General features: G+C 42.4%; 1 protein-coding gene across 1 annotated transcript; it reads left to right on the forward strand.

Moving 5' to 3' along the window:
- Positions 1–686: 686 nt before the first annotated feature.
- On the forward strand, positions 687–44,510 carry LOC143973905 (cryptic protein-like). The gene is made up of 6 exons (XM_077474788.1): positions 687–929; positions 8,295–8,341; positions 12,532–12,702; positions 17,431–17,545; positions 42,243–42,355; positions 43,838–44,510. The coding sequence occupies exons 1-6, from the start codon at positions 907–909 to the stop codon at positions 43,984–43,986; spliced, it is 618 nt and encodes a 205-aa protein (XP_077330914.1). The 5' UTR covers positions 687–906; the 3' UTR covers positions 43,987–44,510.
- The last annotated feature ends 27,579 nt before the right edge of the window (positions 44,511–72,089 follow it).

Genomic DNA, 72,089 nt, shown 5'->3' on the forward strand with positions numbered 1-72,089 from the left:
AACATCGAATTCTAAATCTGAGTAATGCTCGCGGTTAATGCAAGGGAGGTTAAATAGCAGTTTGATAGACCAATGAACATTTGTGAAAATCTAATTTTTATTTTAGACATGCCACCACTTAGCTGGCACGCATTCAAATGCTGGAGCATATCCTCAATAACAAACCACGCTTGTTAGTAAATTCCATACACACATTATGACCAATACAGTGGCATAAATGCATACGTTTTCCTAAATTAGGCCCTTATTCATCTATCCTTGCATACAACTAATCTGTTACATTTATATGGAATATTTAAACAACTGTCTAGATTGCCTGTACAAGTAAATATAGTACAAAAAAAATACAAAAAAAAAACACTTTGAAATATTTAGAAAAAGCATGTATGAAAGAAAAAAAAAAGCCAATGATCATGTAGTATTAATAATTAGAAAAAAACTAATTTAAAACCAGGAATTTAAAATATCAATTTGAAAAGCTCAGCATGAGATAAATGTTTAAAGATTTTAGAATTCCCCCTGCATATACTGTATCTGCTGTATATCACTTGTTGAATGCTGTATGGGGCCAGTCTGTTTACATAGTATAAACAGATCAGGAACCCTGTGTGGCCTTCTCCACCTCTTGTTAATGATATTTGGGAGGAGCATTCAATGAAGGAAACACACTGCTTGTCTTTTTGACAATCCCAAAGAGTACCTGGAAGCTTTTGTAAACTGCTTGTATCTGTATGCTATGGAGGAAAGGAAGAGGCTGTTCTCATTTTCTGTTGTGCAGGATACGTTCTTTCTAAGGTCCTGTGTGAACATGGATTAGCTTTACAGAAGGACATTTCTCGTACTTGGCTTTATTCATTACTAATCAGCTCAAGGAGACTTCTACAAAAAATTGGCTTTTTCCAGAAAATGCACTGGAGAGACCACGTTAGGTAAGTGTTTGCGCTAAACAAATGCCCACAGTATGTGTATTTTTTTTATTTATTGAGCATGTGTGTTTTATTTGTGTTGTATTAGTTTACACTGATTTATACCATTATTAAATATTTAATTGTTTTTGAATGTTTTAAGTAGCTAAAGTTCATACATGTGTATATGCAAGAATAAAAAGCCTCACAAACCACCAGCTAGCTGACAGCCTACCATATCTACTTGGTCTTCAAAATGTGGGAAATTGTGATGGCATCCATGTAGAGACTTAAGGGATATGATGGAAAATACAGTCCATTATAGGCTGATGGTGATGATTATATAACAAACATTTTCAAGATATGTAATTAAATAAATATTCAACGTATACGCATTCATATTTTTCATTATAATGATTATGCAAACAATTTTTAAAAAGTATTCTTTAACAAATTTATTGTGAAAAAAGTTAAGCTACAAACATATTTTGTGATTGTTTTATGTGACTTGCACAATTTTGGGTTGATTATTCTTTTCAATTGTTTGAGCTTTGGACAGAAACAGATGTTTTTTTTCAACTGGAACTGCACTTTTTGATAAATGCTAGATATGATGTGCTAAACTTCCATGAAATCTTTATAAAAATTCAGGGAGGGTGGATTATAATAGAAAGATTAGGGTGGCTCAAACATCATGGATTGGAATATAAGCCAGAAAAACTGGATTTTTTTTTCCATTTTTAGCCTTATAGCTCTGGCAATACTGTACATCTAGACTAATGCCCCATACACACAGTCGGCTTTTCCGACGGAAAATGCGCAATCAGATCATGTTGTCGGAAAATCCGACCGCGTGTGGGCTCCATCTGACTTTTTTTTCCCATCAGATTTTCCGACGCACAAAGTTTGAGAGCAGGATCTAAAATTTTCCGACAACAAAATCCGATCACATTAATTCCGATTGTGTGTAGACAATTCCAATGGACAATGTGCCATGCATACTCAGAATAAACGAAGAGACGAAAGCTATTGGTTAGTGGTTCGTTTATAGTCCCGACGTATTTGTTTGACGTCACCTCATTCAGAATGATCGGATTTGTGCAACTGCATGTATGCAAAACAAGTTTCAGCCAAAATCCGTCAGAAAAAATCGGCGGATTTTGTGGTCGGAAGGTCCGACCGTGTGTATGGGGCATAAGACAAATAGCCAAGTTATGAGAATAAATCTTGATGCACATACACCGTACTGAAAAATAAATCTAAATAAAAGTAAACTATGCATGACTTTGCAACTGTCATAAGAGAATATGTGAAATGCCATTGCTATCTTCTTTATACAATTTCTAATTTCCTGGTTGTGCGTGGATTCAATACTTCTGAATCATAGACCTGGAGCAAGCATGCAATCAATGAACATTTAGAATTCCTTATCGCTATAGAACATTTAGAATTCCTTATCGCTATAGGCCAGGGATATGCAATTAGCGGACTTCCAGCTGTTGCAAAACTACAAGTCCCATCATACCTCTGTTGGAGGTCCACTAATTGCATATCCCTGCTATAGGCTATACTTTTTTCTGGGTCAATGATAAAGAAAGTATGAAACACAAAGGGCCATCATGACAGCCAGGGAACAAGCATTTCAAGAAGAGGAGTGGGAAATGGCATTTTATTTATTTCTCTCATTGCAAATTTATTTATTTTTCCTTATTTAGTGGGTATGTAGTACAATAAGATGAAAAAAAAAACATTCATAATTCATATATATACATGAATGCACAAATGTAATATTGTGACATTCACTGCATTTTTAACATAAGACATAACAAAAAAAGACCAAATCTCAAATTAATCATCTCCTACAATATTGCTTTTTGACTTTGCTTGCCAATGTCACAAGTTATTACAAATGTTCACGGCGCTACTGTCTAAACACATAAATAGTCCTAACTGTCTGCTTTGCTGCTTCCAAATCTGTTTGCTGAATACCAGATTATAGGGCCTCAGCAGGCACAATCTTAATTTTGCAAAGTATATTTTTTTATCTATTAAAACACAGTAAGGCAATGTAACATTTTGAGTGCCTCAGAATGTTTTTTTTTTTTTTTTTTTTTAAATACTGTGGGAATTTACAGATTTGGATGTCAATTGCTACACTGAAAATGTCAATTTCCAATTAGGAGAGCTCTCAGTGCAATGCACAGATAGAGGCTTGAGCATAGTGTAGAAAGCGGCCAGGAAGAAGCAGAGAATGATTTGGTATTGATGTTTGCTGAGTCAAAATTACTCTGTTAAGCGTGTGGATAAAAACAATTAACTTTTCTGCCAAATCAACTGTGGTGTGCTCTCATGCTAATACTAATTGTTTTAGAGTTTTCTTAGTACAGTGTGTTAAGAGGCACGCTTTTTGATGGAGTTTTGCAATGACCTGTAAATATAGCCTGGGGCTTTTAAGATTTTCATTTTCACACATGGCTGCACCAGCTAGAAACTGCTGTAGCGTTTTTGTTACTTTTCATTACAAACTCCCCCAGTTCAGGTATCTTTGCTGCATTTCTCCTTCCTATTTCTTTGTCACACTGATTAAATGTTCCATTGCCAATGCTCCAGCAGTTTAGCATTAAAGGCATGATATTTGGGATATCTAATTATCAGTGATCCCTGCAGCACTGGAGTGGCTCCTATGCTCTATTATTGATGTATTCACCCCAAGGGAAAAGGGAAAGGAAATAATATTGGATTTTCTTATCTCTTATATGATGAAATAAAATTTACAGTCCATCACATAAATGATTCTGGGTCAATTGTATTTGATTGTGTTTGTAATACTTTGTTCTTTTATAGAAGATTAAAAAAACAAAAGTAGAATGTTATGAAATGATTTTTTTATATAGTTTCTGAAAGTTTTGAAATTTGGATTGTGATGCAAGGGATACAAAATTCTACCTGCCTGCTAGTTGGCTTCCTGTGGGACTTTAAATTGGATGTAAACTCCCCTATCGTTTTCAGCCAAGGAAGCTGCCATCTTTGCCTCTGTTTAATCTTCAACTGCTATGGTGCTGCACATGTGATTCGTTATGACACCAGCCATTGGATGGTTTGATAGTTTGGCTGAGAGCACAGCCAATGTGCAGTTAGCATTCCCGGCATGCCTTTTTGTTTTTAACTGTTTAAATCCATGGCTTTACTTCCACTTTAAAATTGTTCTTCATTAATTTCTGCAAAAATGAAAAGTCAACAGCGACAAAAACTGTAGCTGCTGATTTTTCTGTTCAAAAATTTTATTGGTAAGTACAGAAAAATCAACAGTTCGTTATGTACAAGATAAAAGAAATGAGAACAAAATGTACTCCAAAACAAGGCAGGTTATGATATGATAAATCAGTATAATAGTACAGGGTAGATAATCCTGTAACCTGTCCGATACAAGGCCTTCACTCCACATCAAACATCAAGAAATTTGTCGCGCACTGCGAAGCTAGGGCTTTATCGTATTTAATTAAACAGGGTAACTGGCATGTCAGCTTATGGGGAGCTTCATGTCAATTAGACCATAGCTAGTGTAGCCATAGGTCACCTCGGAGGTGATCATAAACAGCAAGGGAGTACAAGAGAGAAAGAAACAGTAAAGAAAAAGGTGGGGAAGCTGGAGTAAAAGGAGAGGGGGAAGAAGGAAAGAGCAAGAGAAAAAGAGGGGGAGAGAGCAGAGGGGAGGGGAGAGAAGGGGAGAGGGTGGGGGGTCGGCCAGCTCACATTAAATATTCAGGGACCAGCAGCCAGTGGCTGTATAGGGGAATGTATGTATCTATGGCTCCAGCAAGTGCCTGTCAAAATTTGGTGGTAAGAAGTGGTCAACCCATGGTTGCCAGATTCTAGAATGTCGGGGAATAGTGTCCTGAACAGTCACTTCAATTCTGCTGTGGATCATGGCTTGCGTAACCCTATTTTTAACTTCAGCAACGTGTAGGGTAGGGGTTTTCCAGGCTTTAGTGATTGTAGCTGCTGATTTTTAATGAACAGGCACTCCCCTGTCCAAGGATCCAGCACTGTCCTCACCTTCTCCGGTTCTTCACCAGTCTTCAGGTTCTCGGCACCGGCATGTTAACTGTGGGTGGCCATCTGTGACTCTATGCGGCTTCACAGCTGGCTTCCCACAACGCATTCACAAGCCTTCCTGCACTTTGGGGATGAAAGAGAAGCAAGATATACCCATGCTCAAATCCCAATAGCTTGTAGATGCATATGATGACTTTGTGAATGGTCCCACAGCCTTTTGGGACCTGTGACCTAGAAGGTTACAGGGAGGGGGAGAACAACTTTTGTTTAGATCGCCAAGGCAATACAAGCAAAAGTGGGAGCGGGTATCTGTCAAAACTAGGTAACCCCCCCCAAAAAAAAAATTCCAAATATGACAGAGGAGGAGGAAAAGCAGAACTTCCGTTTTGGGTGAATTTCCGGTTTATTGTCCCCATGTCTACGACAAATGGCCTCTCTTCCTACAGCTGCTTTGGAAGACTATGAACATTCCCACTGGTCAAAATGGTGGGCTGACAGTGTTTTTGAGAACCTACATTGCACACTATAGAGGATCGCAGCTTTGGACCTTTATGACATGCCAGTTCCCGCATTAGAACTTGTGGGGGTAGGAACATGGGACAAGGGTCTTATGAAACAGGAATCTTTTCTTAGGTCCCCCGCTTTAATTTTATTTGGCACTGAGACTTTTTTTTTTGGAGATCTGCCGTGGAGTACACAAGCCTGTCTCCTGCCAGCATGATGTATCTTGATTTTTGTGCAGAAGCATTGTGTCAGGTCACCTTGAGGCCAGGTGACAGATGCACACTGTAGGGATTAGGAGTGCACCGCAAGGTTGTGGACCCTACGGCTGACTGCTGCGGACGGGGGTCAAGGTGATAGGAAGGCAGGGCCGCCAGCACACCAAGATGGATCCCACCGGGGTAAGAGTGTAAGATTCCCTGGGGCGCGGAGTCTAAGAGCCAGCAGGTGTTCACCAGAGCCTCGAGTGGTGAGGATGGACTTGGCTGCAACTGGCTCCAGGTCGCGACCCCCAGGGTCCCCCAGCTCACACCCACAGTAGGCAACAGGAGGATAGGAATGGTGAGGGACAAAGCCAAGGTCGGGGCCACAAGCACACAGGAATAGTCAGGGACACGCCAAAAGGTCAGGATCACAGGCAAACAGGGATAGTCAAGGACACGCCAAAGTCGGTAACGGAATAACAGCAGAGCACACGGCAGGTAACAGGAAGCTAACACACAAAGGAATACACAATGGTTGATCAGCACTGTTGGATTGCAGTGCACAGGTTAATATAAGGTTCCCTGATAGGGCCTGGGGTGGAGCCATGCTTAGAGGAGAGGTTATAAAAACCACCAGGTGGAAGTGGCTGGCCTCTTAGTCTGAACACATGAGGGGAGGTAAGCAAACAGGAAGATCACTGCATAACCATGACACATTGGTCTCATTGCAGAGGATCAAGAGACCCTCTGCCAAGGTAAATCTATAACCCTGTAATCAATACAAAGTGCACGCTCCCTGCTGATTGGAGAGCTCTAGTTCTGATTCAGTAGTGGGTGTGTTAGACCTCTGCGTTAAGACCACTGTTTCCAAGAAAGCAGTGGTCCTTCTCTACAGCATGGTGGCAGGAACCAAACATTCTGAAGATAACAAACTGTAATGTCTTTTTGTTTTAATGCACCTGTTTTAAACTGAATTTTCAGTTAAGTTTAAATAGAGAAAAATAAATGTGGCTGTTGCAAAAAGCATGCTAACAATCAAATACTTATTTTTTTTAACCTGCTCAAGAGTATAACAGTTGGAATGTAAATGACTGCTATTGTAAACAGCATTCCAATAGATTTTTTTTTTTCATTTTATTATTCCACTAAATTCCTATATGCCTTTATGCAACATGCTTTCATTACTTTAGTGAAGTAAATAAATAAAAAAATATATTCTGCAAGATGCTGTTATGGATTAAAAAAAAAAAAACACACAGGGCTAGGAAATGTTAGACACAAAAGGGTTGATTTACTAAAATGCTAAATCTGGTCCACCTGTGCATGGTAAACAATCTTTGACAAAAAAAAAAAAACCCTGGAAGCTCATTGGCTACGATGCACTACTGCACCAGATTTTGCACTCTCCGGGTTTGGCAAATCAACCCCAAAAGTTTTCCATGGAGTTCACAAGGTATATGACAGTCTCAGACCTAGGCATGATGTCTTTGTAATTAGGGACTCTGTCTGGTCCTGGATGCAGACAGTTTGCATACTAGGATGGCATTTCTGGTGGCATACCCACTGGTCACAGGTTATCGTACAGTTTGTATGTGGCCATCACACAGAGTGAGACTGTGTCCAGAAACAGTGTTTTGCCTCTTCTGAATGCAGCAGCCTGTCTGCGCTTAATTGCCCATCTGAATGAGATTTAAATCTGGGTACACACTATATTAATTTCTTCCTTAAGAACTAGCCAGAATTTGCTATGTGGATGTCCTTATCAGCCTGCTCAACATCTTTTAATTGAAAAATCAAAGGAGCCAGATGGGAAATTACCTGCTAAACAGCTGCTGCATCCAATTACAGGTGATCCCCTAGTTAGACATCCATCTTAGATACGACTCCTACTTACAAACGGAAAGAAACAACAGGAAGTGAGAAGAAATCTGCCCCTAGGAAGGGAAATTCTCTCCTGTAAGAGTTATTATGGGAAAAATGTGTCTCTCCGCTGATGCTTTATCACCAAGGCTTGTTTCCATAACAACCCAAAATTTTCAAAATCCAATTGTCATTGGGACAGAAAGTAGGTGAAATCTTCTGAACAGGGGCGCAGACAGCTAAGCAAACGTTACAGGGGTGTTAACCCTTCCCTATGCTATCCAAAAAGCTTAAAAATTTGTTTTATGGCTGGAGCTACACTTAACAAAATATACGTGTTCCGACTTACAAACAGATTCAGCTTAAGAATCAACCTACAGACCCTGTCTTGTTTGTAACTCGGGGACCGCCCATAGATGCATCTGCTGTTTGGTATAGCGTAGCTGGGTGGAATCTGCTAGATTATTTCAGTTCAACCTAAAGGCTGATTGAATTTAATCTATGTGTATATCCAGTTTAAATAGATACTCTTGTGATTAGAGCGCTCCCAGGAGATACTGACCAATCACTCATTTCCATGGCTTGCTTTATTCTACCACTAGCGTAATTGATGGCCTAGATAAATAACAAATGCACTAAAGTTCCTTTGCTGTTTTGCACATTTTAGAACCCTTCCACGAGCTTTGCTCTGTTGAAAAGGGTCAGTTAGCTTGTTTATATAGTGGGTCATGACACTAACACTAACACTGTTTTTCTTTCTGTTTATCAGGCTCGTTGTAATAACATTGACAGTGTTGGGTTTTCCCTTTCAGAGAGGTAAGCTTTGTTCCATCTTTTTAAGTTCCTAGCTGACAGCTGACACTGACGGTGAATCTGATCATCTGGTAGCTTATTATGAAATCATTAGAATACCCTCTTTTCATCCTATATGTACTGTATATCAATTATTTTCAGTTTGTTCGGTAATGCCTATGAAGTCATTACGACCTCCAGATAATCTCTTTTCGTCTCCACTGCTCCTTCAGCAATAAATAGAATACTAAACAAAGATTTGCAACTTGTAAGATTACTATAAGACTCCACAGTGTGCCAATACTGTCCTTTACAATTCATACACTGATGCATTAGTTAATTGGAAGTGCTTGTATTGTGAGAAATCTTGCCTGTGCAAAGTGAGCTTAAAGTGTTACTAAACCCAGGACCCTGCATTCGCTATATATCTGGTCTTTGACAGTACACAGAACATGGAAATGCAATCATTTTAGTAAATATAAACTGTTAGTTTCTATAAGTGTCTGGTTAAGGCTTGTAGGAGGAGTTTTCATTTTACTCTGACTGTCCTATGAGGCTGCAGAACCCCTGACCCTCTGTCTGGATAGTGCTGATTGGCCCTGTGTCCATCACATACACCCTCCCAAGAAAAAAAAACTCTCTAGCAATACTCACCAAATTGAGCATGTGCAGAGTTCCCCCAAGACTCTGTACTATTGGGAGATAGATTGGGGACTTTGGAAGAAGACAGGATCAAACAACCTTTTTACACAATGCAGAGGAATAACCCCCTAAGGTTCCACAGTAAGTATAACAAGCATGCTTTACTGCATATACAGACTGATTTTACTGTTCTGGGTTTAGTAACACTTTAAAGCAGAACTCCTTGCAAACAGCAAGACAGTTGGAATACATATTTGTAAGCTGTTTTACCTGCTGATGGATTTCTAGTTCTACAGTCAGGCTGCAAAGGAAGAACAAAATATGGCATTATATATATATATATATATATATATATATATATACACGCGTGCAGGGAAAAAGGGGGGTGGGGGCAGTAGGATTTTCATGGTAATGGAAAGAAAAAGACAATCCTATAACAGAATTCACCAAAAACACTCACCCCTACTCTAAAAGCATATACAAAGAGGTTGACAGTGAACCAAAAACAGTTCTTGAATATATTGAAAGCTGACCCATGCTGCACCAGGGTTCGGGTCTCTAGCAGTTTGGGTCTCCACCTGCACAATACTCCAATTAACAGCATTTGCATTCCATAAGCAGTGTTATTGTTTGGAGAACTCTGTTGGAGGGAATGTTGGACTACTGGAGGCCCAGTAACTGGACTCCTTGTGAGACCAGTTATCTGGATCCTCTGTGTGCTGCTGGCATAAGGCAACTTGTTAAGCATAAACACAATAATTAGAATAGAAAAACTGACTATACAGCAATATCAAAAAGAAACGTTTAATAGGGCTTTAAATATTTAGCTGTTTGGCTGAAGTCCACCCCTAATTCCCAGAAATAATTCAAAACTATGAGGTCTTTATTGCACAGCCCAATGTTGTCTATGAATAGGCAATACAATTAGGTATTCAGCACACATTCCAAATGATCAAGGGTTCATTGACACTTGTTAAAAAGTGAGCGATTATCAATTGAATGCAGACTTCAGCATCTGTTAGCACTACACATTTTAGCTAATATCTTGCGTTCCTTCTGCCCACTTCATGCTCAAGTACTTGGTGGGTAGAGCTCAGTGATGTGCAATTTAAAACAGGTGCGTTGGATGTGCTGTAACATCTGCTGAACCTTTTTCAAGTCCTCAATTTAGCTACTGTCAGTCTTCTTAAAGAGGGATTCCGCCCAAAAAAAAAATATTAAAAGCCAGCAGCTATAAATACTACAGCTGCTGACTTTTAATAAATGGACACTCACCTGTCCCGGGTTCCAGCGATGCTGGCAGCCGAGGCCGATCGACCGCTCGGGCCTCGGCTGCTGCCGCCGCCATTCGAGGTGAGGGAATCAGGAAGTAAAGCGAATCGGCTTCACTTGCCGGTTCCCTACTGCGCATGCGCGAGCTGCGCCATGCAATAGGAAATCTCCGCGCTGTCACTGGGACCCATGTGTGTCCCAGCAGACAGCGCGGCAGGGCAGGAAATGGCGTAGACTCCCGTGGGAGTCTATGCCCGGAAGTGGGTGAAAATACCTGTCTTTGACAGGTATCTCCACCCCCCTCCCCCCTGAAAGTTGTCAATTGTGACACCGGAGGGGGGGGGGGGGTTCCGATCAGCGGAGGTTCCACTTTAGGGTGGAATCCCGCTTTAAGTTGTCCATACTGTACATTGAATTTTGGTTGAATATCCTTTAGTTAACATTCCAAAATTAAATTTGTGTGTGGCCTAGTCAGTATTAACTGATCAACAAAAGTAGATTAGTTCAAGTGTGTTTGGATCCTAGCCTTAACCAACCTGCCTGAGCACACCAGGAAGCTGCCACAGTACTGGGCCAATCATAAGTGGCCAAGGTATTTCTCACCCGAAGCTGCATGTGTATAAATATATATATACCCATTATATACAAGCAGCTGCAGGGCGGGGGAATGTACAGGTGTCAATTTCCTGGCAGGCTCGCTCAGGTGGGGTCAGACTAAGATCCAAACATACCCAAGCTTATTACTATTGGGGATGTATTAAAGGCTCACGTGTATAAGATGGCCCTTAAAGTAAGGGTTTTATGTTGATATAATTGTAGGACAAACTACTTTAAATAAATAGTGAAAAGCTAACTGCTTGGGGGGGTGGGGGGGATCCGGTATGGATTGTCAGGGGAAACCCAACACAAAAAACAAACAAACAAAAGAATAAAACCAAAGCTATCCACTCAATATCAATATCAGGCCCTCCAGATCTTTCACAGATTTAAGGTAGGAACCCTGTGCAAAAAGAAATGAAATGGAATTGCCCCCCCCCCCCCCCTTCAAAACCATAACAGACTCTTAATCAAACCATGCAGCCTGGCAGACCAGGAAAGGGAGGCATCTGCACTGCTTTCCTTTGCTGCATAATACCAGACAACATACTCTCAACATGGGGGGGGGGGGGGGGCAGATGGACATGTTGATGAGAAACTCTGGTCCAGTGATTGTGGATGTGTAGGGGGGACTTAGTGGAATCAAGAAGCCCTCTTTAAGATTGGGGGGCCCCAAATACCCCCCCCCCCCCATGTGAATGAGTAAGGAGTATATAGTACTCTTAGCCCCTGTACACACGGTCGGACATTCCGATGGAAAATGTCCAATCGGACCATGTTGTCGGATAATCTGACAGTGTGTGGGCTCCATTGGACTGTTTCCGTCGGAATATCCGACCGACAAAGTTTTAGAGCTGGGCTATAAAATTTTCCGACAACATGATCCGATCGGACTTTGTCCGATCTTTTGTAGAGAATTCCGATCGGACAAAGTGCCACGCATGCTCAGATCAAATTACGAGACCAAAGCTATTGGCTACTAGCCTGAACGTAGTCCTGTCGTAACTAAATTACGTCATCATGTTCTGAACGATTGGATTTTCCGACAACTTTGTCCGACCATGTGTATGCAACACCAGTTTCGGACAAAATCCGTCGGACAAAATCCGACGGATTTTGTTGTCGAAATGTCTGACCGTGTGCACAAGGGCTTAATCATTCACAAAACAATGTCACATATAAATAAACACACATACCTGTTTGTTGAGAGTTTTATTAAAATAAATAAAACCCCTAAAATACAGTATTGTAAATCAAGCATCAACCACAATGATTGTCACACACTGATCCTCCAAAGAAAAAAATATCAATATGCTGACCCATCCACTTATGCTGCACTCCCACCAATAGTGACAGCTTTCCAGAACTGTCATTAGGTTAGGTTATTCACAAGTGGGAGAGAATATGGTGAGATAACTGATCAAATATGGACATGGCCATGTTTGATCAGTGATGTCAACACCACCCTGCCCTTTTGCTTACATAGCCTGGGGTTATGTGACTTGGGGTTAAGTGAATGGGGCCAGTGACAGCACCTACCAACATCCTTAAAAGAAAGGATAAACATTTCAGAAAAATAAAAAGTAGTCTAGCCACTACATCTAAGAATCCATGAGCTGCAATATATTTAATTTTCTAAACTTAGATATGGTTTAATATTACAAACTCATGGTACAATTTTATGTCTGTTTTCCAAATTTTAGGAAGTGCAAAGGCGATATCTGAAACCTTTAATAGCTTGTATGCAAAGTCTGAACCTGAACAGGTAAATGGCACCAGGGTCATGGATATACTACATGAGATGAACAGAAGCACTGGGGTCAGGAGACTACCAAATACTGAAGCACTTATCCCTTTCACTGGTCTTACTGAAAGTAAGTAGCCAGACTTTGTGAAATTAGTTTCCATTAAATTACCGCTAATGGATCCTGGAGAAACACAAATACATTTTAATAAATTAATTTTAATTGGGATGACATTTTATCCAGTCATTTTGCACATAATTGCTTTCCAACGAGTTCTAAAATAAACCATGCTAAGTTTCTTTTTCTTAGGTAGTTAAATCTGAAGCGGTAGTAAACAGAGATATATGGCATATTTTCTTCTCTAGCATAGCCTTCACTGTCAGCATCTTAATTCTGGAATGTGCACATGTTACAAAGTCTTCAGTGATGTGGAAACAAGTTGTATTTTTGAGTGGATTATCCTTTAATATGCTTAGAAAAAAGGAAACTCATTATGTCACAAGCATTTTACACTGAAAATATGTTAAATCTTTACTCCAGTCAAAACTATCTCTTTTTCATTTTGTATGTGTGAAAGAGTTAGAAGTTCTGTCTAAAGAAATCAAGGTGAAATTTACCATTAACCACTTGAGTCTCCAGACCCTTTTCACGCTAACCCTCTAAAATCCCACATTTTCTTTTTCTTTTAGTGTTGTCTTGGTTCCCCACATTTTATTTTTTGAGTTCTGTGGTTTACCCTAACGTATTATACATTGTCTTTTTATGGACAGCTGGGGTCTTCATTTTGCTGAAGTTAGGTTTAAAGCATAACTGTTGTAATATATCATATAACAAGCTGTTAGAAACATGTGTAACTATTATTTAACCACTTTAATACCAGTCACCTTCACCCACTGCCTGCCTAGGCCAATTTTCAGTGCTCTCACAATTTGAATGACAATTACGGGGTTATACAACATTGTATCCCAATGAAATTGTTATCATTTTTTGAGAAAGATAGAGCTTTCTTTTGGTGGCATTTAATCACCATTGGGTTTTTTTTTTCACTTTTTGCTAAACAAACAAACAAACAAACAAACAAAGACAGAAAAAAATTAGCAAATAAGTAATTTTTCTTCTTCACTGATATGCACTGATGAGGCTGCACTGATAGGTGGTAATAGGCTGCACTGATGGGCACTGGTGATGCTGCACTGATGGGCACTGAAAGGCTGCACTAATGGGTACGGGTGAGGCTGCACTGATGGGCACTCATGGACTGTGCCCTGTCAGCCTTGCCAATTATCGGCTCTCCATTCCGCACACAGAAATAAAGTGTGAGGAAAGGACTGCCAATAATGGGCAAGTCTGTTTACATGTGACCAGCTGTGATTGGACACACAGCTGATCACATGGTGGAGGGCCGCTGTGATTGGCCCTTTACCACAATCTGTAAACAGCTGTGTCCAAAGGACACAACGGACACAGACCAGGCTCAATTCGCATCCCAGGTGGTGCACTGGAAGCGCAGTTCTTGGAGGATGTCCATGGACAGCTGGAGCATGAAGAGCTATGCTGTAGCCATCTTTTGGCTATAGCGCAGGTGGTAAGCTCTTAAGTCTGAACTCTGGCCTTATATTTACTCTTCCACAGTTATACAGGTTCCTTTTCTGTACTTAAATTGATTACTGATTCCACTGTGCACTGTGGGCTTCTAACAATCAGGGAAATTCAAAATCGCCCTAACAGCAATTTCCAGATAGTATTTCTGTTAAGAACCACCTGCGCATAATCCAGGAAAGCATTTACTCCAGTGTTGATAACAGTACTGGCATGTGCGGAAAATGCAATTCTTACTACCACTTTCAGAATCTATCACTTTGGTAGCGACGAGTTCTTAAAGAATTTCTGCCAGTTCTCCATTTTGTAAACTGCCAGTAATTAAGGTCAACTCTGATATGGCCTACAGAGGTATGCCAGTACTCACAGCAGGCCCTGCCTGTGCTGGGAAGCTGTCCTTTATGTGACAGCTTCCCACACAGCAATGTATCCCCTGCACTGCCTCAGGAAATTTTCATAGTTGAAAACTAGATGTAAACAAAAGGTCAGGGGGATACAGCTGATGTCATTATCCATATATGGTCAATAATCATATTTAGGAAATTACTTGTCATTGGGTGATGGGGAACTGAGAGATCTCCCACTGCCCACTCCCATGCGCTGTCCATCAAAAGTGGAGCGGACCCGAGGGGGGAACTAGTCTCTCAGTTCCCCATCAGGCTCCACCCATCCCTTGTATAAAACTCCTTGGTCAAAGGTCCATCAGTGTGACAGGCACAGTGGCGGGGGGGGTCGGGGTGCAGAAGTGAGTGCACTGGGGAAGGAATGTTCAGTGCTCCTTCTCCATTGCAGAAATGCGACAAGAACATGAATTGGATGCAAGCATTGGCACTTTCGGTTCTCCGCTCCAATGGAATTCTAAACGACACTACATGAATTTCCCCAAATGTGTATTACAAAGTATCGCAAGTCCACCAGACATTCCTCTCTGGAACTCTGGAAGATAGCCAGCATCATCTAGCCCTTTGCCCCAGCCTAACTGTCAATGGCTAACCCCTTTTATTCAATGGACTTCAGTTCCTTCAATCATGGATGTTCAGCATCGCATGTGGGCATTATCTAGTGTGATCAGATGCAAATGCAGTTTACCATGATTTCCCAGTCCTTCAGACAGATATCCATTCATTAGGCATTTTAATATTTGCATAAATCCTCTGAAGAACTAGCTCGCTGCTTGCATTAAAGTGACTGTAAAGGCTCGTTTTTTGCAACCCCTTTAAGGCTGAGGGTTCTTGAGAGGAGTGTGATTTGTTCAGGAAGCTATGTTCACCACCATGTCAGGCCTTCATACTTGATTATACAAGCCCCTAATGTGTATTTCCACTTTGCAGCCAAATTGGCATAACACCTGCTTTATATTTGTTACATGTCGACATTAACCCACTGTAGCATAACTTAAAAAATATGAAAAGTTTCTGGTTACCCTTTTAAGTGCTCTTTACTTGTTTAAAACTTTAAAGCGGTAGTAAACCACACCTATTTTTTTCCTTTTAAACCCTGCAGGACAAAGGCATAATGTGCTAGTATGCATCGCATACTAGCGCATTGTGAAATATCTACCTTAGAACAGAGCCTTCCAGTGCCTCGCTGTCACCCGGTCTTCCTTCCAGGTCTGCCTCCTCTGGCTGTCTCATTGGCCGCACCGTGATGACGACACTGACCACGGCATGGAGTTCTGAAAGGGCGGCACGGGTATACCATCCCTTCAGAGTTCATGCACCCGCGACATCATCGGATGCATGCAGTGTGAATAGCTCTTAAACTGTGCAGGCTTAGGAGATATTCACTATAAAGAACAAAGTGTCGCGCTAAAAATTATAAAAAATAGATGAAACATAAATGTGTGCAGACCCAAATAACCTGTGTAAATGGGAAATTATTAGCACGCAAATCAGATCCTAATCATACCATTTGCATGTGCATATATACATAGAAACCAATACAAAAATAAGAGTCCTTTGTTGAACACTAGTGTAGCCCTTCACAGAAAGACAATCGGAAGTCCCCTTTAGTGAAATAAAAGGTGAAAGGATGGGAATATCCTCAAATCTTCCAATATATGAAATGTGTACATCCTTGTGTCGACACCACCACCTGATATGGATAAAGGCTTACTGGACGTCTTTAACCCAAACGGACATACGCCTGAAGGGTCAAATAGACTTTACTTAAAGACGACTGTAGAGCACTCAGGCCGACAAACACTGGAACTTGGAGCTGGATGATGAGAATCTTGTCCAAGGCCAAATCCCATGGAGCCAGTATACACCAATCAAAGAACAGGTCACACTCCCCAGAGAGAACATACGGGATAGAAGAATATGGCCAAATAGAGTAATTCCATAAAACAATTTGATTTATTAAAAAAGATTATCAAACTTACATTTAAGCAGTTGATTAAGCGCTTTCACATAAAAAATGGCAGCAGTGGAGTCCTCCCTAGGAGATATTCACTGTTCCTACAGATAAGCCTTATTATCAGCTTACAACCTGTAGATACAAGTAGAAAAAAAAAAAAATTGACCCTGTCAGTACTGCATTTGCAGTTCTTCATTATCAGCTGTAAACTAGATTTGAACGCTGTCTGTCCTAACAAAGAGGTAACCATTTAGAAACCACGCTCCTGCATTGTATGTTAATGAGGGATAGTTTGGGGTCAAAAACATTTGTGACTGTCCAGAAAATCTTAGAATCAACCATTACTCCTTCTCCTTGGAAAAATCTAAAAGAAAGAAAGAAATATTTTCTGAAAAAAAGCATTAATGGGAATGTGAATGGGAACACATTACAAACATATAGTAGTGTTTCCTCAAATTTGACTGCAAAACTGGATATACCCTTTATGAGATGGAAAGCCCTTTCTGGTAATCACAAGTAAACTGAGCCTTCTTGCAAGGAGTATGACAGCTGTAAATTCTCGCATCCTTTATGGCCTATGTGGCTCCACAGTACCTCTCAAAAAACACTATTTAAGAGTGCCATAAATAATTAGGCAGGAACATGTAGTACCCCCAAGCTAGAATCTATTTGGAGTGTCAGCATAAAAGGCACTAATCTTTTGTAGTTGTCCTTTAATCCTTGTACAAATAACAGTGCCTTCACTGAACAAACATTTCTAACAGGCAGCTAATTGTATTGCTTTACAAGACAATAAATGTAAACCTTTTAAAGATTCTTTGGTGACTAGAGACAAATAAGATTTATCTATGGGCAGTGTTGCTAAGTGTGTCAATGTAACAATTTCCTTGTCTCTTTAAGGCAGTAAACTCAACAGAAATTGTTGTATGAATGGAGGAACTTGCGTCTTAGGAAGTTTCTGTGCTTGCCCAAAGCATTTCACTGGACGATATTGTGAATTTGATGAAAGGAAAAGGTAAGATTTAAGTGGTGAATAAGAGAATTGTTTTCCGAAAGAAGTTAGCAGTTGCATCTTTGTGAATATAGGGTTGTGTATGGCCACCGATGTTTGACCAAACATCTTGCTGTTAGAGGCCAGGTTATGAGCTCAGCAGGGGTTATTTGATCCAGTCTCAATGTATATCGCCAGATTAAAGTGGAAATCATGCTAAATGTACTAGATAGGGTATTTGCACAACTATTAGACCCAGGGCCGTCTTTAATTTGGATTGGGCCCTGGGCAAACATTTTCTTGGGCCCCCCCCCCTCCATTCTGAGGCATACAAAAAAATAGCAGGTAGACTCAAAATCAGTTTACTGCAGCAGATCACGCAGTGATTGCAATTGTTTGCCAGAGGTTACAGCCTATCCTTACTGCTCGCTGGCTGGTTGCTAGAGGTTACAACACATAATTTATGCTTGCCGATTGGTTGCTAGAGGTTAATGCACATCATTACCACTTACTGATTGTCTACTAGAGATTAAAGCAGATCACTACTGTTCGCTGATTGGTTGCTACAGGTTAATGCACATCATTACCTCTCACTGAGCAGTGGAGCAATCCTAAATAATTGAGCAAGTAAAGGGGCACATTAATACACACACATACTACAAGAGAGTGTCAGAGACTGCAGACATATTACAGGAGAGGTTCAGAGACTGCAGACATACTGCAGGAGATTACCAAAGACTGGGGACATACTACAAGAGACAATCAGAGACTGCGGACATACTGCAGGAGATTACCAAAGACTGGGGACATACTGCAGGAGACAATCAGAGACTGGCGACATACTGCAGGAGACAATCAGAGACTGTGGAAATACTACAGGAGACAATAAGAGACTGCGGACATACTGCAGGAGACAATCAGAGACTGCAGACATACTGCAGGAGACAATCAAAGACTGCGGACATACTGCAGGAGACAATCAAAGACTGCGGACATACTGCAGGAGACCATCAGAGACTGTGGAAATAGTACAGGAGACAATAAGAGACTGCGGACATACTGCAGGAGACAATCAAAGACTGCGGACATACTGCAGGAGACAATCAAAGACTGCGGACATACTGCAGGAGACAATCAGAGACTGTGGAAATACTACAGGAGACAATAAAAGACTGCGGACATACTGCAGGAGACAATCAAAGACTACGGACATCTTCGAGGGCTGCCGGGTGCGAGTCTCTGGGCCTCCAGAGGGGTGGTGTACCTGCATCAGGTCGTCACCCCACTGGGTTTACGCAGCTTCCAGGCGCTGCAAGGAGAGTTTGGGATCCCCCGCATATGATCTTTCGTTATGCGCAACTATCCCATGCCCTCCGGGCTCAATTCGAGGAGGGATTTCCTGATCCTCAAGAACTGTCAGTGGTGGGTGTTATAGTTGGTGAGGAGCCCTCGAAACTAATATCTATTATATATGGCTCCCTTAGAAGACGTACTGAATCCAGAATTGCAGAGGTAGCAAGATACAGGTGGGAGGAAGACGTGGGCCCGCTGGAGAATGAGGAATGGGAGGAGATCCTAGATAAGGTTAAACAGGCTTCCCCTAGGATAACCGACAGACTGACTCAACTGTACATCTTACATAAATCTTATCTTACTCCTGCCAGAATTTGCAGATACAAACCCTCCCAGGAGCCGGGGTGTCCACGTTGTGGGAGACTTCCGTGCTCCTTCTACCACTTGGTGTGGTCTTGTCCGGACGTCCAGACCTTCTGGCTACAAATTGTTCAATTTCTTCACGATCATATGGGTTCCCCCCTTCAGGTGGACCCTAAAACTTGCTTGCTAGGCCTGGTGCTGGATGTCCCGGCTGACCCCTCGAGTGCTGTTTTCATACAAGAAACGTTATTCAGTGCTAGGAAGCTGATTGCCCGGCTGTGGATGCGGCCCGAAACCCCGACATTCAGGGCCTGGGTAGCTGAGGTAAACCTAACATTGCCGATGAAGAAAGTTATTTATGCGCACAGGGGCTGCCCAAACAAATTCAATAGGATCTGGGACCGTTGGCTTAATAACCCGGACACTTGTGCGGACTAGCTCTACTGATTCGTTACGAGTTTCCCAGGTGGGCAGTGTGGGGAGAACCACTTTAACCTGATCCACTCTTGGTGGACCGGGTGGGCTGATCCTTTGATAGCCTGGAAGAAGGAGTGTATAGGCGGGCAAGGGTACAGGTGGTCTATATTACTTTCTACACACTGAGCAAACTTGTGACATGGTATTTGTCCTCTTGCTTTAACCAGGGACCAATGAGTGCTGTTGACATGCTTTCATGGAATAATAGTTTTTCTGTTTCTCTGTTTATTATGCCACACAGTATAAGTGCTTATATATGTATAATGACACAGTCTTAATGGATCTGGCCTGTGTTTTTCTGTGTTGCGGAGCTGTTTTTGTTTGCTGTTGCCCTTTATTGTCGAATGTACCAAAACTGTAATTCTTTACTGTGCCATTTACCAATAAACTCGTTTTAATAAATAAAAAAAGACTGCGGACATACTGCAGGAGACAATCAAAGACTGGCAACATACTGCAGGAGACAATCAGAGACTGGCGACATACTGCAGTAGACAATCAGAGACTGCGGACATACTGCAGGAGACAATAAGAGACTGCGGACATACTGCAGGAGACAATCAGAGACTGCGGACATACTGCAGGAGACAATCAGAGACTGCGGACATACTGCAGGAGACAATCAGAGACTGCAGACATACTGCAGGAGACAATCAGAGACTGCGGGCATACTGCAGGAGACAATCAGAGACTGCGGACATACTGCAGGAGACAATCAGAGACTGCGGACATACTGCAGGAGACAATCAGAGACTGCGGACATACTGCAGGAGACAATCAGAGACTGCGGACATACAGCAGGAGACAATCAGAGACTGCGGACATACTGCAGGAGACAATCAGAGACTGCGGACATACTGCAGGAGACAATCAGAGACTGCGGACATACAGCAGGAGACAATCAGAGACTGCGGACATACTGCAGGAGACAATCAGAGACTGCGGACATACTGCAGGAGACAATCAGAGACTGCGGACATACTGCAGGAGACAATCAGAGACTGCGGACATGCTACAGGAGATGGTCAGAGAACTTTCAGCAATGCACAGCTTGACAGTTGAATAACACAGCTCAGGGTTTAAGCAGTTAGGCATTTTATGGGTGCAAGGACATACCTGGGCAGCCAAACTCACTACATACATTTAGAGGGATTCCATTCTCTGCTCTCACTACAACAGCCGGGAGCTCCACTGATGCTTTGTAGGTGGCCCCGTTACCCGTGAATTGGGGCCCCAATGAAGGTTTTGCAGAGTGCACAGAGGACAAGAGGACTGGAGGCTGTATTCCCTCACTAGCCAGCTGAGGGGGCGGGGCGGGGCCCGGAGCTCCACTGACGCTCTGACCCCGCCCCCGTGCAGCCTGTATGCTCGTAACAGAGCGGCTGTAGTGAGAGCCAGTGCTTGGAGTGGAAGCGTCAGTGGAGCTCCCGGCCCCGCCCCCTCTATACTGGCTGGGGAATACAGAGGTCCGGGGGCAGGGCCGGGAGCTCCACTGACACTCCCACTCCGATCACTGGCTCTCACTACAGCCGCTCTGTTCCGAGCATACAGGCTGCACGGGGGCGGGGTCAGAGCATCAGTGGAGCTCCTGGCCCCGCCCCCTCTCAGCTGGCTAGCACGGGAATACAGCCTCCTGTGTCCTCTGTGCACTCTGCAAAAAATTTATCGGGGCCACAATTCGCGGGTAGCAGTGCGGGCCCCCCTACAAACATTGGGCCCAGGGCAGGTTCCCCGTTTGCCCTGCGCTAAAGACAGCCCTGATTAGACCAGCTATACACTACATTACTTAAGCCTAGTACACACAGGCCGAATGTTGGGTGGCATTAGCCGTTCAATAGAAACTGGCCGACCTTCAGCCCCTGTGTACTGCAGCTGGCCCAGCAGAAGCCAGCTTTTTGGCCAGCTTCTGTTGAAGGGGCATGACCAAAAAAGGTCTCCCAGCCCCTTCAACAGAAGCACTCTCAGCCAATGGCTGAGCGCTGACCAGAGTGTTCTGACGGGGGTGGGGAGGGGTGTGTCAGAACACAATAGAACAGCAGGGGAGATCGCTGTACTAACATCGCATAGTTAATACAGCTTATCCGACCTGAGCTGTCATGTCTTTTTCATTCAGCCCACTGGGTTGAACAAAGAAAAAACTGGTAGTGTGTTTGAGGCTATAGACCAGACAACTATTAGACCAGCAATACACTAACCTTACCTTAAAGTGACATTAAACTCTGGAAAAAAATCTATTTAGGCATGTATTCATAACAAATATATCAAATAGGTACCTTCTATGATTCTCAGCCTCCTCCAAACCTCCAAATTCCTTTTTTTAATTGCTGTGATCCAACTGCAATGCCCCATACACTCTCGGATTTTCTGCGGATTTTTTTCTTCAGGTTTACCAAAACCACGTAGTGCAAGGGTCTGCCTGATTGCATACAAATTGAAACTCATATTATGACCTCAATCTGACCTCATATTATATGGTTTTGGTAAATACGAAGGAAAAACTGATAGTGTGGTTGGGGCTTTAGAGGTGGCTACTTTCATTTGCCATGGTCCCACTGTATGTAGCAATGTAGCCACCCTCTCTTGCTCACTCCTGAGATGAACTAGGAACTATTAGCCTTTGGACTATCGGATGTGTAATGCATATAAAGCAGTGCAGATGATTGCAACTAACACGCATGGCTTTTTCCAAAGAAACATAACTGAATGGAAAAAAAAGAGAGGTTTGGGAGCATACTGAGGATGTCACAAGGTGGCAGAAAAACACAGTAAAGCCCCGTACACACGAGCGGACTTTTCAACATCCAAAGTCCGACGGACTGATTCCGTCAGACTATTCGATCGTGTGTGGGCTGCAACAGACTTTTGACTCGCCAAAGTCCGAAGGACTTTAGAATATGGAACATGCTTCAAATTTTCCCGAAGGAACTCCGCCGGACCCGGTCCCTTCGAAAAATTCGCTCGTGTGTATGCTATTCCGACGGACTAAAACCAACGCTAGGGCAGCTATTGGCTACTGGCTATGAACTTCCTTATTCGAATCCAGTCGTACGTCATCACGTTCGAATCCGTTGGAGTTTAGTGTGATTGTGTGTGGCCAAGTCCGTTCAGCCGAAAAGTCCGTCAGAACTCTGTCGGAACTCCGGCAGAACTCCGACGGAACTCCTTCGGAAGTCTGTCGGACATAAGTCCTCTCGTGTGTATGGGGCTTTAGGTTCAATATACACAGGTAGTTTTTCATTCAACCAGCAGGTTGAACACAAAAAACTGTCAGATCCCCGCATCAATACAAGTGAGGTTGATGCAGGTTTCTCTCCCGCTGCTCTATTGTATTCTAACAACTGGGACTCCCCCTCATCGGATACACAAATCAGCACATGCAGCCATTGGCTGCAAATGCTGATAAAAATCTGGTTTTCCAGCAAAACCATTCAACAGAAGCCAGTCATTAGAAAGACAGCGTTACAGATTTTCAGTACATGAAAAATAGATTGCAGGGGCAGTGCCTGTAGTGGATGTGTACAGATTATTTTTAGAGAATAAGGATAATGTTTTGTGTCACTTTAAATCCAATAGTTTTTATTAGGTTTTAACAAATGCAGAAAAGTAAAAGAAAAATTATGCTTCGATGAAGTTGTGTAGAGCTAATCAAAATTATTCCAGACAGATTGGAGGAAGATATGAAAAAAGGGGGAGGGAAGGGAAGGATGGGAGCAAAGAGGAGGAGGTTAGATAAAGATAGAAATCACCAGGTTAAAGATCATATGAGCAGAGGGGGCTTAGGGGTCCCACAGCTCTGGCTATATTATGTGGCCAGCAGATTCTCACAACAGGCTCAATGGAATATTAGGAACTCCAGGGTCCCATGGGTTTAATTCGAACAAGAATCTGTAAAGCCCTTGTTTCTACCTGGTATGATGTGGACCCCTCCCTTGGCTAACCACACTAAGTCCTATAGGAATATGATTGTCTCAGATGGTATGCTTCTTTGGCACAGATATAAGCATTCATATGGTCTGGTATCTCTGGCTCCTGGTGGCGCCTCTTTTTTGGGGGACTCCAGGTTCCTGACATCACACAACCACCTGAGTGCTTTCCGTCTTTGGATTGAGCTGGGTTTAATCTCCCTTAAGGACTTTATAGTGGATTCGAACTTCACCACATTTCAGGACTTACAAGCTAGATTTCAGATTCCTCATACTGAGTTCCTCCACTTTTTGCAACTCCGACATTTCTTTCTCCATCATTACCCAGGCCCCTACTCCACTTCCCTGACTACATTTGAGGAGATCTGTCATACAGCTCCTAGACAGAAAGGGTTGATCTCTTTGCTTTATAAGGTCCTTGAAGCAGAAACTGATAAGAGTGATCTGAAATATAGATCCAATTGGGAACAGGAACTGGGGGATGCGAATGACCCAATTGACTGGGAGAACAACTGGCGCAATATGTGCCAATGTACGAAATCCTTATCGGTTAGGGAAACAGCTATAAAGGTGATCACCAGGTGGTATTATACTCCCCTTAGAATACATAAATTCTTCCCACAGGCTCCGGACAGCTGCTTTAGGGGTTGCCCCCTTCCTGGCTCTTTTAAACACATTTTTTGGGACTGTGACCGGATACAACCCATATGGCAACATCTCTTTGACATCATTAATAAGGTAGCAGGCTTCCATATAACCTTAAAAGCGAATCATGCCCTGTTGTTTCAATCCCCACCGGATGTCCCTAGACCTCTGAGAGGCTTGATTCATACGATTTGCCTGGCCATGCTATGGTCTATTGCTTTCAACTGGAAGTCCCCCTCCCTTCCACTTGCACAAGTTTTATCTCGAGTTGATCTTATGATGCATTCTGAGAAAATATACCATACCCTTCATGACTCTATCCCACTATATGATGCTAAATGGAATCCATGGTTTATATTTAGACTTTTGAATTAACTACGCTAGTCTCTCTTCCTCCCTTTCCCTCTTTTATGTTTTATGCCTTTCTTGTAGTTGTTTTCTTTTATTTCACCTCGTTTTTATTGGCCGTGGTTTACATTTGATTTTGGCAAATACAGTGGTTACGGCCCTCAAGGATATGCCTGATCCATGCAGAGGTTTAGTTCAGGAATATATATCCCACCACTGGTTATATATAATTACATTAACAGTTGATGTTTATCTCTATTCTTCCATACTGTACTGGACTATCGATATGTAATATTGCTTTCCTTTTGTATGGTTCTGCATGGGAATTTTCCAATACCCATATATTGTAACTCTGTTTATTTCTTTTCAATAAAACTTTTGAAAACAAAAGATCATATGAGCATTGAACAAAATGTGTAAAATCTAGGTCTGCGCTATACACTTCTGTTGTGTAAGCCAAGAGGAACAGTTGGAGATGAATTTCTCCATTTGTCTGTTTTTTCTAGCTATCATCTTTTCCATCTCACACTGGAAGTTAAGGTCGGAGACCTCTGTGAACAGTGTTGAGGCATCTGTGGTTCTCTATAGTCTGGTAATATTTAGTTTAGCAGCTAGTAACAAGTGTATCACTATAGATCTGATGTTTTGGGTAAATTTCTTTATGCCAATATGCAGTAGTGTTAAGGCCAGGTTGGGGGTGATAATTTGGCCCGTGATAAAAGAAAACATAACAAATATTTGTTTCCAGAAGGATGTAAGTGATTTACAGAACCAAAGAGTATGGGCTAGGTAGCCAATGCTGCCACAATGTTTCCAACAGTTGGGGGAGGTACTAGGGTATATCTGTGAGAGCTTGCATGGGGCTAAGTACCACCGGTGAAGAGTTTTCTGGTAAGCCTCCCAATGGTTGGAACAGTGGAAGGCTTTGTAAGTTTCTCTGAATGCACGTAGGTGTACATGGTTCATTAAGTTCCCTCATCCATTTTGTTAGGGAAGTGACCTGTGTGTATGGTTGATGGTTGTTTAGGACCTTCTAGAAGGATGCATTACCTCTTTTGAGATAGGATAGGTGTGGGAGAAAGTTGTATATGAGTTCTGTGATCTTTGTTGGTGGTAATTTAGAAGAGTTGAGGAAGTGGGCTATTCTCATGTAGTTTTAGATGTCTGTGGCTGCAAAGGGTGTCAAATGGTTTTAGGATCTTGTCTATCATAAGGTCTAATAGTGTCATGATGCCACGTGACTGCCAGTGATGCATTGATAAGTCATGTATATGTGTGCTTAGAGCCCTCAGAGGGATTGAGAGTTTGCAGATAGGGATAGAAGATACGTGTGCTGAGGAGAGTTGCTTCCAAGCCTCCAAGGATGCAGTGATGTCGGGAAATGGTGCTAGAAGAGGAGGTAAACCTCTTGCAGTTAGAGGGAGGGAATTGACTAGCCCATTATGTGGATAGAGCAAGGTCTCTATGATGGATCATATTTTTTCTGGGGTTTGATTCCACCAATAGTAAATTTGGTCTAGAGCTGTGGCATGATAGTAGGTACAAATGTGAGGTAATCCAACACCTCCCATGTGGTCATGATTGGTTAAGGTAGAGTTAGAAAAGTGTGGTGGTTTTCAATTACATATACATTTAGTATAAGGCCGCATACACACGGGCGGACTGTCCGCCCAACTAGGTTCGTCAAACAGTTTGACAAACAGTCCGTTCAAAATTTGCATGAGCGGACTTGACCACACACGACGAACGAACAGTCCGCTGAATACTTGCGCGATGACGTGAACGGCACGTACGACGGGACGAGAAATTCGGCGTCCGATACACTGCAATGCAACCTTCGCCGTGTAAATTCTTTCTGAGCATGCGCGAGACTTAGTTTGCCGAACAAGCCTACACACGACGGACTGTCCGCTCAAACCAAGTTTCAGCGGACAGTCTTACGGAAATTCCGAAAAACTTTGTTCGTCAGACTGTCCGCTGAAACTGTCCGCTGAAGCCCACACACGAGTGGACTGTCCGCTGAAACACTGTTCAGCGGACAAAGTTGGACGAACAGTCCGCCCGTGTGTACGCGGCCTAAGGCATAATTAGAGTGCCAAAAAATAAAGAAGCTTTGGCAAAATTAGCATTTTGAAAGAAGCTATTCAACCTAGTTTGTAGACACCAGTAAGGCGGAGGGAACTTAAAAGTAGGGGAAGGTTTTGGAGGAAACAGCTGCCTATTAGAGGAGGTTAGTTGAATTCCTAAGTAGGGAATAGATTGGTCTGCCCATACAAGCGAAAAAAAATTCTGCAGCTGGGAGATCAGTGGTTGGGGCATTGAGTTTATAGTAGGACACTAAGCTAAATTCTTGTAAAACCTCCTGAATTGCTGCTGGTGGTTGGGACAGGTTGGTAATTAAAAGTATACCATCATCCACAAAGAGGCTAAGTTTGTGCTGTGCGTCCAAGAAGAGCAGCAGAGAAGGTGTTTTTGTGCAGATAGTGTGGAAAATAGTGGCATCCGGTGCTTGCCTGCCTGGTATAAAACCAACCTGGTCTGGGTGCACTAGAGAGGGGAGAAAAGCTTGTATTCTGCAGGCAATCACTTTAGCTAGTAACGTAATGTCTGTATTCAATAGGGATATTGGCCTATAGTTGACTGTAGATAGTGGGTCTTTCCTCGGTTTAGGAATAGTAGTAATCACTGAGCACAGTAAGTCATTTGGCAAGGAACCAGAGGATGCAGCATGACTGAAGAGGCTAGTCAAATGTGGCGATAGTAAGTTAGCAAAAGTGCTTGTAAAAATTTTTTTTTAAAGCCACCTTCACCTGGGGACTTGTGAGATGCCATGGTTTTAATTGCTTGAAGAAGTTCTGTATCAGAAAATAGTTGAGAGAGTTAATCTCATTGGGAAGAATTCAGAGATGGCAGGTCAGTGGAGTCTACAAATTATTTGATAGCTTTTTCTGTAGGTTGTGGGGTGAAGTGGACTTTGTGGAGATTGTAGAGAGAGTAGTAGTAGTTGCTAAATGCACCAGCAATCTCTTGGGTGTTGGTTAGGAAGTATTTTGAGGTGGGGTGGTTAAGTGAGGTAATTTTGTTTTTTGCGGGCTGCGGTTTAACTCTGCAAGATAGGAGTGCTCCAGCTTTGTTCCCTAGGGAGTAATAATAAGCCTTGGTAAATTTCAAGTTAGACTAAATTTTTAGTAACAGCAATGAGCGTAGTTTCTGCCATGACAGGAATAGATCATTGGTTAGGTGAGGGGAGGGTGACCGTTTATTTTGCACCTCTAAGCTTTCTATCAGACGTACATCCTCATCAACCTGCTTAGTCCTCTGGTTCCTGATTTTGCTATTCTACTTGATGTGTGTCCCACACATGTAGTCTTTATATGAGGCCCATAAAATAAATCGGTCAGTATCTGGTAAGTCTTTGAGTTCAAAGAAAGAGTGTTGAGCCTCAGTAATGCTCTGATAAACATCTGGATTTGCCAGGAGGAAGGCATTGAATCTCCACAGGCAAGGTGCCCCAACCTGAGGAGACCCTAGTGACAATGAAATAGGGGCATGATCGGACCATATGATGGTTCCAATGGCCGATGAAGTCACATTGTGGAGAGTCCATTTATCAACAATAAAGTAGTCTATACGAGAGTATGAGAGATGGAAGGGAGAGAAATATCTAAAGTCTTGCTCTGAGCCATGTTGGCATCTCCACACATCATACAAATCGGGAGCATGGTAGAGGGATTTCAAGGCTGGTCAGCAATGTCATGGGCCTGAAGAAGAATCCAAGGTGTGGTCCCCCCCGGGGTGTTAAAGTCTCCCTCCTATAATTACATTGCCTTTCCTTCTGGTTTCCAATTTCTTCAAAAGGTTTTAATAGTAGCAAATCTGTTTTGTGTTGGGAACATAGACATTCACAAGTGTGTAGGTGGTCTGGTTGATGTCACATACCAGGATGATATAGCGGCCTTGCGGGTCTATATGTGTTTGGTGGATTTTGAATGAAAGAGTCTTCAATGGTTATCAATACCTCATTTTTTTGTGGGTCCTGAGGCAAGAATCAGGTGATCATAATGTTTAAGCTTGAATGTCTGAGCTTTAGTCAGGGCAAAGTGCGTCTCCTGTACAAATAAGATGTTGGCCTGTAGGGTATTTCTGCAGAGCAGCTAGTTTCTGGGGACTATTAAGACCCCTAACATTCAGGGACACAAGCTTAAAATCCATGGTGAGATGAAGATGGTGAGGAGACTGGGATCTCAGGGAGAAGCAATTAGGCTAAGGTGGAGAAGGTTAGAAAATGTGATTCAGCTCCCGGTACAGTTGTAGACAGAGTGATAACAGTCTTTGGTAGGTATCTAAACATAATGTAATGATATGGGTATAACCAGAAGGAAGGTTAATGTTTAAGGAACTATCCAGGTAGGCCGTTTAAATCTAGCAAAGTAGTTAGTTAGGTCCTTTAAGTATTTTGGTAGTCCCACTCAGATTCCATGTGAAAGGAAGTAGGAAGGGTGGGCAGCTGGGCTTCCTCGGGAATCAAAATTAAATCTCTAGCTGTGGATGCTGGTAGATGAGATGGTTTTGGGAGCCTATGGGCTCTATCAATTTCCATGTCTTTTTTTTGATAGGTCTGGAATTAGAGAACGCATCAAATTCTACAAGTGTTGCACCAGCTCTGGTTTTTGGACCTCTTCAGGGATGTTTTGGAATTTTATATTGTTTTGTCTCGACCTATCCTCTAGGTCTCCAAGTTTAACTGCTTCAGCCCTGAAAGATTTTACCCCCTTCTGGACCTGAGCACTTTTTACAATTTGGCACTGCGTCGCTTTTACTAACAATTGCACGGTTTGCGACGCTGTACCCAAACAAAATTTACGTTATTTTTTTTCTCACAAGTAGAGCTTTCTTTTGGTGGTGTTTGATCACCTCTGCAGTTTTTTATTTTTTGCTCTGTAAACAAAAAAAGAGCAATAGTTTAAAAAAAAAACAATATTTTTCGCTTTTTGCTATAATAAATATCCCAAAAATGTTTTTAACCACTTTCAGACCGGACCAATTTGCTGGTCAAAGACCAGATCACTTTTTGCGATTCGGCACTGCGTCGCTTTAACTGACAATTGCGCGGTCGTGCGACGTGGCTCCCAAACAAAATTGACGTCCTTTTTTTCCCACAAATAGAGCTTTCTTTTGGTGGTATTTGATCACCCCTGCGGTTTTTATTTTTTGCGCTATAAACAAAAATAGAGCGACAATTTTGAAAAAAACGCATTATTTTTTACTTTTTGTTATAATAAATATCCCCCAAAAATATATAAAAAAACATTTTTCCCTCAGTTTAGGCCGATACGTATTCTTCTACATATTTTTGGTGAAAAAAATCGCAATAAGCGATTATTGATTGCTTTGCGCAAAAGTTATAGCGTTTACAAAATAGGGATAGTTTTATAGCATTTCTATTAATAATTTTTTATTATTTTTTTTTTACTAGTAATGGCGGCGATCAGCGATTTTTATTGTGGCTGCGACATTGTGGGGGACCCATCGGACATTTTTTTTTTTTTTTTTTTTTTTTTTTTTTTTTTTTTTTTGCATCAGTATATAGCACGCCATGGTCTCTCTTCATCAAATTGTGGCTAACTTTGCGCCCTTGTTACCTTAGTTCCTTCTTCTTATCGCCACCATTTTGCCTGTTGGCAGTGCTATTTTCACATCACATGCAAACCTTTTTAACATTTTCCTCTGTTTAATTCTTTGTTTATTTTATTAAGGTTTCAGAGAAGAAGTATATTACAAAAAGTATGCTACCCATTCCATTTTCGTATCTATCCCCAACCCCCCCCCCTAAACCCGCTCCCTCCCTCCCCTCTCTCTCTCTCTCCTTCTCTCCCCCGCGCTCCCCCCCTCATTTCCCCTCGGATCCACTCATTCTGAGATATTCCCTTGTTTTCTTAAACTCCAGCCATTTTCCCCACTTACTGAAGTAAGTTTCCACTTGGTCCCCTCTTCTAGATATTGATTCCTCCATTGATCTTACCCACTCTATTTTGCCTAACCATTCCCTCATAGATGGGGGTTCGGGGGTGCCCCATTTCTTTGGGATCAGGCTTTTTGCTGCAATCAATAAGTGAGGGATCAATGAGTTTTTATATTCCCCCAGTGTTTTGTCAGTATCGTGAAACAGGCATGTCCATGGTTCCTTTTTTACCTCTTCCCCTGTTATTCGGAGAATATTTTCTATAATTTTCTCCCAGTATGGGCCAATCTTTCCACACTCCCACCATATGTGTGCAAAGGTTCCCACCTTATCGCAGCCCCGCCAACATAGTGCTGATATACCTGCTCTCCTCTTATGCGCTCTTTGTGGGACAACATACCATCTTGCCATTAATTTAAATGACATCTCTAATGACATATTGTCCCTAGATATTGTACCTGCTATTCTTAAGATCTTCTTTCTGCGTTCCTTATCCCCCACGGAGCCCAACTCTTCTTCCCATTTTTTCAGGAATAGTGGTTCCCCTGGGTCCTCTTCCTCCTGTAAGATTTTATAAATTTTGGACATACTTTTTTTCTTGCAGCTTGAATCCGAGAGCATTCTCTCCATTGGTCTGAGATCTCCTGTCCCTCGGAGTGGCCGAGGCAAGGTCTGAACAAAATGTTTAATTTGTGCATATCTCCAGCTATCTAAGTTCCTACTTCCCCATCTTTGTCTTATTTCTCCTAAAGTGCAAAATCTATCCCCGTTCATCACATCTTTCAGTAAAATATCATCTCTTTTTGCCCATCTAGTGAAATAAACAAATTCCTCCTTCCCTGGTTTAAAAAAACTTGTGTCTAATAAAGAAATTAAAGGTGAGTTGTACTGCCAGTGATTTGATTCGCCCACTTTATCCCCTGTTTTGAACAAATTAGTAGTTAGTGGATTAGTGCTCCTCCCCAAATCGCGAAAATCCCTTGGTATCCAGATCCTTTTTCCTAGATTAACTCCGCTTTGTGTTTTCTCCATATTTACCCACCCTTTATCCCCTTTGTCATACACCCAATCCACCACTCGTGAGATTACTGCTGCCTGATAGTATCTTCTAAAGTTTGGGGCTGCTAATCCCCCTCCTACTTTCCCCCTTTCCAGAGTCGCATAAGAGATCCTGGGATTCCTACGTCCCCATATGTATTTTAAAGTTAGAGTTTTAAGTTTCGTGAAGAACTCCTGCGGAACTTTTATTGGGATCATTTGGAACATATATGTCAATTTTGGTAAAATGAACATTTTTAACGCATTTACTCTCCTTATTAGTGACAAGGGTTTATATCTCATACTTTTAAAACATTCTTTGACCTTATTTAATATATATGTATAATTGGCCGCGTATACAGATGACAATGTGGGCGTAATTCTTACCCCCAGATAACTCAGCTCCTCCCTACACCAAATAAAGGGGAAAGAGCTCTGGAGTTCCTCTTGTTCTTTTTTAGGTACTGTTATGTTCAGAATTTCAGTTTTTGACATGTTGATCTTAAAATTTGTCAACCTCCCATATCTATGGATCTCCTTAATTATATTTGGGAGAGTCACCCTGAGTTCTGAAGCATAAAATAATATGTCATCTGCATACGCAGACACCTTATACTCTTCTCTACCAATTCTCACTCCCCTTATATCTTCATTTTTCCTAATCGAGACCAACAAGGGTTCCAAGGCCAGAACAAACAGCATTGGAGACAGAGGACACCCCTGTCTGGTTCCATTATATAGCTTTACTACTGGGGAAAGGTTACCGTTAATTTTTATTTTTGCCGTCGGGTGGGAGTAAAATGCTTTTATCCATCGCAATGTTTTTTCTTTTAATCCCAGATATCCTAAGGTCTCGAACATGAAGCCCCAGTCGACCCTGTCAAATGCTTTTTCAGCATCCACTGATAACAGGGCGACTGGGGATCCGCTGCTTTCCACTCCATGGATCAACATGAGGGTTTTAAGGCAGTTATCTCTACCCTCCCTTCCCATGACAAACCCCGTTTGATCGCTATGGACCCATTGGGGTAGTAATGGTTTTAGCCTTTCTGCTATCACTTTTGAAAATATCCTCACATCCGTATTCAGAAGAGAGATCGGTCTATAACTCCCCGGGGTTGTTGGATCCTTCCCCTCCTTTAATATCAAGGTTATGTAAGCCATCAGTGCTTCTTCCCTAAGTTCTTCCCCTTCTGCGACTGCGTTCATATACTCGCATAGTTTGGGCGCCAGTATTTTTTCAAACTTTTTGTAATAAAGGATTGGGAACCCATCCGGGCCTGGCCTCTTCCCGATTGCCATCCCCCTTATTGCCCGCACCACCTCATCTACCGTTACCGGGGCGTCTAACCTCTCTAACTCATCCTCTGGAACTGTAGGGAACTCTATTCCTGTTAGGTACTCGCTATTATCTTTTTTATTCCTGCTTTTCTCCTTTCCCTGTCCTACCTTATATAACTGGCTATAATAACCATGAAAGACCGTTGCGATTTCAGGAGTGGAGTGCTTCATTTCCCCCTTTTCATTTTTTATTTTTGATATAAAGGACACATTTCTTCTCTCCCGCACTACTCTTGCTAACCATTTCCCAGATTTATTCCCCTCCTGGTATCTTATACTCTCTGCCCAGTGGTTGACTCGCACCCTTTCCTTCTCCATAAGTCCTTCTAATTCTAGCTTCTTATCTTTTAGTTCTACTCTCTCTGGGATCCCCTTTGGTCTTGTTCGTTGCTCCAATTCCCAAATCTCCTTATTTAACTCTTGTAGCCTTTTCCCTGTTTCCTTTTTTTTCCCTGTCCCGATGCTTATTAAAATTCCTCTTATAAATGCTTTGTGGGTCTCCCATATCGTACCCCTCGTAACCTCTGGGGAGTCATTTCTTATAAAGAACTCTTCCAGCTCTGTTTCGATCCTACTTCTAGTCTCTGGGTCCTGAATTAGCGCTTCATTTAATCTCCATGTCTCTCTTTTGGCCTGGTCTGTTGCTAGCTCCAGCTGTACCATAACTGGGGCATGGTCAGATAGGGAGATAGGTTTTATTACTATATCTTTGAGTGCTGGGAGCATTTGATGTTCAATCAGTACATAGTCGATTCGTGTAAATGTCCCATGCACCGATGAGTAGAAGGTATAGTCTCTGCTATTTGGATGTTTAATCCTCCAAGCGTCGACCAACTGAAATTCTAAAAGCATAGCCTTTATCTTTTTATATCTGAGCCCCGTCCATCGGGGGGACCCCGCTGAAGAGTCCACCCGAGGGTCGATGCACATATTCAGATCCCCCGCCACTATCAGTTTACCTTTTCTGAACTCTGCCAATAAGTCCAGGACCTTCCTTAGGAATTTATCTGGGTCCCTATTTGGGGCATATATGTGTATACTCCATCCGAGATTCTTCCCCTTATGAACAAAAATCTCCCTTCCGGGTCGGCCATTTGTTTCTCAACTTCGAACCTGACACTCCTCTCGAATCCTATTGCTACCCCCCTAGCGTAGCATGTAGTAGAGTCACCATAGAACCATGTAGGGAACTTCCAAGATGTCAATCTCCCTCTAGCCTCGTGTGACATATGCGTTTCCTGCAGACAGATCACATTCGCCCCGTATAATTCTAGCTCCTTGTTTACTCTAAACTTTTTTTGGGGAGTACTTATACCCCTCACATTGTATGTTATCAAATTCAACCTTGTCATATCTCGCTCATCCTCCTCCCCTCCCCCCACCCCCCGCCCCCCGCCGGGGGGGGGGGCGGAAGCCCCCCCCCCGCCGGAGGTCAACGCGGGGAGCGAGAGGAGGGGGAGACGAGAGAGCGCGAGAGAGAGTACATGTCCCCTATTTGAGAGAGAGATTGCCCCCCATCCCACCCCCCCCTTCCACCCTCCCCCTTCCCGACCCCCTCCCTCCCTAACCCTCCCCCACCCCCCTCCCCCCCTCCTCCCTTCAGAGGAGTGAACAAATTCCATTTTTGTTCCTCGCATAGGTGTCCCGGTGACCCACAGGTCACCTTTTGCCCGCCCAGCTTTCTTTGGGAGGGCCGCCTCGATCACAGCCTATCGAAGCACCCGCGCCCCCTCCCCCGCCCCCACCCCCCGCTCCCCACTGATGGTGATTATACCCCGTCTCTCCCCCCCCTGTCCCTGACCCTAGACCACTGCATGGCCCCACTGCTTCCGTTATTCCCCCCCCCCTCCTCCCATCCTGGAATTGATGGTGGGGGGATTTCTAGCCTATTACAAAAGTCCGTTAAGTCCTCTGGGAACCTTAATACTGCAGTGCGGCCGTCTCTCCTTCCCCTAAGACATGCTGGAAATCCCCATTGATAGGGAACATTTAATGACCTCATCAGATCTGTCAGGGGTTTAAGAAGCCTTCTTCTCCTCAGTGTTTCCCCCGCCAGATCTGAGAATATCTGTATCTCCGATTCCTGGAACATAATCTTGTCCTTCTTTCGGACATTCCCCAGTACTAGCGCCTTTTCCTCATAGAAATGAAATCTGATTATTACATCTCTTGGTTTTTCTGTGGCTTGGGGCCGATATCCCAAGACTCGGTGTACTCTGTCTATTTTTAGTATTTCATCCTCCGCTCTTCCTAGGATGGGATTAAACAGGGCCCGCATCACCTTAGGGAGATCTTCATTTTTAAATTTTTCTTCCAAACCTTTTATCCTTAAGTTTTTCCTTCTTCCGCGGTTTTCCTGATCCTCGATTTTATATAGGATTGCTCTATTTATCTTTTGGGCTGATTTCACTTGTTCGCTTAGGTCCCTCAGTTTCTGTTCATACCCATTCATTCTTTCCTCCATTTCCTCCACCCTGCCTAGTACTAGGCCAATGTCCGCCCTTATCCCAGCTATATCGGATTTAAGTGAAGTTTCTACTTTAGACAATGCCTCTGTAAATATCTCTTTCAGCATGCCCAGGGTCGCTTGTGGCTCCGCCAGCACTGGGTCTCCTTCTATATCAAATTGAGTTTCAGGTTGAGTTTCGGGTTGGGGAGGGGCCTCTCCTTTTCTCCCCGATTCTTCCCTTCTTTTAACCTTGTCATCTTCTCGGGAGCTAACCCCCCCCATCCTAGTGCGAGTTGGGCAAAGTCCTTAGGTTTTTCCGCTCCCCGCCCCTCTCCCGTCTCCATAGTTTTACTGATGCCCGCGCCTGATTTTCTTAATGTCTTCTGGCTGGGGGTTTCCTGGCTGTTTTCCATCGTACTTGTCTCCCCCACCAGATATCGTTGTATCCCCCCAGGACTAGTAGGTCCCGCCCCTCCCCTTTTGTTCGTTTTCCCCCGCATACTCCTTTTGTAGTGGGTCAGCTCCAGAGACTCAAGACCTTTTCCAGGGCTAAGGTCCTTTTCCTTTTCCTATAACTCTTTGTGGGGTACAGGTTGCTTACATCACTTTCTAGGAGCGGGGCACTACTATCAATTAGGGAAGGGTGCTGAAGAGAATTATTTTGCCTGGAAGTTTTTCCTTTCTTCCCCTTCCCCGTTCCTTCTTTCGCGAAGTGGGGCAGCGCACAATGGTGTAGTTCTTCCCCCTTATGCCAGTCTGCCAACGGGTGACAGCAGATGCTGTTGACGAGCAGTGGACTTCCCTTTTAGTCCCTTTTAGTCACAGGTATATGCCGTAGTTCAATTCCCGCGTCAATACCTGCATTTGCCACCTGTGTCTACCTGCCGATCCACTGTCGAATAGGCAAAGGGGCAGATAGTCGCAAGCAAGCGCTAACCGGCCTCACTACTTTGTGCCTCTGTATGAGAAATGTATGTAAAAGAGAGAGAAAACTCCACACTGCATGGCTGTTTGTCTGCCCTTCATATATCCATCCACCTCACACAACTTCTCGTCCTACAGGGTTTATATCCAACTGATCAGACAAGATTAATACCAATCCGGTGGTCTGGTAGTGAGCGTCACACTGATAGCGATCATTAGGAGGGTTATAACTATTCGCCTTATCACTTTAAAAAAGAGCCGTTTCATCAATACTTTCAGTCAGCTTCAGTGAGCAGCGATACACAAGAGGTCAACCGTCCATCCCCCCTTCTTTCATCCACATTACTTGCTCACCTCACCGCTCCGCTGCTCCTCTGCTCTGTCACTGTTATCTGGTCCGTGACCTTACCTACGCGTGAGGGGGTAGAGATGTCCGTGGAGTCAGGTCGGCTCAGTGGAGAGGGGGGGGGGGGCGCAGGGCTCCGCACATTGCTGCCGTCCTACCGCTGTGTCCCTGCTTCACAGGGAAACGCTCACTCTGCCCGCTCTCTCTGTGCTGTCTTCACCTGGGGCGTCCGCTCTATCTCGTGCAGGCGAACAGCTGGTGGCAGGCGGGCGGTGCGGTCGACACGGAAGGCGGGAGGCGGGGACGACGAGGGAAGAGGACGCACGCCGCTCCGGCGGCTGCTACGTGTCAGCGGCTCCTCCCATCCCCCTGTCTGTCCTGTTCCCCTTCACCGGACTGCTCACCCATCGGACATTTTTGACACATTTTTGGGACCATTGTCATTTATACAGTAATCACTACTATATAAATGCAGTGATTCCTGTGTAAATGACACTGGCAGTGAAGGGGTTAACCAGTGGGTGGCAGTGTAGGGGTTAAGTGTTCCTAGGGGCATGTTACTAACTGTGGGGGGGTTGGACTTTCATTTAGTGAACACTGATCTCTGCTCCAATCACATGGAGCAGAGATCAGCGTCACTAGTTGCTAGGCAGAATGGAGAAATGCTGTTTACAACGGCACTTCTCCATTCGGCCGCTCCGTGAGACGATCGCGGGGATGCCCGCGGCGATCGAGTCCGCGGGTTCCGCGACCGGACTCACGGGGGTCCCGACCAGCGCGGGAGCGCGCCGCCGGACACGCGCTCCCGATGGCGGGGCGGCAAATTTAAAGGGACGTACATGTACGCCCATTTGCCTGCCCGTGCCATTCTGTCGACGTACATCGTCGTGCGCTGGTCGGCAAGTGGTTAAAAAACTAATTTCTTCGTCAGTTTAGGCCAATATATTTTCTTCTACATATTTTTGGTTAAAAAAAATCGCAATAAGCGTTTATTGATTGGTTTGAGCAAAAGTTATAGCGTCTGCAAACTATGGGAAAGATTTATGGCATTTTTATTATTTTATTTTTACTAGTAATGGCGGCAATATGCGATTTTTAGCAGTACTGTGACATTGTGGTGGACAGATCGGACACTTTTGACACATTTTTGGGACCATTGACAATTATACAGTGATCAGTGCTATAAAAATGCACTGATCACTGTGTAAATGTCACTGGTTGGGAATGGGCTAACACTAGGGGGAGATCAAGGGGTTAAATAGTTAGTGTTTCTAACTGTATGGGGATAGGACTGACTGGGGGAGGAGACATATCGTTGTTCCTACTTACTAGGAACACAAAATATGTGTAATTTCCCCTGACAGAACAAGGATCTGTGCTTACACATACAAATCCCCGCGCAGCCATGTCATTCTGCCCACTTATATTGGCGTGAGCCAGTCAGCAAGTGGTTAAGCTTTATAAATTGAAGCTCTTCCTCATGATCTGTATAGACATAAACTAGCTCATTATGAGCAGTGGCCATCTGTCATTTTAGATTCTTTGTCTGTGATACGTTGGTCCTGTGCTTGTAAATTGTAAGCTAGTGAGGAGACTGCTGTATATAGATCAGTATAGAGAGTTTGTTTCAGTGAGATTATCATACTCTTCATAGTCTACTCAGAGATGGGTTGATCTGAGGCAGGAAAGCAATTTATCACTGATGGCTGCTGTGAGTCTGAGAAGAGCAGCGTGGAAAAGGGCTGGGGCTTTTTGTGAGAGGGTTTGTGTCTCCATCCTGTGCCTGGAATTAACTGGGCTGGCAAGGGAGAGCTTAGTTCAGAGGACTCGCCATTAGCCACCATTAGATGGGAAAGCTCCGGTCTGTGTGGCAAGCTGTGGCTGAAAGACTGAACAGGAGAGAGCCTCGTGGGATACCGGAGGGAACTGCCAGCGCCAGCCTGGGCTCACTTTAGTGGAGAATGCTGTGAGCTTCCGTGGCAGTTTGAGATCCTTCCATCACTTGGACATAATGCCCGGTGGTGGCAGGAAGGTAGTGGGTGCTAGAGGGTTGGATTGCGCCCCTTGTGAAGTTGCTGTGTGGTTGCTGGAGCTAGTTTTCAGCAGAGCTCTGGTTCTATGTTGCCATCTGCTGAGCCGTTCAACTCCGCCCCGTCACTTTAAAGTGTTACTAAACCCAGGTATAGCATTCACTATATCTGGTCTCCCACAGTACAGAGAACATGGGCGTGCAATAGTTTTAGTAAATATATAACCTGCTAAATACCTTTTTTCATCAGCAGTATAGAGCAGTCTTGTGACTTGTAATATGAGTTTTCAATCGTCCATGACTTTCTGTCTGGACAGTGCAGATTGGCCCTGTGCTGATCACATGCACCCTCCCAAGAAAAAGATATTTTAGTAATGCACACCAAACTAAGCATGTGCAGCCTGACTCCTAATGCTCTGTTCTTTCAAGAGATGGGTTGGAGTTAGTTAAAGAAGAGGAGGATCAGAGAAGACAGGATTACACAGCTTTTATACACAATGCAGAGGATTAACCCCTTAGGTGCCACAGTGAGTATAACAAGCATACTTTACTGCATATACAGACTGATTTTACTATTGTGGGTTTAGTAACACTTTAGCTCTACTGAAACGTTCCATGTTGGTGATAACTGGGCAGTGCATGGCACTGAGCATAAAGAGTGGTAGAGATTTTCCATCGTACTAAAAAGTTTTTGGAACCAGTCATTTATTTTATTATTTTAAATGAGAGCAGTTGAGGATGAACATTAAAAGCTTTGAAAGTGTTCTATGAGCTGTTTGTGTAGGCAAAGAACCTCAGGCTAGCGCATTCATTCTCAAACAGCGAAAATGTAAAAAGTGCAGAAATTATCCTGTTATTGATATTTGGCAGTGATAAAGAAGATAAGATCTAAATGGAGCCAAGCTGTCTGTTCACTTGGACAATGTTTGGAAAAAATATAAATAATTATTCTTTTATCTTACTGGACTTAATTGCTACAAATTTGGCCATCATTGGCATGCTTAGTTTTATTCTGTCTATATGCAGTTTGGATAGCAATCCCTTAAACTCAAAGGTGCTGCCAGCACACCTGTTACATATGATAATTTTCTTCATATATGCATTGAAAATCTTTTCCCTTTCATTTAGGTAAAACAGAAGGGTCTTATGATCAAATTATATAAAGTTTAATTTTGTGCGAATACTTGTTATCCTTCCTGCATTACACCCATGTGTCTCCCAGTAATTACTAGCATCTTTTTCATGGATAGATCATTACTGAGCATGGGTTATTGGCCAGCAGTACAATATATTGTATGTACTTGAATGCATATTTTTGGCATGTGTTATAATATGGTTTTAGATTCTACTAGCTTCATCTGGAGAGAACTAAAACACATTTCGAATCAGATAAAATGGATGGAATATGGAAGGACACCTGTTTAAATTGTCTTCATTTAGTAGACATTTTGTTTCACTTCCTAATGTCTCTGGCGCGGGGGATAATGTAAAGATCTCCCCAACAGGACACAGACAGAAAACACTGATGATGGTTTTAAAACTTCCTTACTTTATAAAAAAAAAAATATTTTGGCTACATACATTTTACCAGCAGCCCATTGGCATTTATCGTGTGGCCCTCAGATTCCCCGCAGATAGCAGCCAGGGTTTTTTACCTAGGTGCTCACTCACTTTACTTTACCCTAAGTGCCAGTGAAAAAAAAAAAAACATTCATACAGGTCTTAAGCTGCAAGGAAGCTCTAATACCATTAAAGCTCCATCCGAAATGTTTTCCTTGTTTTGGACTGAAAGGGAAAAGTTTTGACCCACAATTTTACTGCTGATTGTGATCTTGTTGGCAAGATTTTCCCTCACTTCCTGTCTAGATAAAAAGGTGTCATAGGTACAGAAATTAGAGAAAATCTTAGAGACTGTCACCTATCCCTCATATGTATTTTTATAATGATAATACCAGAACAGGAAACAAAGGAGAATCTACTCTACTTAAAAAAATAAAATAAAATAAATAAACTGATAGAGGTTCTAACCCTTTGCACTATCCTAAATAAATAAATAACTTTGAGTTGGGCCTTAACCAATATGAGTGTCTTTTTGTTCTTTATTTGGTGGTCATTATGTTAAAGCAGGAGGGTAAAAATCGACATATTATTTTGTGTATCTGGTTTAGAAATCCAAATTTTGTTGGAAATAAGCAGGCTTAAAGTGGGATTCCGCTCTTTTTTTTTTTTTCTTACCTGTGTCACAGGTGGGCGACTGCTACCTTCGCTTAGCATCCACGTCCGGCGTTTTTTTGACCCCCGGCGCGACGATTCTTTTCCTCAGGATGACTTTTAAAAAAGTGCTCTGGCATTTTCCATTTTAAGTGTGGGCGTCTGAAGCCCACAGGCATTTACTTCCTGTATATCGATGACGCTCGGCTCCCAGCATGCTCCGCTCCATCTCGCACATGCTCAGTGATAGCAGTGAGCAGCAATGAAAAAGTGCTGTTTCCTTTGTGTGCTTTGTTTTGCTTCCTCGTGTGCAATGGTGGTAATGGCAGATACAGCTGCCTGCCCACTTTAAAAATGGCAAATTCGGACAAGCCCTCGTCACGTGACCGGCCTCCTAACGAAATCTCGCGAGATTTTGCAATTTCATTGTTCCCCCATGGATTCTTGGGAAATAGCTTAGAAATTTCCCAGGGACCATTGCGAGGACGATATCCACGCCTACTCCCACGGGAGGACAACCCAGAAGTCAGCAGAAACATCTGAAATAAAAGGTAAGTAAAGAATATTTTTTTTTTTCAGGGTTCATTTAGGTAAGTATTCTATCTGGGGATTTTAATAACATGAAGTTTCATTTTTAGGTACCAAACCGCTTTAAAGAGTAACTTCGCCTTTGTTGAGAAAAAAAAACATTTTCCCTCTGGGTGATCTATGTACATTGCATTTTAACACACTTTGTTGCAGATCCCTACTTTTTGTTATTCTGAAGAAATCACTGTTTGTTCCTCTGCGTCCCTGTGCTCAGTGAGTCTAATGGGAGTGGTTTCATAATAATTATCAACCAGCTGCTGCAGAATCAGGGCTCTAATGAGGAAAGTTTCAGGGTCTGCATCCCTTTAGATGAGAAATCATATTGGGAGTATCTTACCAAAAATTACATTTTTGCTGCAGGGGATGCCAAAGATCTGACTTGCATCTTAGTGTAGACTTCTGTGAAAATCAGTGAGCCAGTCACACAAGCAGAAAATGATGTTTCTGGGGGGCGTTCTGTACACATTCTGTGTACAGAACACCTCCAGGTAGTCATATTGCATTGCATTTTACAGAAAATTATAGAGCTGCAGATTGAAAAGGAAAGGTAATATTCAATTACAATATGACGTGTGTCACAATTGTTTATGCTATATTATTTTTTTTATTTGCTATTTTTTTCCCCCATGAAAGTGGAGTTACCCTTTAATGTTTTAGAGACTGTAACACAAGGTTATGTTTAGCAATCTAGAAAAAATCTTTTTAGATCAAAATGTCTTATTAGCTACTGTGCTAATAGTTAACCTTAGCTGTCATGAAAAAAAATGTTTTTATTTTTACCCAGGAACTGTGCTTCCACAATCAAACATGGCGATTGGCTTCAACATGGCTGCAGATTATGTCGGTGCATCTATGGCGTTCTTCATTGCTTAGCAGAGTTTAGGCAACCAAATTGTGGTGAGTTTGTTCTACAGAAGAAAGGCAAAGCAAGTGTTGTTTATGACTGAATTGTTAAACAATGCATAGACTTTTAACCTAGAAAAATCCACTCTTGAAGAGTATAACTAAACTTTTACCAGTTTGTTACCAACAAAATACCACCATTAGGGATGAGCCGAACACCCCCCGGTTCGGCTCGCATACAGAACATGCGAACAGGCAAAAAATGTGTTCGAACACCATTACAGTCTATGGGACACGAACATGAATAATCAAAAGTGCTAATTTTAAAGGCTTATATGCATGGTATTGTCATAAAAAGTGTTTTGGGACCTTGGTCCTGCCCCAGGGGACATGTATCAATGCAAAAAAAGTTTTAAAAACTGCAGTTTTTTCAGGAGCAGTGATTTTATTAATGCTTAAAGTGAAACAATAAAAGTGAAATATTCCTTTAAATTTTGTACTTGGGGTGTCTATTGTATGCCTGTAAAGTGGCACATTTTCCCCATGTTTAGAACAGTCCCTGCACAAAATGACATTTCTAAAGGAAAAAAGTAATTTAAAAGTGCTTGCGGCTATAATGAATTGTCGGTACCAGCAATACAGATAAAATAAGTCATTGAAAAAAACGGCATGGAATCCCCCTATTCCATTACCAGCCCCTTTGGGTCTGGTATGAATATTAAGGGGAACCCCGAACCAAAATGTAAAAAAAATGGCGTGGGGGTCCCCCTCAAAATCCATACCAGACCCTTATCCGATCACGCAACCTGGCAGGCCGCAGGAAAAAAGTGGGAGCGAAACGTACCAGGCCACATGCCCTCAACATGGGGAGGGTGCTCTGGGGTAGCCCCCCAAAGCACCTTGTCCCCATGTTGACGAGAACAAGTGTCTCACCCCCACAACCATGGTGGTTGTGGAGGTCTAAAGGCAGGGGGCTTATCGGAATCTGGAAGCCCCCTTTAACAAGGGGACCCCAGATTCTGGCTTACCCCTTTGGTGAAATGGTAACGGGGTACAAATGTACCCCTACCATTTCACAAAAAAAGTGTCAAAATCGTAGAAAAGACAAGACACAGCTTGGGACAAGTCCCTAGTTGCCATGAAATAAGATTGTTTGCTAATGAAAAAATGAAAATATCAGAAAAACTAAGTATGGTTTTCAGGGGGGGGGGGGGGGGTATATTTTAGGATACATTTATTTTCATGGGAATAAAAATATGCAGGTTTGGTACACATTTTGTAATGTATCTTACATTTTATAAATCGGAATACTCTGTTATCGCTGCTTATCTCTGTAACATTTACTCTAGGTTGAGTCACAAAAAATAGCAGATAAGCATTATCAATTACTTAACAATGTTCCTTTTAACTGAAAAAAAATACACATTCAGTTTGGTTTCTGCTTACCTAGGTATCTGGGATTTCTCAACAACTCAATAATGATGGTAATAGGGCTGAGTAGTATTTAAAAAATATATTTTTTTCTTTTTTCTTTAGATCCTGAAAATGATGACGCTTGGGTAGAATTACATTCTAACGGAACAATATTACATTCAAGAGCACATGTGTTATTTTTATTTTATTGTTATTTTCTTATTTTTATGTTATTTGGAAACAATTTACTAAACCAGTGCTTGGTTATGTGAACAAAAATGTATTAACAAAAAATGATACTATAATGTGCAATCTGTTTTGGTTGCTCTGAATCATTTTTTAGATTCAGTAAACTGCATGCACACTAAAATATTATTTACACTTCCTGTGGAAGAAATATTTAACAAATAATTTATTCATTATGTATTTAATTTAATGATGTATAACATGGTTGAATATCACTATGGAATACTCTTATATATTTGAATAAAACTTTTTGAGATGTCTTCTTTATGTGTGCCCTAAATTTAGCTCTAAAATATTAATATGCACTACAAATAAAATCTGGGTAACTTACTGTACAGTATATGGCTTTAGAGATCATGTTTAGCACAGTGCCTTTGGTTAAATGTTGTTTGGTGAACCTTAAAAAAAACTTTGTTTCTCACATGTGTACAGAACAACTTGACAAAAACCAGGGACACCACGTCCTCTGACCTTTGAGTGAACTAGACATGTCCCTTTTGTCACTTGTATGTATAGTGTAAACTTTCCCAATGTGTCAATAAAAAAACAAAAATTACTTTTGATGTTTAAAGTTAACAAGATTTTTCATAGCCAATGAAAAAAAAAAATCGCTTATTGTACATTGCTCCTGATGTTTTAAAAGGTTTTTGATTCTTTACAATTTATAATCAAAAGTTCTGTTTTAACCACTCCTAAAGATTTACCCCCTTCCTGACCATGCCATTTTTTGCGTTATTTTAACTGGCAATTGCGCAATCATGCGACATTGTACCGAAAATAAAAGTTATGTCCTTTTTTTACAACAAATAGAGATTTCTTTTGGTGGTATTTGATCACCTCTGCAGTTTTTATTTTTTGCGCTATAAATGAAAACATTTTGAAAAAATAAACAATATTTTTTACTTTCTGCTATGAAACATATCCAATAAAATAATTGAAAAAAATTAAATTTCTTCATCAATTTAAGCCAATATGTATTCTGCTACATATTTTTGGCCAAAAAATCCCAAAAAGCGTATATTGATTGGTTTGCTCAAAAGTTATAGCATCTACAAACTATGGGATGTTTTTATTTATTAAAAAAAAACAAAAAAAAAAACATTTTACTGGTGGCAATCAGCAATTGCAATATTGTGGTGGACAAATGGGACACCTGACTTTTTGGGGACCAGTGACACTAATACAGTGATCAGTGCTTAAAAATATGCACTGTCACTGTACTAATGACACTGTCTGGGAAGGGATTAACATCAAAGGTGATCAAAGGGTTAACTGTGTGCCTAGCCTGTGCTTTCTCACTGTGGGGAAGGTGCTTTTACCATGGGAAAGCATTGATCCATGTTCCAGCTTTGCAGGAACACAGTATCAATACCTTCCCATACCGACAGAACTGTAATCTTCCTTATTTACATAGGCAGACTGCCATTCTGCCTTGTGTACTGTACAATCGGCAGGTGCCAGCAGACATCGACTTTGCAGTACCCGCCGCTGGGTGTGATCACAGAGGAAACAGGTCGCGGGCAGTGCTCATGCGTGTCCCAGACCCGGAAGTGTCAGATCATGTACTAGATATTTGTTGGGTTTATTTTGTTTTGCCTGCTGAGTTGAACAAAAAAAAAAACTAGCTATGAGAATGAGGTTTTACTCTATGCCTCTGCTCAGAGCTGTAATTTTGTTAAACTGATTGCCTGCAGCATGATAATCACATGATTATCAAGTGGAGTGTTCTCTTTAGTGCTGCTGCCAGCAGGGTGCATGAAACTTGGGGTGCCGGGCTAATTGCCTGCTCCAGAGTACATCACCCCCTGTTACCACCATAGTAGCTACCCAGCATCTCAACAGCATCTCCACTAGCCTGTTGCAGTAATAAGCTTTGTAAGCGAACTGATGGGCTTTATAGCATCTTCTAGGATATATTAACCACACAAACAAGACTGATTGCTAATTAGACTACAACAATCTTGATAAATGTCCCTTTATGTTCTTTTCACAAGAAGACATGCTGGTGAGCTCTTCATCCACTTCTATTTTGTTGGCACCATCCATCATCTCACTCTAGCACCCATTCTAAGAATCAAGAACATATCTGTATGGTATGAAATTAAAACATAAATGTTAGGGACCATTGTCACCATATAACAGGATGTGCTAAGGCAAGCAAGCAGAATCACCAGTGATTATTTCAATGAAAGCTACAGATGTAAGAACTTTGAAAACTTTCCTGGTATTCCTCATGTCAGCATGCCATGTGTCAGCTCCATAACCATGACACTCCAGAACCACCCTTACACTAATAAATAGAAAGTATGCAATCCAATCTCTAAGGCCGCGTACACACGGGCGGACTGTCTGTCCAACTTAGTCCGCTGAAACACATTTCAGCGGACAGTCCGCTCGTGTGTGGGCTTCAGCGGACTTTTTCAGCGGACAGTCTGGCGGACTAAGTCTTTCGAAATTTCCGTAATATTGTCCGTCCAACTTTGGTTTCAGCGGACAGTCCGCTTGTGAGTAGGCAAGTTGGACGGACTAAGTATGGCGCATGCTCAGAAAGGATTTACACGGCCGAAGGTTGCATTGCTGTGTATTGGACTTCCTATTTCTAGTCCCGTCGTACGTGCTGTACACGTCATCGCGCAAGCTTTCAACGGACTGTCTGTTCATCGTGTGTGGTCAAGTCCGTTCATTCAAAAGTAGGACGGACTGTCTGTCGGATTGTCTGACGGACTTAGTTGGCCAGACAGTCCGCCCGTGTGTACGCGGCTTCAGTGTTCTTTTTCTTTGGTCCCTCACTCCAGCACATTCTACAGTAGATTCTGCCTATACTAATCCCACCCATGTTCAGCTGAACCTATGGATGGAGCACCCATATGTATGAGGTACATCCTCTGGATTGGGGCACCTGTGAAGACTTGCTCCTCTGCATGTTAAATGCTGCTAAGCAAGCAATATGATTTTGTCCACTCCTTCATCAAATGCACAGCTGGTCTTTCCTTGTTCCTGATTGCCTTTTGGATTTTTCAGTAGCCATGGCCTTTCCTCCTGCATTAGAGAATCTATAGGCAGATTACGTTAAGTTGCAGTTTCCCAGACAGAACTAGTTGCTTGTGAATCCCAGTTAGCTTTGGGACTCCAGTAATTGATATGATGGTACTCTCCCCCCCCCCCCAAAAGTTAGGACCGAGTTCACCTGCTGGCGGCATTGTGGTGCTCTTGGTTGATTAATGCAGTTCCATTGTCCACCAGTAGGTGTCTCTTAGAGGCCAGCAGGCTTCAGTAATCAGTTCCAAATGGTCTCAGATACTAGCAGGACATGTACTGCTGCTCCCATTAGCACACAGCGTGTCAGTGTTTTGATTGCCATCCTTGCTGCCAGATCCTTATGCCTATTTATCTTGCTCCTGAGCTAGCAATGCATCCTGTACCCTGCTGCTTACTCCTACTCCTTGTTTCCTTCACCCAAACTTGATTCCCCCCTTCCTTGCATTACTGGTAATTCCTGTTACCCTTGCCCCTCATTTTGTATATATTTTGTATATAGTTAGTTGTTAGGTCTTTGTTAGGTTAACTAGGTATTTAGTCACTGGGGTTTGTTCATGTTTACTGTTTCCTGGTGTGCGATTGTCTTTTGTTTCACTGTAAATACATCTTACTTGAAAGATATACATATGTGGTCTGTCCCAGTTTCCTTGTTTAGCTACATATATCTGGTCATATCCTGTGCTGATTTTTGCCACCAATATGGAATGTTCTCTTTTTTTTTTTTGAGGTTTAAGCCCTTACTCAAGAAGCCATGTCAGTGACTTGAACTTTTCTACTTGTGTATGTATTTCCTCCAATATATACGCATACAATGATTGTCCATTCACACAAAAAAAAAAAAAAAAAACACCAATTGAAAACATCAGTGATGAGCAAATCTTGTAAAAAAAAAAAAAACTATGCAACATGTTTTACCATCAAACAGCATCATCAGCGGAAAAGGAGCAAGGTTGGTGTTGATATCCAAGGTTGAAGTTGGTGTCCTGATATTGCCATTCATCAATGTCCAGAGGTCTGTGAATTACATGCCTGGCTGATCTCTGTGGTGGGAATCTTTCACATTTGGTAAGAGGCCAATCTTATTTGTGGTGAAGGGCACGAGTGTCTTGGTCGCTTCTTCAAGATACATTCATAGAGTTGATGAATAGTTGAATGTTTTCAGTTGAATGTTAGATTCTGACATCCAATATTTTGATGCTTAGTGGGTACTGCTCTGTGCACACTTTTTCACGCAAAGTGCAAAATAATATATATATATTTTTTTTTCCTCCAATACCCTTCTGAAGGTCCTTCTGAAAATCAAAGGAAATCGGTAATGGTCATTGTGGTTCTTCCCTATTAGCCAAAAAGATCATAATTCTCACGCATCCTTATTGCACCTCCAAAACCTCTCCCATGTCAAAGAGAGCTTCTGATCCAGGATCCATCCCAAACCAGCTTCATCCCAAACCAGATTGTCTGTTTGCCTAGCAATTGAGAGGCAAAGGTTACATTTCTTGGGGCTATCATCAAAGGTCATTTTCATACTGATCCAAGAGAGGATGGATTCTACTAATAGAACCAAATCTGAGAGAAGTTTTGGACATTTTTGAGAAAAAGGGAAATACTATTCCTCAAACTTGTGTTATCTGAAATTTTGGACTTTCTTCAGACCTAACCTTCAATTCTATCAAAGCTCATATGTCAGCTTTGCCAGCATTGATGGGGGTCAGATGAAAGGTAATAAAGCATTTTGTGCAGGCAAGTTAAAATTAAAGCTTTCAAAAGGCACTTTATTTCCTGCATGGTACTTGTCTTGAGTGCTGTATGCTCTTATGTGCCCTTTTGTTTATATTTTAGAAATGTGCAATCTATAGCACCTAACTAGAAAAAGTGGGTTTCCAACAGCCATAGCATTGGCAAGAGTAGTTTCAGAATTACAAATGTTCTCTTCCCAGTATGCGCAGTGTTTACAGACATCTTCTTTTCACTATAATTGTCCTTTCTTTTTCTTATTGCTATCACTAATTATGTCTTATTGTATGCTGATATGAGGAGGACCAGGAATACAGAAAATCGTTATCAAAAAGTAATTATATTAACTGGCATCTACAGATACATGATCATCCGACAATGGTAAAGCACACTGCTCGAGAGTGAGAAATAGCAGTGGTTTTTACATATTTTTGTGTCAAACGTCCATCATGGAGGCCGGTTGATATAACTACTATTTGCATATGTATATTCTACTGATATGGGGTAATAGTTGTCGCTGTCAGTAACTGCTGGTGCCAGTTACTGGCCTATGGTCCACGACATGGCATGCTCCCTGCTGTTTTATCATGTTGCTGATTCACTGGAACTCTATTGTACAAGGCAAGGTCTTTTAACACAAATTATTGTGTAGTTCCTCACATTACAAGCCCAAGAATTTGAATATTACAAAAAAGGTGGGGTCCATGCCTGAGGAGGGAACCGTCAGAGTTGTAAACATACAGAGAAAAAAAGAAAGGAAATAGAAGAGAAGCAGAGAAAGAAAAGAGAGGATGAAGGAGGGAGAAAAAAGGGGGGGATGGAGAGTTGTGGAAGGTATGGATAAAAGGGGAGAGGGAAATAATGCCGGATTGACACAGGGGGAGGGGAAAGGTGACTCTAAGCTCCAGTGGGGCTTATATCAAAGAGGGCTCTGCCCTACACAGAATATGTAAACATGCCACAGAGTCCAGGTTTTTGAGTACTCTTCTGCCCTTTACACACTGTCAGACTTTGACGGAAAATGTGCGATCAGATCGCGTTGTCGGAAAATCCGATTGTGTGTGGGCTCTATCGGACTTTTTTCAGCAGAATTTCTGACACACAAAGTTTGAGAACAGGATCTAAAATTTTCCAACAACAAAATCCGATCATTTAAATTCCGATTGTGTGTAGACAAAGTGCCACGCATGCTCAGAATAAATTACGACACAAAAGATATTGGTTACTGGCCTCTTTATAGTCCCGTTGTACGTGTTTTACGTCACCTCGTTCTGAACGGACGGATTTTCCAACAACTTTGTGCGACCGTGTGTATGCAAGACAAGTTTGGGACAAAATCCGTTGGAAAAAATCAGACGGATTTTGTCTTCGAAATGTCCGACCGTGTGTACAGGGCATTCTCGTTTATGTTGTAAAGAGAGCATCAGGTCCTCAAACAAGTGCCATTCCTTGAACTTTTTGAAACAAAGTCCAATGGACAATGGCTGGCCTTTTTTCGAGGTAAGAGCGATATATGATTTATCAGCAATAAGGAGGTGATGGCGTATTGTTTTCTTTTACATTTTTGGAAACCTGAAAAATGAAAAAAAGCTAGGTCTTTGGCACTTCATAGTCGATAACATTTTGTGTAATCTTCTGGACCTTTTAGCAGTAATTGGAGAGTTTGAGACAGGACCAAAAAATGTGCAGCGTTGTTCCTTATTTGGAAAATATTTGTGCAAAAGAGATGGGGTATGACTGAGTAAGAATATTAAAACTGCTCTCTTGGACCCTCATACAGATTGAGGATTGTAAAGCGAGCAGAAATATGTTAGTCCGTTGATCCACTGTAAATGTTCTACCCAGGTCTGATTCCCATTTCTGAAGAAAGGGTAAGTGGTGGCTATCTGGTGGTGTGACCAGCAGAGAGTACATATATATTTTTTTTAAATCAGAAAGAGTTTATTAAATAACAAAGTGTACAAGTATAATTTATAGCCTACAGCTCAAGCATATATTCTTGTCATAACCTAGGAGCATATTCAACCCTGCAAGAGGAATATTCAAGCATTTTTTCACATCTCCCCATACCAAATCGTTCTATCTACCGTGGATGTTGACACTGTATATCTTGCCCCTGCTTTAGTTCACCTATTCAGAATTATCTACGGTAGGTGTCTTACATTTAATGCCCCCCCCAGCTTAAACCCCCCTTCCCCTTCTTTTATCTCAGCATTCTGTCCATGACCAGATCAACCGGAGAGAGAGGCTGGGGGTATCCAACCAGGGTTTGTCAAACTTTTCCGGTCGTCCTCTATGCTGAAAGACATACTTTTCCATCCTAATGGTGTCCCCCATTTGGGCAATCCACTCCTCCAGCGCCAGAAGCTCAGTCACCTTCCAATGTCGAAGGATCAGCTTATGAGCTTGGAACAGGGCCCTGGCCATGCCCTGTCTAGCATCGTCCCCCATGAGAATGTCATCTAGTATCCCAAGTAGGCATGGCTTTGGGTCTGTGGTATGGTGGTCTGATACACTCTGTTAGTGGTGACCAATACACCTGTCCAGAATAAGTGCAATTTGGGGCACCTCCATAACAAATGAATTAAGTCCCCGTGATCTCTCCCGCACCTGGGACAACTGTAGTCCTGTCTCACCCCCATCCTAAACAGTCTGTCGGGTGTGTAGTGTACTCTGAGAACAATATATAGTTGAGATAGCTGCTGGGCCACGTTTACTGAGCAAATTTGTACTACCTGGAGTGCCTCCTCCCATTGCTCATCCTCGAATGTTCCGTCATCCCTCTCCCATTTATTTGATGCAGCCTGCGGAAATCCCCCCAGGTAAGCATTGAGGACCATGGAGTAAGTTCTACGGATAAAGCCCTGGAACTGTGATACATTAGCCATATATCAAAAGATCGGGGTCGGTGAAAGAGTCCACAGGGCCCCCCCCAGCCTGTGCCTTCACTGCATGTTGCAGTTGTAGGTAGTAGAAGAGCATTGATTGTGGGAGGTGAAAATTTTCCCTCAAATCGAGGAAGGGAGTCAGCTTTCCTGCTGTTAAAATGTGTCTCACATGTGTGACCCTGTATCTCTTCCACCGTGCACCACAATCCAGCGTCAGTAGCTCCTCGTAGTGCCTATTTTCCCATATTTGGATGTACTCAGTGAAGCCCTCCACCCCCTGCAGTTGTCTAAGTTTATTCCATATTTTCTGCATAAGATCGTAAGTGGGGAATCGTTTGTTTGATTTTGCATAAGCTAGGGCCTCCATACCCAAGGGTACATCGCCATGGCCAGAAGCCAAGCACATCAGGACCCTAATGGGTTCAAATTGTATGGTCCCCTCCTCCCCTCCCATCTCTTCAAGCATTGTCCTGGCTATATGTTGTGCCTGAACTGCCAGATAATAAGCCCAAGGATTAGGGAGGGCAGGCTTCCCGCTTCCTTAGACTTTTGTAGTTGTTCTAATTTTATCCTTGGGGGTTTATCCAACCAAATGAAACCTCTAAAAATTGAGTTAATAATTCTAAACAGCTTCAGAGGGATTGCCATAGGTGTATTGTGCAGAATATATAGGAGTTGGGTCATAAAGATCTTTATCAAGTTGACTCTTCCGACCAGTGACATCTTAAGATGGGACCAAATTTTGGTTTTGTCTCAAATTCTATTTAATAGTGGGGTCAGGTTAAGGGAGATATAATCAAGTGGTTCTGACGTGACCTGTATACCCAAGTACTTCATGCCTGTGGACACTGGTATGTTATGTATTATCCAACCTCCACTGTCCGGATTAGCATCCAGCATCAGTAGTGAGGATTTGGTCCAGTTTATGGTCAGTCCTGAATAGATTCCAAATTCACCAATTGTTTCCATGGCTTCCCTCAGGGAGTCAGATGTGTCTCCCAGGAGTAGCATGGTATTATCTGCGTATAGCAAACGTTTTTCCTGGAACTCCCCATACTGGAAGCCATGCACTCTCTGGTTTGCTCTAATCAAGGCTGCCATGGGTTTGATGGCAATGGCGAAGAGGTGTGAGGTGCCCCTATGCAAGGTAAATGGGGCAGAAATGTGTCCCGCCTCTCTGATGGTCGCCTGTGGTGAGCAGTATAGTAGCTTCACCCATGACAGGAACCCTTCGTCAAAGCAAAACTTACCCATGACAGTCCGTAAGTATTCCCATTCCACACTGTCAAACGCCTTGTGGGCGTCCAGAGAGAGCAAGGCCCTGTCCCCCACATTGTCCGCCTCTGTTTGAAGGTTTAGGTAAAGTCTACAGAGGTTAATGGGTGTGGACTTTTTGGGGCATGAAGCCTGCCTGGTCCAAATGGATAATGGAGGAGATGGCCCCGTTAAGTCTCAAGGCCAAAACCTTAGCCAGGTTTTTGATATCACTCTGTAAGAGTGATATCAGTCTGTATGAGCCTGGGTCTAAGGGGTCTTTACCTGGTTTTAAGAGGAGAACTATATTGGCCCTGGTCATGGAGTCAGGCAGGCTCTGCCATTCCCTCTCATAGTTAAGGACCTTTAACAGATGAGGCAGAATTGCCTCCTGAGAGTACATCTTTGAGTGTGTATGAAGTAATGCCCCTTGATCATAACTGTATCACTTTAATGAAGTAATAAGCAGCTATAATTATGTGGCGGTGACAACGAGCTCAAAAAAATTATAAAAAGTGCCTGCAGTGTTTTTAAGCTGGGCAAAGCATCTGCCACCAGAAAGTGAGAGGCTAGATTTTTACCTGATTCAAGTAATGAGCAAAAGGTTTCTTCCTGAAGACCCGGGTTAACACTGTATTTAGATATTGACCCTGTTCTGGTCATCATATGTGTTCACATGAGCTGGTGAAGAGGAAAGAATGCTTTTGAAACGTGCCAAGTTTATTATATTGACCCGTTTTGTAAAAACAGGAATATTCTCTGTATTATAGATGTAAACTTTACCTAGGTGCAACACATGGATGTGTTTACTACTATATTTTTTTAACTTTTGTATAATAAATTTTGAATTTTATGTGATATATTTCTGTTTTGTTCGATTTGCTCACTACATGTATGTCCTTTCACAGTCCCTTTGCTACAACACACATTCTGTTATATGGATTAAACTATTCAGTGGAGTTTACCTCTATACCATGAAGTTTTCATTTGTGGATTGAGCAATTATAGTTGCAGTGTATACAGTAAAAGGACTGATTATATATAGCACTCTTTATGAGGAAGATTTAGGATCATAAGACCTTCATTTTAGTGAGTGCTGAGATAGTTCACAAGTCTTGAAGTTACAAAGCCATTTCTGGAATTTCGTAGGGTATTAAATATTGGACTGGCTATAATTTAAAGCAGAAATGCGGGCTTATTGAACAATACCTTTGTTCATAATATATGTAGTAAGGACTTGTGCTGTACTGAACACCCAGGATTCAGATTTGGGAAAACTTAAGGAGAGTTCAGGTGCTGAATCCAAACTAGGCTGCAGTCAGAGGGAACCAAATAATAAAACCGTATGGGCAAAACAAATGAAGGGGGTGAGTTGTGAGCCGGGAACTGGCCTGGGGAACAAATAGAAAGCAAAAAATATTTTCAAAAGATCTATTTGGCAGAAAGCAGTAAATGGGTTTCTTGGAAATGCTAATGTTGGGGACCCTGTTGTCACCAGAACATTAATTTCATAACAATCTTCTAATAAGAATATATGTGCATTTAACTGCATTATTTAACTCCTAAAGCCTCCTTTATGTAGATATCCAAAAGCCCCAAGACTGTTGCTGGGTGATGCCATCTTGGATGTGATGTCATCAGCAACTCCAGCAGACTCAGGACCTACAGTACTTCTTTTCACCCCCCGGTAATTACATAAAAGGTTATGTAGGGAGATAAGGGGAGCAATTAAGGAGCCAGAGTAGCACAAGGAGGAATTAGATGCAATAGATGACAGAGCGCCTATGTGAAGGGAGGATGAGGGAATTGTGGCCGTACTACAGAATTGATTCTACCCGGAGAGGTCAAATTCCCCAGTGAGTTCAAATGCACATTCCAAGTGAATTTAAATAAATGTTTATATAAAGGAAATATGCAGCAAGTAAGGTTTTACAATACTTGTTTTTTTGGTGATTTTATATGCAATTTAAGTTGCCAACAGGATCTTTTTAAATACAAAACAAAAATACATATGCCTAGAGTACCAGCTGTGTCTACAGACATCTGCACAGTCCTGATCGGGTGTTATCATAAAGATATATTATAACGATACATGCCGCAAACCCGCAAGGCACTGCAACTCATGAAATACAAGGCAGGCATTATAAGTCTAACAACCAAAAAAAGACATTGTGAAATCCTTAGTTTGTTGACTCCAACAGTGTTGGGAGTAAGTGTATTTCCAGGCCCCCCAAGTTCTATCCATACATAATAGTATACACGACTGTTGTTGAAAGACAGCACATAGTGGAACAATACTCTTTTTCTCTGCATGTAACAGCAGGGAGATCAGTTATAAATGGATTCTTTAGTATTCCCTTAGACTAAAGCTCTTGGGATTCTGCAAGATGTAGTGAAAAATACAATTTTTTTTGTCATCGGTGCCTGCGACGTACTTAATGTAGAACCCCAGTCTTCGATCTGGTTGGAAGTTTTATCACATTTTTATTGCTGTACCTATTAAGGACACACAAAGTTTTACAGTTGTCACCAAAATAGGATGGGAAACCTGTGCTGACAACAACATATCAGATGTACCCCGACTTCGAAAATATTTCCTCTCCCTGGTACAGGAAATCAGTTGATATAAGGGACACAGACTCCAATAATTTTTTTTATTAGAGTTGTACCTTGAGTTGTTTTTTTGCTGCATGAAGTATCACGATCATAGCAAAGTATTTTGTTTTACTAACGTGTATCTTTTTTTCATCTAATTAGCATAAATAAAATGTTAGATTTCAAATCCAAGCTTCCAGCAAATATCTATACTTGTTTTTTTTCAATATCCTATTATTCACAATTATTTATTCTTTTATATTTTTGTAATATGGTGATTATAGTTTGAGTATTTTAACTACACTGCACCAGAAATTTGAAATGAATACCGATTTGCTACTTACCATTTTCAAATGCTCAGTACAAAAAGTACATTATAAATGTAAAGAATATAGTTCATTTAATCACACTAACCCACAAGCAAATTTCTTTAGAAAGCTGGAATGTTTCACAATAAATACATTACAAAGACTAAACTGATTTTCGATTTATTTATTTTTTTGTTTGAATAAATCACTTATTTTAATAAACAATTTGCTTTTATATATTAAAAGAACGTACATATAATATATGCATATATTTTTTTAATTTCCGATTATTTAATTCTTTGTCAGGAATTCTCTCTTTTTACAGGGTAATAGTAGGGCTGAAAAGAAATCTCTCTTAAGAAAAAAATGTAGTTGGCTATTTCTAAGCTCCTCCTGAAAGTACTAATTGTCTGGTCCAGAGGACATTTAGGCATCTTTCATTCTCAGAAGGTTGTCAACAATGGCAGGTTACATATCTCTCTCACCACAGTTTTCCTTTAAAAGATACTTTAGCCCTATTAAACTGTTTATATATATATATATATATATATATATATATATATATATATATATATATATATATATATATTGTAATGTTGGGGTGATTAAGCACAATTGGTAGATGCACGTTTTAGTCTACATCAGGCAGGCGTTTTATGGTTAAGGGCCTGGTAGCCCACGTTTATTATAAGAAAACAATATTTAGTTCATCCAGTAATCCCACGCAGGGGTTTAAATTCATTCAGCACACAAATGAACATACCAAGCCACCTGGCTCTCAATTGTCAACAGTTCCTCTGCTTGCTCCCAACAGATTTGTCAACTCTTTCCAGCCCCCTGGACTCACCGACTTCCTTAGTCTTCCTGACTCTCAAGGTTTGTCAGCCTTTCCCAGTCCCTTACACGGACTACAGTCTCCCACAGGGCAAACCACTCTTCAGCCAGCAGCAAGCTGTTCACACTCCTCCCTCCTACACCAACAGCCCTTCATTTATATGGCTTATATGCAGCTGGGCACACACCCTGCTCGTTAACATCAAGACCCAGACACAGGGCTGGAGATATGCAAACTCTGTGTCTGCGTCTCGTTTTCCTCCAATTTCATAGGGACAGAGCCTCGCTCTGTCACATATCCCCCCCCTTTGTTTCGATCCGGAGGGAGGAACACCAGCACCCATCATGATGGTTGGGACACCTCTGTGCTGGCTGTCAGCCACGTAGGCCCAACCTTTTTTCCGGGTGCGCTTCCAGGAACATTCCCCCCTGGATCTTAACAGGTTCCTATATTTTCCTATACTCAGCCTTCCTCTTCTTTTGGGGTCCCTGGGCTTATTCACTTTTCTTGGGGGAACTCTGCCTTCCTTGAGCCCTCCTTTCACCTTACAAATACCCATTTTACCCTTCACCATCGGTATTTCAGGTTTAAAACAGTTTCTCTTGGTACCCACTGCAACCAAATCATTGTTTACAGAACGAACTCTTAACAGATCACAGCTTTCCAATTCAGTGTTTGTTAGAAGAAGACCTGAGGAGGGACTACATCCGACGGGACCATAGCACAGCTCCATCTCACCCGTTGTCCAACACTCCATGGGTACCTGTTCTAACAAACTACCCTGACCTAAGCATAAACCATTTTTTTCAGGTATACACATTACATTGTTATGGCAACCAATATTAACACTTTCTTCCACAGTGTCTCCAGGCACCTTAACTTGTACCTCTGGGCCAGTGACAGAAAGCATCTCTGCTACTGCCGAGTCCATTCTGGGCCGTTCTTTCTCATGAGGCCTAGCGGGTAAGGCAGTATCTGCGCCCTCTACTGACAACTGCTCCGCCACACCTCGGACCACGCCAGCAGAGATGTTTCTAGTCATCACATCAGACGGAGAGACCTCTGATATCTCAAGCAGTTCTCTCGCGTGCCTTCCATACCAATCAATAACTAGAAGTACGCTCACAGAGAATCTGGAGATCCTGTGCCAAATGGGTAACCATTGGTCCCACCAATTCCACTGTTGGTCAAGGTTTCCCAGCACTGCCTGTACCACTTGGCTCCACCCATTGGTGCTACGCAGCACCACCTGGTCCAACTGCGGTGGAGATACCCAAGTATACAGCAAGTTCATTTTTACCAATTCTAGCATTTCCAGTAAGGTTTCTGTCATCTCTAAACATCCCATGTCTAAACAACAGAACTTTCTAGGGTCTTTTACCCTGTCCAAGACATGGAGGGGCTCAGCGACTGCAGGTTGAGAGGGTGAGACATTTGAAGAGACCTCATCCTCCTTGGAGGTACTCATCATCACAGCTTGTTGCTCCCCTGGAGAGCTGTCAGACACATGTCTCACACTTATCCCTTCTGCACCAGTGTTGGTGAGCCTCTGCAGGTCATTACAAGTCACACTATCACTTTGATACTCAATATCATTTAGCTGTGGAGCTGTGGACAACACATCTGCGATGCCAGTGCCCTGAACTGTTTCTTCAGAGGGGAGGGCATCAACCTTTGCAGGGACCAGGACGCCCTCAACCACCGGCGGCTCTGCGATCCCCCTGTCTGGCATAGCAGTTGTGTCCACACCCTTGTTACCTAAGCTAGCCCTATCCAGCATGGCTAGCAATTGTTTGGCCCAGCTGTCCCAGTCCATTGTGGTTCCACCATGGGCATTCCACAGTGTTGCATCACCTGCTGTAGAAAGCCGCACAGAAACATGGGATTCATTAGCTTTAACTGCACATTCCTCACTTCTATATACATCATTTTGTAACACCATACTTTTATCAACGTTGCATTGGGGTGATGCTTCACCTAAAGCTTGGTGCAGCACACCATTTTGAACACCTTTTTCTGGTGGCATTACAGACACATTCAGCTTTGTACACTCAACTTTTGCAGGCTGAATTAACCCCTTGCCCACTGGGCTACATGTAGGGTTGTGGGGCTGCGCCCACACGCTCTCACTGTGTGAATTAGTCCCCCTTGTTCCACCAGCATAGCACCAGAGCCATCCTGGGCAGCCTCTGACTCCAACACATGGAAACCCCATGAGACTTCCATGGACAATCCTGTGCCTCTGCCTGTCATGGGAGATCTCCTACTCTCATCACTGGTAGTGAACACATTACCAACCTCACTCTCAGATATGACATTACAAGAAATACATGCTTCAATGTCATTACACTCATCACGTTTAGCAATAGTATCACTTTTGTTAGTACGATCATTAGCATTCTCATTACATGTAGACACAACTGCTGTTTTTGTGGTTTGTTTATGAGCCACCATAACCTCTGAGCGACTCTTCACAGCACCCGCTCTCTGTAAAGGGGCACTTTTGCCTATTTGGGCAGCTCCATAGCTGACCTGGGAAACTCTCTGCTCCAACACTGCAAGCTCCTTGGAAGTTTCCCTGGGCAACCCTGCAGCAGCTGTCACTAGGGAACATGGTACCAGCACTGTTTTGGTCACCCCTAGCTCAATTTTCCCAGCCATCTGCTGGATCATAGCAGGCATATGCAGAGTCCCCATGTCCTTTTCAGTCTTTAGCCCTGCGTCTAGTTGGGCTTTACGCTGCGCCTCCCCACTGCTCTGGGTAGCACAATGCAGAAAGTCTTTGTCCATTTGTACTGCGGATCTCCCCACTGGACATACTCCCACTTCACTGGATTCAGCATCATAAACTGAAACAGTCTTACCAGTTCCTGCAGCTGATGTCATAGCCTTCACTTGAGTGCGTTGTCTCACTGGTGTGGTGTCTCCACAGGCTGACTCCCCCATGTGGCCAGGGAGCAAAACTGCAGCCTTTCTGGACCCACTGACGCCCCCTGTAGGTAACACAAGATCCTTGTTGCTAGGGGTAACTGCAGACTTGCGCTCCAAAGCTGGTTGGCTATACCTCATGCAGGATTCAGGCTGATATACTCTCCTTTCTGGACTGACCCCTTTGCCTAAGTGGCCATGACAGAAAACCTTACGTTTCTCTGGATTTCCAATTCCTAGGACTTCCGGCGACACTTCTCCCATCCTGGAGCATTGCTGGCGGCCCATGATACGATGGAACTCTCCTCTAAGAAGGATTTCCTCTTTAAACTTGCGATAGTCATCCTGGCCCCCATCCATCAAATGGTAAACCGACCGGAACTCTATCCGCAATAAGGTTTGCAGCAGTTTTGGCCACCGGTCCCTAGGCCATTTTCTCTTTACAGCAACTTTTTCAAATCTTACAAGGAAGTCTCCCACCTCCTCTGTAGGCAGCATGGGTTGCACATAGTCAGAGGCCAAGATCTCAGCCCCTTGCAGTGCACCCGACTCTTTGCGATTCCGCTTGAACCATTCATTCGCTGTCTCACATGTCACTGGCCCCTTTTTACTGGTCCTACAAGGTGGAGACATCTTCTCAGACCATGCTGAGCTCACTTCTTGGCATCTCCTCCATGACTGGCTCTCACTCGTTGCCATTGGATACCACTTCTGAGGACACAGCTGATCACAATCATTAGTAGATGAGCTCCAGAATTCATCAACCTCCCATCCAGCTTGGTTATTCCACAAACATTCCTGTGACAAGGGGCAATGGGCAACAGCATGTCCCCACTCACTACAACGGATGCAGCGCAGAGGCCTCCTTGCGTCATGCTGTGGCACCTTTGGGCTCAGGCTGCCAGGAACAACATCCTCTTTAACTTGATTAAACATGAACTTCTTGCTTTTTGACTGCCTCATCCTTGCAATCACATGCACACAGCAGCTTGTAACAGTTCTCAGCAGAGAAAGGAAAAAAAAAAATCTGATGTTTAATTCTTCCTTCACAGGTACACAACCTGCATGCAACACAGTCCATCAAATAAACGTATACGCAATGCTGTTCGCCTGGCTGCCACACACAGCTAGCAGTAGTTCCTGATGCGACTCACCATGGAGCAAGGACCCGGATTCCACCGTCTACATGCCCGCATTCGAACACCACTTGTAATGTTGGGGTGATTAAGCACAATTGGTAGATGCACGTTTTAGTCTACATCAGGCAGGCGTTTTATGGTTAAGGGCCTGGTAGCCCACGTTTATTATAAGAAAACAATATTTAGTTCATCCAGTAATCCCACGCAGGGGTTTAAATTCATTCAGCACACAAATGAACATACCAAGCCACCTGGCTCTCAATTGTCAACAGTTCCTCTGCTTGCTCCCAACAGATTTGTCAACTCTTTCCAGCCCCCTGGACTCACCGACTTCCTTAGTCTTCCTGACTCTCAAGGTTTGTCAGCCTTTCCCAGTCCCTTACACGGACTACAGTCTCCCACAGGGCAAACCACTCTTCAGCCAGCAGCAAGCTGTTCACACTCCTCCCTCCTACACCAACAGCCCTTCATTTATATGGCTTATATGCAGCTGGGCACACACCCTGCTCGTTAACATCAAGACCCAGACACAGGGCTGGAGATATGCAAACTCTGTGTCTGCGTCTCGTTTTCCTCCAATTTCATAGGGACAGAGCCTCGCTCTGTCACAATATATATATAGGAAAGGGAAGTTGAAGCAAATTTAATTTCAATAGATTTTTATTGAATATCACAAATTCACAGTATCATACAAGAGTTAGGTATCTATACAGTCAATGCTTACAAGAACCCGTCCCGGGTACTAGCCAGTGATATTCGGTAACATAAGAATATTAGAGGAAAAGAGAAGATAAACAAAAAAAAAAGCAAGAAGAATTAAAATAAAAGAAGATAAGAAAACCGGATGCCTATTTCGTTTCGTGTATTTTATCTTTTTTTTTTTTTTTACCCTTTTAATGCATATATACTATATTTAGCGTATGTGTATGTAGACATATGATATCAGCAAAAACATTACTACAAGATTTGTAATAAAGTATTCTAACCCAGATGTATTCAATGGTATTAGGAAGAAGCAGATTTATTCCAGTCTAGCCAGGGCTTCCATAAGACTCGTTTGGTTGCTAGGTTGCCTTGAGATGCTGCAAACATTAGTTCGTACCGTATGTGTAAGTCCACCTCTCTAATGATCTCCCCTAGCTGTGGCATTTCTCCGGTCCTCCATCGTCTTAGTATCACTAGTCTAGTGCTCGCTAATATGTGAAAAACTACCAGTCTGTATTTTTTCGGAAAACTATCTATCCCAAGTGTTAACACCGCTAGGCCAGGATCCCCACCTGTAAGGACACCTGTTATTGTGGAAATTAAGTTGAACACCTGGCGCCACACCGCATTCAGTTTTGGGCACATCCAAAGTATGTGGCCCAGCGACCCCCTAAAACCGCAAAGTCTCCAGCATAGCGGCGACGCCAGCCTCACCGGTTGAAGCAAATTTAAAGCTGAACTTCACCTGAAAAGGGAAGTTCCATTTATCCTCCTCCTTTACTCTCTCATCATTGTCAACCCACTGCCACTGCTGGCCTGTTTTCTATGGTGAACAGAGTGGAAATTCAGCTCCCCTACCTCCACACTGCAGCACCATTGAGAAAATGTATTGGGTCTTGCACATGCACAGGAAGAAGCCACCTATAAAATAACAGTGTCAGAAACCATGAATCAGACCAAGACAGAAGTACAATTAAATTACACTTGTTTATTAATAAAAAAGATAAATAGAGTAAGCGTAATCAAAGCATAGCCAGAGTCCAGTAACCAGATCAAGTAGTCAGCCAGTTCAGAGTTCAATAACCAGATCGGGTAATCAGCCAGGCCAGAAGTCAGGGATCCAAGTGGAGCAAAAGCAAACAGGATAAGGAGCCAGAAGGGATGTCAGCAAGCCAACCTTTATGCAGGAGATGGTTTCTTGTGATGTGACCAAGGCGAAGGCAGAGATGAAGTGAGCTGGAAAGCTTTAAGTAGGCAGGTCAGACCAGCAGGATCAGGAACAGCTGGGTAACTGTGGAGAGAGATGAGAGCTGGCAATTAGCCGACAGCTGGGCAGCCAGCCCAGAGAAGGAAGGGCTAAGCCAGCCCTGACAATCAGGAAGTCTAGGGGCAGAGGCTTAAAATATAAATACTTTCCTTTTTTCTAACTCTAGAAAGCTCCCTCCTGCACTGTGACCATTCCCTCACCCCTACACTAATGTTGCTTGTGTGTAATGCTGGAAGTGAGCATCCAATGGTTTTCAGGGGGGCTCAAATGGCCAAACGGGTATGTCAATGAAATGAATGCACATTTTAAAAAGCTGAACAGTTTTTTTTTAATTCTACTGGGGGCCTTTGACTGCAATTTTCTGGAAAAGGTGAACTTCGCCTTTACGTCAGTGTAGAATCTGTCAACAACACTTTGAATGTGCTTGAATAGAAAAGGTTGTTCATAGTTGGCTGGTCAAGGTCTAATAAGGTCGTCTCAACTAATGGGAGCTGAGTGTGTTTTCTGGCTATTTCTACAGCTCTCTATTTCTCTGTGATTTTTATGTCTTCAGTCTAAGAAAGCATGTATTTGATAGAATCTGTCATTAGAGATGATTCAATCCAGTAAATCTGTCTGATTTGCTCCACTGAGTGAACAAATATTCTATGTTATCTAGAAAAGGACGATTCACTTCCAAAACTGTATAGAGCTTAGCAGCAGTCCCATAAGTCTCATACTAAGGAAATACTATACTTATTAGACTCTGTCCTAAAAAGTAAGTGGATCCCACTCTGTCCACTCCTTGAAGTGGGGATTTACCCTCCATCAACAGGCCATTTTTTGCAATACAGCACTGCATTACTTTAACTGACAATTGCGTGGTCATGCAACACTGTACCCAAATAAAATTGATGTCATTTTTTTCCCACAAATAGAGCTTTCTTTTAGTGGTATTTGATCACCACTGTATTTTTTTATTTTTTTGTGCTATAAACAAAAAAAGACTGACAATAAATCTCAATTAGTATATATTGATTGGTTTACACAAATGTTTTAGTTTGGTTTACAAACTATGGTATGGATTTTTTATTTACTTATTTTTTTATACTAGTAATGGCAGTGATCAGGGACTGCAATATTTCAGCAGACAATCAGACATTAACTGACACTTTTGACACTTTGCAGGAACCAGTGACACTAATACAGTGATCGGTGCTAAAAATATGCACTGTCGCTGTACTAATGACACTGGCTGGGAAGGAGTTAAACATCTAGGGGGATCAAAGGGTTACCTGCATTCCTAGCCAGTGTCTTTGTGTACTCTGTGTGCTGCTTTTACTAGGGAAACCGATGGATGTTATTCCCTGCTTTGCAGGGACACAAATCCATCCCTTCCCCCTGTCAGAACAGAGATCTGCCTTGTTTACATAGGCAGATCTCTGTTCTGTGTGTTTTACTGATGATTGGTGGGTTTGGACAGACATCCAGTGTCCAGCACCTGCAGATCGGCTTCTGTAATTAATCACAGCAAAAGTGGCCCGTCAATGTGATTCTGCAAAGGAGGGCCGCCCTAAAGCTGCAGATTTGCTATGGGGCAGTCCAGAAGTGGTTAAAGCTGAACTCCAGGCAAAAATATGTTTACATATTCGAAACGGGAAAAATATGTTTACATATTCGAAACGTGACGCCTTAACTTTAAACAACATAAATATGCCTTCCACTGAGTAAACACATTTTTATTCCTGCATAATAAAGGATCATTCATCTTTATTTCCATTTCATAGGACTGCTGGCTGCTATTCCCACACCTCCTCCAGCCACCAGTCTTGTGACAACCTTGTGTAGTTTATTCACAGGGTAGCTGGAGGACCAGGCTCCTGGTCTTACCTGCCCACTGTGGAGTTTTTGCAGTGTAGTGGGCAGAACCCATGTCCCTGTCTAACTTACCAACTGTGGAGTTCTTGCAGTGTAGTGGGCACAACCCATGTCCCTGTCTGATTTACCCACCGTGGAGTTCAGCAGTGTAGTGGGCAGAACCCATGTCCCTGTCTGATTTACCCACCGTGGAGTTCTTGCAGTGTAGTGGGTAGAACCCATGTCCCTGTCTGACTTACCCACTGTGGAGTTCATGCAATAGTGGGAGGATCCAGGTTCTGGTCTGGCCCACCTCCCACAAATGACATCATTGGATTGACAAGCCATTGTAGTTTTCTGAATCATGCTGAACATCCTTCAGATGTGACGTTGGGTACCTCACTGATCCCTCCTCCCAATGTCTGGGCGTTTCTGCAGGACCAGAAGATGCTGTGACATCATCCATTTACAACTTATATCATAAATACATAAAACATGAAACAAAAACTAAAAAGTCCACTTTTTATGTATAGCAGCGCATGCACATTTTTTCAGAATATGCATAAGAGTTCAGTTCAGTGTTCAGAGGATAGGGTGCTTTATTCAATCGACTTGCGTTTGTGATTAAAACACAGCTTCCACCATACAGATCACCACTTGTGGTACCAAGGCCGACCCCCTATGGGAATGCACTCACCAAACGTATGAAACCAATAAGCCTTCAGAATGCCCTTGCAGCTTTCTCCTTTTACCATCAGTTATCTCCTTTGTGGGAAACGGCTTTCACATATAGGAAACAAAAATGCCCAGACATAGCATAATACTGTATAACGATATTTATTATGTAAAAGCAAAATCCATATATGCGTACCAAGTAAAAAAACTGTTTAAGCGTTTAAAATACTGTGCCTTATTCCGCTGTGTTGAATCCGTCCGAGGAGAACCGACCGTTTACAACGTGCACCTAAAAGTATGTGCTTCCGTATTTCCTCGGATCGTTGGAACGCAGGGATTGAGGCGCACTTGTCACTTCCGGTATAGTTACACCCTGACGCGTTTCGTCATTTCCGACTTCATCTGAGGGCGTCTATCCATTTACAACTAACGTCAATTTCTTAGAAGTAACAGAAAAACTTTCTGCTTTTATTTACATTGCATAAGGAAAGGAAGCACAGGAGTAAAAATTAGCCCATCCTGGAGTTTTTTTTTTTTAAAGAAAACTCCCCTTTTAAAAAATATAAAACATATAACTTATATATTGCTACATGAGCCAATTTGCTCTTGACTGTTATCAAACTTCCGTTATCATTTTACTATGCAGGTGCTGTAATTTTCTAAAACTGTTCTTGTAATATGGTAACTAGACATGTGCTCACTGAAATATTTTGTTTCAGAATTTTGGCTTCGTTCCGAAAAAGAAATGTATTTAGTTACTCCCGAAATTAGTTTTTATTTATTTAGTTTAGCTAAAAAATGCATTTGTATTAAAAGCAGAATTAAGGTCGAAATCTGTCAATTTAAGGCTTATGGTGTCTGTTGAATGCTCCGCCCACAAGCTATATTAGAATTCCTATGTTGACTAGTAATAATTATATTTATTAATTATTATTACTTGTCAAACAACATTAGAATTCTTCTATAGCCTATGGGCAGAGCATTCGACTGTAAATGTCCACTCACGGCGATCGTATGTTTTTAGCTGCTTCGTCAAATCTTCATGTCTCCATAATGTTGAATCTTTTCTCTCTATGTCAAATAATTTTTGGTTAGGTTAGGCACATTCGATCGCAGGTTTGATAGACACAGATCGCTATTGTCACCTTCATGTCAAATCTTTCTATCTATATTGAACTGTTGTCGCAATTATACGAAAATATAATGGATATGAAAATAAAGCAATTTTTATTTTGGATCTTTCGGATTTCGGATTCTGCACGTTCGTTATCGTTTTGTTAACACAAATGCGAAAATCCTCAAAATTCGGGCGAAAATGCCTTTGAACGATAACGATTGCACGTGTCTAATGGTAACCCACAGGTGATTGTATGCTGCATGTCACATCCTGCTTGTGTGATTGTCTTACATGTACCTCCAGAAACAAATTAGATTTTTTGGGTGATATTAGTGCCAAGACAAGATCCTCTGGCACCCAACGTGAGTATGGGAAAGGATGCCAAAGGGTGCCCCCAGATTTTAATTTAGCAATACAAAAACGAACACAAATGTTAAATGTTTATATACAAATGTTAAAAAAGCTAAGGGAAAAGAATGAAAGATGCAAACAAATTAAGGTTTAATACAATTTTAACTACACATTTTAAGCTTTAGGCCGCGTACACACGCGGGGACTGTTCGCCCAACTTTGTCCGTCAAACAGTTTCAGCGAACAGTCCGCTCAAAATTAGCATGGACGGACATGGCCACACACGACGAACGAACAGTTTGCTGAAACCGTGCGCGATGACGTATGTCACGTACGACGGGACTAGAAATAGGAGGTCCAAGGCACAGCAAAGCACCCTTTGGGCTCCTTCTGCTGACTTTGCGTTAGTAGAAGTTTGGTTAGAGACGATTCGCGCTTTTCAGACTCCAGCTTAATTTGTCCGTTCACTGCGGCGCAGTCTACCTGTGAGGTTTGTATCTGTCTTTCGGTACGCGTGGATCAGTTGTACCTGTTATTAGGCGCTTCTGGTCCGCTCGTTTCTGGGTTTCAGGTCGTTCTTCATAGGTCTGGCTGTTCTTCAGTGCGTTCAGTTGAGCTTGTCTGTCCAGCCGACCGTTTCAAAGCCATGGAGTGTGGACGTACTTGGGAACGAGTTCGTGCTATATGGGGGCTTGGTGTTGGGGTTAATACTTTGACCCGAGCCCAGTCTGTGAACAGGGTGAGGAGGAGTTCATGGACAAAGAATTGGTTGCGCCAGCGTGACCAATTCTCTCATATGTCTTTACTCCGTGAGATCCGTGAGAATAATCCTGATGATTTCAGGAATTATCTCAGGATGACGGACCCCGTTTTTCACCGTCTGCTGGCTTTGCTGACCCCTTATATCAGCAGGCAGGATACCTGCATGCGGCAAGCCATCACTCCGGAGCAGAGGCTCGTCGCCACGTTGCGCTACTTGGCGACAGGGAGAAGCCTTCAGGACCTCAAGTTCTCGACAGGCATCTCCCCCCAGGCTCTGGGGATCATTATTCCAGAGACCTGTTCTGCCATTATTCGGGTCCTGCAGAAGGAATATATTAAGGTAAGTTTGTTATTTTAATATTGCATTGTATGTTTGTATTAATTTCATCATGACTTTTAATATCCATGACAGGAATATGATGTGAATGTCCCCTTTATATGAATGCATGCACTTTTTTTTTATTTATTTTTTTTTGGTGTCATTTTTTTTCTTTAAATGTTTTTTTTTTTTTTTTTTTTCTTTAAATGTTTTTTTTTTTTTTTTTTTTGTGTCTTTTTTTTAGCTTTTTACCTTTTTTGTGTATACATCCTGTGTGTGGGGAGAGAGATAGAGAGAGAGAGAGAGAGAGAGAGAGAGAGAGAGAGAGAGAGAGAGAGAGAGATAGAGAGAGAGATATAGAGAGAAAGATATAGAGAGAGAGATATAGAGAGAGAGATATAGAGAGAGAGATATAGAGAGAGAGAGATATAGATATAGATATAGAGAGAGAGATATAGAGAGAGAGATATAGAGAGAGAGATATAGAGAGAGAGATATATAGATATAGATATAGAGAGAGAGATATAGAGAGAGAGATATAGAGAGAGAGAGATATAGATATAGATATAGAGAGAGAGATATAGAGAGAGAGATATAGAGAGAGAGATATAGAGAGAGAGATATATAGAGAGAGATAGATAGATATAGATAGATAGAGAGAGATAGATAGATAGATAGATATATAGATATATAGATATATAGATAGAGATATGGATTGTCAACTCATTAATTTAATTATTCCCCCCACTCAAATTTGGTTCATGTGTTGTATACTTAGTAATTAGTCCCCCCCCCCCCACCCCACTTACCCACCTAATTTATGTCCCCTGGTCCATCAGAGGGCTGATTAATCTGTGAATTGGTCCGCCTACTTTTTTTTTTTTTTTTGGTGTCTTTTTTTTCTTTAAATGTTTTTTTGTTTTGTGTCATTTTTTTTTTTCTTTAAATGTGTTTTTTTTTTTTTTTTGTGTCATTTTTTTTTTTAGCTTTTTACCTTTTTTGTGTATACACCCTGTGTGGAGAGAGAGAGAGATAAATAGAGAGAGATATATAGAGAGAGATATATAGAGAGAGATATATAGAGAGAGATATATAGAGAGAGATATATAGAGAGAGATATGGATTGTCAACTCATTAATTATTCCCCCCACTCAAATTTGGTTCATGTGTTGTATACTTAGTAATTAGTCCCCACCCCACTCAAATTTGGTTCATGTGTTGTATACTTAGTAATTAGTCCCCACCCCACTCAAATTTGGTTCATGTGTTGTATACTTAGTAATTAGTCCCCACCCCACTCAAATTTGGTTCATGTGTTGTATACTTATTAATTAGTCCCCCCCCCCCCCACCCCACTTACCCACCTAATTTATGTCCCCTGGTCCATCAGAGGGCTGATTAATCTGTGAATTGGTCCGCCTACTTTTTTTTTTTTCTTGGCAGAAAACAAATTAGCAAGATTTCTGTTTAACTGTTGTTCCAAAATGTTTTTGAATTTTCTTTGTTATGAATTGTTTTTATTTAATGACTAATTTTTTTTTTTTTTTTTTTTGTTTCAGCTTCCTTCAACGCCACAGGAATGGCAGACTGTGGCTTCCCAGTTCGCTGCCCGTTGGGACTTCCCCAACTGCGGAGGGGCCATCGACGGGAAACATGTGAGGATTGTGCCCCCACCCCATTCGGGGTCCTACTATTGGAATTATAAGGGGTTCCATAGTGTGGTGCTAATGGCGGTGGTGTCGGCACAATGTGACTTCCTTTATGTGGATGTGGGGAAGAACGGCCGGATATCTGACGGAGGAGTCTTTAGGCAGACCGAGTTCTGCCACCGTCTTACCACTGGTGGCCTGGACTTGCCACCAGATGCCGAAAATGTGGAGGGGCTCCCGTTTGTTTTTCTGGCTGATGAAGCGTTTGGTCTGAGTGAACATCTCATGAGACCCTTCCCCCAAAGGACCCTCACCCCGGAGAGGAGGATTTTTAATTACCGGCTGGCCAGAGCAAGAAGGGTTGTGGAGAGTGCCTTTGGCATTATGGCCAGCCGGTTCCGTCTGTTGCTGACAGCCATCAACCTGGCAGAATATAAACTCAACTATGTTATTCTGTGCTGCTGCATTCTTCACAATTTTTTAAGGAAATTTTCTGGTAACCAGTACCTGCAGCCTATTGGGCCTGAGGCCGGACTCAGGCTTCCAGAACTGACAGGGCTGGATCATGCCCTTCCTGGCTTAGCCCCCCAAACAGCACGTGAGGTGCGTGACCGCTATGTCAGCTATTTTAATGGTAGGGGGGCTATTCCAATGCCAGCTGACCAATAAAAAAAATCTTTTTCTTGAAATATGTCTTGTCTGTTCAAATTTTTAAGTTTGGTTCTTGTTTGCTTTTCACGTTGCTTGTATCCTACATTGACCTAATTCAGGGATATGCAATTGGCCAACCTCCGGCTGGTGCAAAACTACAAGTCAATCATGCCTCTGGGTCTCATGCTTGTGGCTGTCAGTCTTGCTATGCTTCATGGGACTTGTAGTTCTGCAACAGCTGGATTTCCACTAATTGCATATTCCTGTCCTAGTGCATTTGTATAGCAAAGTGGTTTTTGACAATAGGAAATAAGGCCCTTTGTGACAGAAAACACAAAATGACTATCCAAACTGGTATTGAGTATTGAAAGAAGTAGACACACACATATTTTTTTTTTTTTTGATTTTTTAATAGTGCACATTCCAACCAGTGCCTCTTATTTAGATCTTTTTTTTTGTGTTGTTTTTTTTTTAAATTCTTTTTTTTTTTTTTTTTTTGTGAAATTGGTTTTTAAAAAATAATTTTTTTTATATATTTTTTTTGTTTTTATAAATTATTTTTTTTTTTTTCTTTTTTTTTTTGGTAAACATAGAAATATATAAATATATCAAAAATGCAATTATCATAAAAATTTAAAATAATAAAATCAGATTTTTAACTATTTACATAAAACAAGGGGTAAAGCCAAATTTTGAAGATGCACACCAAAAATTGGTAATGTCAACATGTGCTATGTACCATCATGAGTGATCAATGGACGTGTTTGGTGTGTGCAATCCCTTCCTCTCTCATACTAGAAAGAGGAAGGGTTTGCAAACACCAAATGCGTCCATTGCGATCCTCTGATGGCACATAGCACATGTTGACACACCGTGTGCATCTTCAAAATTTGGCCTCTAAAAATCAACTAAAAACCTTAAAAACTTTTTGGCAAGGAAATGAAGGACATGATCGATTGTGTTTTAGGGGAAAAGGGGCTTATATTCTCCCTAAAACATCGATCATGTCCTTCATTTCCTGCCTCATAGGGACCAGCTGTTGTTGAATGCCCTGGATTCGTTGTTGCGTGGCCAGGATTTGTTGTTGCATGGCCTGGATGTTGCTCTCCATTAAGTCGATCCTGGCATTCCAGGCCATGATCTGCCCTATCAGCCTCTGGGCACTGTCCGCTGAAAAGGGCTCCGCAGCTTCTCCTACCACCACCAGATCATCACCTAAAAACATGTGTAGATATAAAATTGGTTAAAATATACAGCCATTAATTGTTTACCTTAAGCTGGGTTGTCAGACACTCACTTTCACTTTGTGGGGTGTGTAACTCCACCTGCTCTTCCTCCTCCACATCTAGCCCTGGGCTGGGCTCATCCAGTGGAGCTACGGAGCTTGGTCCAGCGGAGGATACCGAGCTTGGCTGCTCCCTCGAGGACACTGGGCTGGGCAGCTCCAATACTGACGCGGGGCTGGATGGCTCCATCACCGACACGGGGCTGGGGCTGGGGCTGGGGCTGGGGCTAATTGCCCAATCAGGCTGGCGAGGTCAGGGGGTCCTGGGCTGCTCCGCCTCTTGTCTGAGTCTTTGTTTCCCTATGAGAATGAAAAAATAAAAAAAAAAAATAAAATACTTTTAAGCATAGTGATATTTGAGTTCAGAAATTTGAATATGAAACATTGGTTTGAAGTGGTGTAAAATGATTACCGTATATACTCGAGTATAGGCCGACCCGAGTATAAGCCGAGGCCCCCAATTTACCCCCAAAAAACTGGGAAACCTATTGACTCGTGTATAAGCCGAGGGTGAGATATGCCTGTCCATCCCTGTGTGTGTGTCCATCCATCCATCCATCCCTGTGTGTGTGTGTGTCCATCCATCCCTGTGTGTGTGTGTCCATCCATCCATCCATCCATCCCTGTGTGTGTGTCCATCCATCCATCCATCCCTGTGTGTGTGTGTGTCCATCCATCCATCCATCCCTGTGTGTGTGTCCATCCATCCATCCATCCCTGTGTGTGTGTGTGTCCATCCGTGTGTGTGTGTGTGTGTGTGTGTGTGTGTGTGTGTGTGTGTGTGTGTGTGTG

Source organism: Lithobates pipiens, unplaced genomic scaffold (genome assembly GCF_037356315.1).
Source record: "Lithobates pipiens isolate NorthernLeopardFrog02 unplaced genomic scaffold, aLitPip1_a1.2 Scaffold_13, whole genome shotgun sequence".
NCBI lineage: Eukaryota > Metazoa > Chordata > Amphibia > Anura > Ranidae > Lithobates > Lithobates pipiens.

Coding starts and splice junctions, on each gene's coding strand:
- LOC143973905 (XM_077474788.1), top strand. CDS start 907: ATGCACTGGAGAGACCACGTTAG. Junction 8,342..12,531: donor GGGTTTTCCCTTTCAGAGAG/GTAAGCTTTGTT, acceptor TCCAAATTTTAG/GAAGTGCAAAGGCGATATCT. Junction 42,356..43,837: donor GTTTAGGCAACCAAATTGTG/GTGAGTTTGTTC, acceptor TTTTTTCTTTAG/ATCCTGAAAATGATGACGCT.